We start from the raw sequence: 72089 nt of genomic DNA, 5'->3' as shown, positions 1-72089 counted from the left end.
ACCTGCCTTTAACATACTTTTTCAGTGAAGGCCCATGGAAGAGTTGGTGGATGGGTAAGGCGTGATGGCACATTTACTTTGTGTTTGTTGTTCCTTGCGAAACATGCTGATCTATCATGTCTGCTTATATTCTGTCATCAAAAAATTTTAAATATCTTGCTGTCTTATTACCAGTCTATGTCTGATTCTGTCTGCCTCCTCTTGCCTGCTAAAGATGAAAATAGCCTTGAGTTTCTTTTCAATTTGAAAGTACTTGCCACTTTCTGGAAATTATTTAATTATGCTTTATTTGTGTTTTTAGCTCTATGAAGAAATTCAAATGTTGTGATTTCACAGCTTACTTGGATTGCTCAGTTGTTAAAGTAAGAATACTAGCTTTTTGCAATTTTCTTCATTGTAAGTATAAATCCAATATATTACATTTTAATAAATATTTATTAAAGTATTTAAATTTATAAATACATTAAATTTATTATTTATTGCTGATCTAACTTGTAAAATATGTGGTGTCCATAAAAACCACATATGATGTAAACCCAGGAATTGCACTATATAGACCTTCTCTTGAGCTTAGTACTGTATATTGTAAAGTACTTCCAAAATTGTGAATAAGTGCAGTGTGCTAGGTGAATTATTTATAATCTTCACATACCTCTAAAGTTGATTATATGCAATAAAAAGTTTGTGTTAAAATTTCAAATTTCTAATTTGATTTCATTGTAATTTGCCATTACAGTGAATTTTGAATGAGATTTAGCTCATAATTACTCTCAAGAACTGAGTCACACATGCCAGCTGTGTCCTCTAAGAGTAGTCCCTTGTGATATGAGTGGAAACACTTCTCATTAAGAGAAAAATCCGTATGTCAGAGCTTGAATTAGATACCCTTTAAAAGAGAAAAGCAACAAAGAAGACTGCAGTTGTTGTCTCAAAGACTCCTTACAGCTATTAAAAATGTGTTTATGAGACAAAGCTTATTCTTTTCTTTTTAATTTAACACTTGTAAATGAGTACACACCTGTCTTTCATTCTAGTTCCCTTTGATTATTTGAAAAATTTATAGAATCACTAGCTCAGAGATCTTATTGTCCAATGAACATACAGCTGATGGAGATTGGGAGAACTGTGTGAGGTCCCAAGGTGACTACTTTTAAGGGGACTGAGGTATCATTGTCCTATGTACAATGTTTCTTATATCTTGTATCTTCTGCAATAAATGTCTCTATTTTCCATATTACATAGATGGATACTTTCTGGACAAACCTTATATGGCATGGTCACATATTTATGTTGTAAGAATATATGGAAGTCTATAAACTTACAATGCATTTATTTTAGTTATAGGAATAAAAAATTCTCTATTATTCACATTAACTAGACATGTCCTTAATAGTAAAATGTCAAGCTTATATTACATATTTCATCTGTTTTTAAAATAAATGTCTCTAAACTACAATTACTATAATTTAAATAATATCAGATAAGTTGTCAGTATAAGTGCTTAAAATTGGTTTGTCTTTTATTAAGTTGAACATGAAATGGGCATTTTCGTTGCATATTTTGGATGCTAAGTAAACAGATATAGATGAATAAAATGATGAGATGTGATTATAGTTTTATTCTGATAATTTTCCAAATTAATATTTGCTTTTAAAATATTTTATGCATTTTTCTTTCTTAACTTGATATTATGATTTTGTATGGCTTGTGTTTTTCTTGGTTGCCCTAAAAATAGAGTATACTCAGATCTTGTGTTTTTACTTTGATTTGATAGAAAAAGGTAGAAACCAGATCTTCTGAATGTGTTAGGAGAAGATATTAGGTTTGTACATTACTTTAACATGGTCACTCCCAGACATTGGTTGTGCTTGCATAAATAAATAGTATTCACTGTGACTGCTATTATTAATAGGACTCTGGTTGCTTAAATCAAGGAAAATTTTGTAGGTAGTTGCTTAATAACTCATACTGTGAAAATGAAGAGACATTTCATTTCCCTAAAGAAGAATAAGAATTTTTGTAGAAACTAGCTTGGAGGGCAAAAATAAGTGATTTGTATTAAACTGGCCAATACAGCAGTGGTTATGTGAATTGATTCTGGTACTCAGTTAGTAGTGGTTTGTTTCTTAAGTGGTCAATTGTTGAATGGAATTTATCTAGCTATATATAAGCTTAGTCTCAAGATTTATTTGGCTCCTGGTAGTAATCAGGCTTCTCTAAGAACACTTTAGCTCAATACAGACAGGGTGAGTTTATTGTTGTTGTTTTTTTAGTGTCTTTGGGGATATTGTAGGTTAGGGTTTGAGGTGGGAACTAGCTTTATCTTTGTAAAGAGATAATTTGATAAGGCGGACCACCTCTATCACAAAGATAATTAGAATTAATTAGAAAGAACACCAACCTTAGCTAATTTCTCCTTTTTTATGATAGGAGAAGCTATTTGAAAGAATACTGAAAGAATCCTTTTGAAACATTCTCTTGATATAAATTACAATTGATCAATTAAGTTAGTTTTGCCTCAGATTCTTTATTTTGGTACCATTTTAGTCTTTTCATTCAGTCTTCTAAAAAGGTATAGAAAAATAACTAGATTTTTCTATAATAAAAGACATGTTGGAATTACATTACAGGACTATTCCCACATTTTTCAGTTTATAATTAGATTAGTGGTAACTTGGCTGAATTTTAGAAGTTATCAATATCTATACCTTAAGCAATTGTAACCGAAATATTACACTAAGGTCTTATCACCCAGTAAGACCTAATTACAATTAACTTAAATCCCTATCTATGTCTTATAGAAGTCCCAAACCATCTCTGAGAGTTCCATAAATACCTAGAGGATCCAGGGTCTCACACTCACCATTAGCTCCAGGCTTGTACTTCTGCTGAAATACTTTAGTGTATAAATTCTCTCTTAAAGTGCTAATGCTTATTTTGCATTGACTTATAGAGATAAAGAGAGTTTCTGTTGCTTTACATCCTTGCCAACAATTGTTATTTTCAGATACTTGGTATTTAAGTCATTTAATAGGTGTGTAGTGATATCTCTACTTTAATTTGCATTTCCCTAATGGGATATAATGTTCAACATCTTTTTATGTGTTCATTCACCATCTGTATGTCTTCTTTTGTGAGTTGTTAATATATTTTCCCACTTCTAAACAGGCTATTTGTTTTCTTAGTGTTGTGTTTTAAGATTTATTTTTATATTTTGGATCCAAGTCCTTTATCAGGTATGTGTTTTATAAATATACCCCGTGGCTTGCCTTTTTGTTCTCCTTACAGTATTTTTCACAGAGCAGAAGTTTTTCATTTTAATAAAATTCAACTTATAGATTTGTTCTTTAATGGATCATGCTTTCTGTATATATAAATACTCATCAGTAAGCTAAGGTCATGCAGATTTTCTCTAGTGTTTTTATCCAAAAGTTTTATAGTTTTTCATTTCATGTTTACATCTATGAAAAGTGTATGCTGTAATGGCTTTTCAACGCTGCATAGAACTTTTGCATTAAATAGCTAAAAAGACTTTGAGGGGGAATATATTTAATAATAGTGTAACCACATTGTAACAAAATTAGAAATTTATAGCAAAACAAAATGCCCCTTCTTGTTGAGAAAAGTGTAAATATATATAAAATGTTTTGAATGATATAGGTAATATAACCACGAACTCACCTGTTAAAAAAAAAAGGATGATAAGAAAAGAATACAAGGAGAGAAGATGGCAGAGGAGTGAGGGGAGGCTGTGCTCTCAGGCTCCCGAGACCCGTCTGCAGTTTGGGCTAATTGCAGACAGAACATCTCACTGAGCAGCTGGACACTGGCAGGAGTCGAGCCTTAGCACTGCTGGATCAGAGAAAAACCATCTGGGAACAACCTGTTTGGTGAGGATAGCGGAAGAAAAAGGGACGAGACAGGATTCCTGACTGGGGCGGCTGCCCAAGCTGTGGCTAGAAGGACACAAAGGCTTTTTGGTGACCACGGGCTTCCCCAGAGAGGAATCAGGAGGAGAGTGGATCTCTGCCCACTGGCAGAGCCAGTACTGGGCCAGGTGGCATCTGGTGCTGAAAGATAAGAAACACCATACTGCTGTGCATGTGAGAATGTGATTTTCCTTTATTTTTTTCTCTTGTGTACTGCAGAGAGGGGAGGAAAGGTCGGGGGTGATAGGACATTCTTGAGGAGCGCAGGTGGAGAAGTGCGGTCGCCCACTCCCCAGCCCTCCCCTTGGGTCGCGCAGGCGCGCATAGGGAGGTGCCCTAATCCACTGGCCCAGGTGCATGGGGCCGTGCGTCCGGGTGCCCCTCGGACACACCCTAAAAGACATAAGATCAGTGCCCCAACGGGTGTGGGGAGGGCCCACTGGCACGCAGAAGACTGTGTACAGACACCCCTGGCCAGCCCCAGTGGGTGCCAGGCCAGAGCGCAGACCACTTGTGTGGGCTCTGCTCATGCTCTCCCAGGCGGGTGTAGGAATGGTGGGTGGTGGCAGCGCCGGGAAAGCGGGCGGCAGCGACTCACAGACGCTCACTTCCACTGAGCACAAGTGTCCAGGGCCCCGCTTTAAGAGGCAAGAGACCAACCCCCAGAGCTCGGCTCGGCAGGCCTGAGGCTAGCGTGCAGGCCACCTTGCATGCGCACAAGCACCCCGGCTGGCTCCAACAGGCGCCAACCAAACGCACTGGACACTGTAGACGCACACCGCTGCTGCAAGGATCAGGAGCCTCTGGCCCGCCTCATTAGATCAGCTGTGGGTCCAGAAAAAGAAGACAACACACAAAGGCTGAACTGAGACTCAAGACAAAGTGGACAGAGTGACTCTCAATCAACTAGTCAGAGGGAAGGTCCCACCAAATAGCATCTGAAATATAACCAGACAGCATAAACAAATGACAAAAAGGGTAACCCAAGAACATCAGGCTCAGGAGATCAAAGAGACTGCACCACTGAAACCCCCAGATCTACCATAAAGAATCTCACACCACAAAGGTGGGAAGGCAAAGCAGACAAATCCAAATAACAAAAACAAACAAGAATAATCCAACATGGTAAGATGCAAAAACAACCTCTCGATGAAAAGAAAAGAGGAATCCCCATAAAGAGAGGTAGATGGAATAGACATAGCCCAAATGTCAGACATGGAATTCAAAACAATGGTGGTGAAGAAGCTTAATATACTCGACAACCTCAAAAACAACTACGACAACCTCCAAGGGAGTTACCAACAGCTCCAAGAAAATTACAGGAAACTTATGGAGAATTACACCAGCATAAAAAAGGACATAAAAACTATTAACAAGAACCAGAAAGAAATGAAGAATACAACCTCTGAACTGAAAAACACAGTAGAATCAATCAAAATCAGGCTAAATGAAGCAGAGGATCGAATCAGTGAGTTAGAGGACAATGTAGAAAAAAATTCCCAGACAATACAACAAAATGAAAAAAGATTGAAAAAATATGAAGAAGATGTAAGGGAATTACAGGATAGCATGAGAAAAAATAATATCAGGATCATTGGAATAAAAGAGAGAGAAGAAGAGGAATGAGGAATAGAAAAGTTGATAGGAGAAGTAATGACAGAAAATTTTCCCAACCTGATAAGAGAAAAAGTTATGCAAGTTCAAGAAGCACAGAGTCCCAATGAAGAGGAACCAAAAAAAAACCCACTCCAAGGCACATCATAACTAAAATGGCAACATTCCAAGCCAAAGAGAGAATCCTAAAAGCAGCAAGAGAAAAACAGCAAGTAACATACAAGGGAGCTCCGATAAGGCTATCGACCGATTTCTCAACAGAAACATTACAAGCCAGAAGGGAGTGTTCAAAAATATTTCAAGCAATGAAAAACAAAGGCCTACAACCAAGAATAAGGAGTTTCCCAGACAAAGGAAGACCAAAAGAATACATCTCCACCAAACCAGTATTGCAAGAGATGCTAAAGGGAATGTTTTAAGTACACCAACAATAAAATATCAGAGACAGAAACAAAAAATAAAATACCATTTACTATAGCAACAAGAAAAATAAAGTACCTAGAAATAAACTTAACCAAAGAGATAAAAGACCTGTACTCTGAAAATTACATAACATTGAAGAAAGAAATTAAGGAAGATACAAATAAGTGGAAGCATATACCATGTTCTTGGATGGGAAGAATCAATATCATCAAAATGGCCATACTACCCAAAGCAGTTTACAGATTCAATGTAATCCCTATTAAAATACCAGTGACATATTTCACAGACCTAGAACAAATATTTCAAAAATTCATATGGAACCAAAAAGATCCCAAATAGCAAAAGCTATCCTGAGACAGAAGAACACAGCAGTAGGAATCACAATACCAGACATCAAACTATATTACAAAGCCACTGTGATCAAAACAGTCTGGTACTGGCATAAGAACAGACATATAGATCAATGGAACAGAATAGAGAGTCCAGAAATAAATCAAGGCCTCTATAGTCAACTAATATTTGATAAAAGAGGAAGGAACATAAACTGGAGTGAGAAGAGCCTCTTTAACAAATGGTGCTGGGAGAACTGGATAGGGACATGCAAAAAAAATGAAACTAGACCACTAACTTACACCACACACGAGAATAAACTCAAGATGGATCAAAGACTTAAATGTAAGCCGTGACACCATAAAAGTCCTAGAGGAAAACATAGGCAGGAAAATTTCAGATATCCCACGTAGCAACATTTTCACTGATATATCTCCTAAGCCAAGAGAAATAAGGGAAAAAATAAATGGGACTAGATCAAACTAAAGAGTTTCTTCTCAGCAAAAGAAAACATCAGCAAGATGAAAAGGAAACCAACCATATGGGAAAACATATTTGCCAATGACATCACAGACAGAGGACAGATCTCCAAAATATATAAAGAGCTTATACGACTCAACATCAAGAAAACAGTCAACCCAATTAAAAAATGGGCAAAGGACCTGAACAAACACTTCTCCAAAGAGGACATACAGAAGGTCCATAGACACATGAGAAAATGCTCAACATCATTAGCCATGAGAGAGATGCAAATAAAAACCACAATGAGATAGCACTTTACATGAGTCAGAATGGCCATCATCAACACAGCAACAAAGAACAAGTGCTGGCAAGGATGTGGAGAAAGAGGAACCCTACTGCACTGTTGGTGGGAGTGCAGACTGGTGCAGCCACTGTGGGAAACAGTATGGAATTACCTCAAAAAACTAAAAATGGAACTGCCTTTTGAACCAGCGATTCCACTGCTAGGACTATACCCAAAGAATCCTGAAACCCCAATTCAAAAAAACCTATGCACCCCTATGTTCATAGCAGCTCTGTTTACAATAGCTAAGTGCTGGAAACAGTGTAAGTGCCCATCTGTAGATGAGTGGATCAAAAAGCTGTGGTACATCTACACAATGGAGTTCTATGTAGCAGAGAGAAAGAAGGAACTCCTGCCATTTGCGACAACATGGATGGGACTAGAGAGAATGATGCTTAGTGAAATAAGCCAGGCAAAGAAAGAAAAATACCATATGATATCACCTAACACAGGAAACTAAAGAACAACACAAACAAACGAACTAAATAGGCAAAGACTAGAATAGTAGTCAGTAGGGGGGAGGGGGGAGGGAGAGAATGGGGATAAGTAAGGGAAGGGTCTAGTCAAGGAACGTGTATGAACGACTCATGGACATGGACAACGGGGAGGGATATGATTGTGGGAGAAGGGATGGGCTGGGAGGGGGGAGCAATGGGGGAAAAATGGGACAACTGTAATTGAATAACCAAAAATAAAATTTAAATAAATAAATAATAAAATAAAATAAAATAATACAATAAATATTAAATCAAAAAAAGAATCTTCACAGAAATAAAGATATCTGTGACTAATAAAAAATAAAATTAAAAGGATCATGATTGTCTTACAAGAATTGAGATACGTTCTTGAAAAAGACACAATATATTTGGCAGAAAAAATGGAGAATAGAGACTGGACAAATATTAACCGAAAGGAAGTGGATGAGTTATATTAACATTGTATTAAATTGAATTGAGACAGAATATTGTATTAGGAAGAATGATGAGAGGAAACAGTCACCAGAGAGAGTTCAATTTTAATCATATTTGCAGCTGATAAAATATAGACCAAGAAATAAATGAAGTGAACTACAGTATTACAATTTGACAAATCCACAAGTATAAAGATTTTTAATGCTTTTTTTTCCTCAGAAATTGATAAATCCAACTGATGGGCAGGTTCAGCATCAGGAAGCTGACTTTGCCCCAGTCATTAGCTATATTCTCCATGTCATCTTTACCAATAACAAAAGCTATATTTTATTCACAACCCAATTTTCTCTTTGTATTGTAAGGGAAGAATGAATGCTATATCTGGGCCATTCCCAAGACCCTGATAACAATAATTAGAAAATACACAATGTTTTCAAACAAATGTGAATTACTAAAGTAATGGACATTTAACAAGATAACAAGGTCTAAAGTTGCTATTCCTAAAAGTTTATTCTATAATGGGATTAACTTATAAAGCAGTTACAAAATGCTTTTTAAAATCCCTCATATATTTGGAAGTAGAAAAACACAGATTTTATGCATCTTACAGTCATAAAAGAAATCAAAATGTACATTAGAAAATATGTGGAAATAATATCAAAAATATCATTCCAGGTGGCACTCAGCTAATGCAGCATCTAGGAGGATTTATAGCTTTACATTTTACATTCTAAAAGGGAAGATAATTTGAAAATTAATAATTTAATTGTTCAAATCAAGAAATTAGAAATGAGGTATTGAGTAAACCTAAGGAAACTGGAAAAAAATAATACAAGGAAATCAATTAACAAAACAAATGGAAATATAATGGGTTGAATTAACAAAGCACTTTACTAGTGCAAATATTTTTATCCAGCGTTGCAAACATCTATGTTTCTGTTGCAAAACAAGAATAGAACCAAATATTGTTCCCAGTGAAATAATTTAAGTTTGAATTTCATATTGTACATTATGATATGAAATTTAAAATGTCAGGTTTTTAGTTTCATATCAAATCAAAATTAATATCTACAGTATTTCCATTCTTAAATGCATGTCTTTACATGTAAAAATTTTAATCTCCAATATCAAACATGCCCATATTTTATATTAGTTGAAGAAAGGCTCTGGCAGCTGATTGAAGACAAGTAGCCGGTTAGTGCATTTTTTGTTAGGGTTTTGTTGGTCTCTTTCCACCTGGAGTTTGAAATCCTGAAAAGCCCTTTTATGCTGAGTTAATCATGTTTCTCAGCAAATGGGATTTAAATCAATTAATCGTTAACATAAAAGAGATTTGAGACCCTTTTCACTCTTAAAAGTGTAAAGAGAATCATATTGATCCGTTCTCCTATTGAACTTGTTATTTACCAAATCTGGAATCTCCAATAAACATGAACAAAGAAATACATGAGAGTGAAAGTATGTGAAGATGCAAAATATATTTGTGTTAAGTTGGGCTCCCTAAAAGCAGACCTTGAAGTGTTAGATTGTTTTTTGAAAGGAGCGCATTTACGGTAATGAGGGAAACCGGAGAGAGAAGGACACCGAGCTGCGCAGATGAAATGAAATCTCCCCTCGACTTGATCACAGGGAGTGGTGGTGGTGGTGGTGGGGCGGTGGGCCTAGCATCACCTATATATCAAGTAGGGTTCAGAATGACTTTGAAGAGTAAATGTTCTGTACGGAGTTTTTCTGTAATTATCTTGGTTCTCCCCTTCTCTTCCGTTGGCTGTATTTTCAGGCCGACTGCGTCCCTTTCCGCGGCGTGGCTGCCAGCAAGCTCCCAGATCTCTGCGCCTTCATCAGCCGGGAAAGAGAGGAACGCCTCTGCTCCAAAGAGTCAATCGAGTGTCCTCGACTTCCCTGGTTAGACTTCCTCAGTCATGTGCTCACACGGAACAACTAACATTAGCAAAATGAAAAAGGATAAACCGAATGTTAAGGTGGCGACTAATCTGCCTAGTACAAGCTGACATAGTATTTGATACATACTAAGTGCTCAATAAATATATTTTGTACTTTATATGGTTTCCCTTACATAGCTAATACATTTAACACGAAGGAGAAAAATCATCCATTCAGGGGTTTTGGTGAAAGAAAAAAAATGATCTTCAAAGGGAATAAAATACTTCATAATTATGCAATGCTGCATAAAAGCAAGCTATTGGTCAAAAGCCCATACCTCTATTTATAAATTTATTGTTCTTGCATTCTGATGCTAGTAATGTATTTCAAGTGTAGAAGCAAATAATCCACAAAACGTGTGGGGAAACGGTGTTTCCCAAATGGAACATATTTTTAGTCTTTGCCATCCACCAATGTAGAACATCTTTTCTGAGTAGGATTTTCAATTTCCTTTTCAGTCTGTGCATCTAATCAGTACTTTCTATCCGTACTGCATCAGACTGAGGCTTGAGGTGTTGAAGTTCCTGTATATGTTTTTTGTAATATTATATCACAGCCAATAGAATCAAGTGAACTCTCTGACTGCTTATAATACCATGTGATTACTCAACATCCATCTCCCTGGAGTTTCCTGCTGATTTACTGTGAAATCATTAAGGAACCGAGTAGTCATTAGTTAGATTGTACTTTTATTTTCTGGATATAATTGCTTAAATGTGTCACTTATGATTTGCTTAAGGGTAAAATCAAATGAAGTATTTTTTTCCACTTTTCCTGATGCCCTGTCTGATAACTTCAAGTCTATGCAAATGTAGTATTTATAACAAATTATTTTAGGCAAGCACCTCTGAAGAAGATGCAATGAATTTCAGCCTTAGGAATTTTGAGCTATTAGGAAGTCTGGCATAGCACTAATAAAACACAAACACAGAGTCAAATCTTATTTCTGATGCCACTAAACAGGAACTTACAGCTTAACATAATAGGCAATTTAGCATATAAATGTACCCCATAAAAGCAAGATGTTGGCAGTTCAAAACAATAAATGTTAACCTTCGGGCAGGCTGTTACTGAGGTGTTAAAGGCCCCTGAAATTTTAATGAACTTGTTTATACTCACAATTTCCTACCCTTAGTATCTTGCCTGAATTTACCCACTTGTGTCCTCATGCCCAATACAGAGACATTAAAAGTTAGATCTCAAGTAACTGACTTTATATTGGCTTCTTTTGGCAAAAGTTTTAATTCAACATTTTCCCTTAGCTTTTATGTTTGCATCTGTCATTGATTTTGATAACTTTCTAAGTACATTCTAGTGGCGGTCTGTTCCCCACGACCAAAGGAGGAAGGAAATGTCTTTCTGTACTTGGAGAGCCATTTCCAGTGCATATACATTTCTTTTTTAATCCAAGTGATACAAATGTGGCTTTATTTATTTCTCATCATTCTAAGAAGATACAGATCATGGGCACATCTACCCAAAAGAACGCTGCCAATTGCTCAAAGCACAGGAGACATAAAACTGTCTTGCCAGCGAATTCATTGAAAGGGGAATCTGGTTTACAATAGATTAAGTCAGGTCTCCAGAGGAGATACTTCCATATTCTCTGCCTCCCCATTTTGACAGCCTCCCTGTGTTTGTTTCTATGTATTGGGTAGAGCTGCTCTGACTCTGTGTCTTGGTCGTGTGGCCTAATGCAGTAGGTGTCCTGTAGGTCCAGTGGAACAGCCTCCCCTATCACCCACGCTGGGTACTCGAGGTGCGCCCTTCGTGTGGGCTGAGTACACCCGCCTCTTGCAATTGAGCTGGGACCACTGACTACCCATCTCTGCTCTCCATGGAGGATCAGCCGTGCAGGGGCAGGGGGGTGGTGCTCTGAGGTGGCCTGTAGCTGTGCACTGGGTGCGCTGGCCCTGGGGTTGCCCAGGGGTGCAGGCCAAGGTCAGCCCCCACCTGTGAATTCCCAGGGCCACCCTGCCTGAGCTATAAAGCAATCTGAGATGGCTGCTACCTGGGCTGGGCTTGGAGGTTCCCAGGCGAAGCCAAGCTGTGAACCTAGGCTGGCTGCTGCTAGTGCTGGGCCTGGGGCTCACTGGGGCCAGCTGTTGCCTGTTTGGTAGGATTTAGGACGTTGTGAAGCAGGAACCAAGACCCATTCATATGGGTAAGTAACTTGGGTGGACCCGTAAGTTGGGTGGGGCAGAGTATCTGGGGGTCTCCAAGGCGGGTCAAACAGTGTGAACCAGGTTGATGGAGTCTCAGATATGGCACCAAATTGCTGTCTGTGGGGAGAGGGTTAAGAAAAGGGACAATGGCCTCTGCTTGCCTTGATGCCAGACAGCCCAGTCCCTCCCTGTATGCCACTGGTGCCTTCCAAGCTGCTACCCTGGTGCTGGAGCTCAGAGGGAGTGAGTCTGAGCAGGTGAGTCCATGTGTGGGTTCTTTAAGAGGAACTGCTTGGGGCTGCAGCAGTTTCTTCCACTGACTCTACCCCTGCTGGTTTTTGCAGCCAGAAGTTGTGGGGACTTATCTTTCCAGCACTGGAACTCTGGGCTGGGGGCTTGGGTGTGGGGCTGGGACTCCTACTCCTGAGATATCCCTCCTGAGTTTTTATTCACACATGGTTGAGGGACCTGCCTGTTCAGTATCTGCACCGCTCCTACCCATCTGGATGAAGGTGGTTTCTTTAGTTTCTTTAGTTCTACATTTGTCAGGGTTCCATTCAACTTGATATCTGATAGTTTGGGGTGATGGTTGTTCTATATTTTAGATATAACTTTGAGGTGGTTGTGTGAAGAAGTGAGCCATGTCTGCCTACATCGCCATCTTGACCCGATCTCCTGAAACTTCTTTTTCAATACTGGTTTTTGACAACATGTTCCTTCACCTAACTAATATTTATCAAAACCTTATGCTTCCAGGCTGTGTGACAGATAGTGGATTAAATAAGGCAAGGTCAAAGTAGACTTGGTTCATGGCAGACCCTCAGGAAAAGGCAACCACATAGGTAAGGCCCTGAGTAGTAATAATAAGCGAACAAAAATATAATGATAATTTATTGAATATTTTCTATGCGATGTACGTGATAAAACTTTTGAATGCTGACAATGAGCAAAGAAGAAAGTAGATGTTTCCCAGAACTCCTAAAGTTAATATTATTACTGTATTCATATATTGATGTGTTATCAATATATTAAATGTTATTATATTAATATGTTATCATTTTCTGTAATATATACTATTTTATAATATACATAATGATTTCTTATACAACTGAGTTAACACAAAGGTGAACTTTCCTTTTAAAATACCCGTTTGCTGAAGCTGAACCTAACATTTCTTATAATGGAACATGCCACTTTTAATAAATTAAGTTTTTAGCTTCTTAACTAGACATAGATTCAAGTCCACATTTTAATTTCATGTTTCCTAGCATAAAACTGGAGTTATTGTTAGTGGTTGCAGATCCCTATCCGATTTTTCTTTGAATTTGTCATTTCAGTGGGTGATCTGAAGAAAAACTAACTGGAAAACATTATTACCCTACCCGACATTTTTGTTATTTTTAGCAAATACTGTCTTGGTTTATTGATTCACTTGCTTTTCTACATAATTTTTCAGGTAAGAAATTTAAAGTAATACCTGAACACAATAGAGGCTGTGTAACATTTTAGAATACATTATCTCTTTTTGAAATTCTTATTCTCAAATATGCTACTGTTAACTTTCTTTTGCATGTAGGAACATTAAAGCCTTGCACAGTATGTTTAATGTTAAAGAAATACAAAATGCTATTATTGCAAGGTATTCAGGTTGAGTTGTATAAGATCATTTTAATTAAATTGTGATTTGAAGATAAATACAAGAGAATATTAATGTCAAATATTTGTACATGCAAAATAAAAGAACTTCCAGCTCTCTGAGGATTGCTACCTTTTTAATAAAACACTCCATGCTAGGAATGCAAGTATACTTTGTTTTTGCTTTTTTGTTTTTTAATAATTTATTTGTTTGTTTACTTATTTATTTATTTTTAGAGAGAGGGGAAAGGAGAAAGAGAGGGAGAGAAACATCACTGTGTGGTTGCCTCTCACTCGTGCCCCCAACTGGGAACCTGATGTGCAACCTAGTCATGTGCCCTGACTGGGAATCGAACCAGTGACACTAGGCTCGCAGGCCGACACTCAATCCACTGAGCCACAGCAGCCAGGGCTCAAGTACACTTTGCTTTATTGTGCTTGGATTTGTTATGCTCCGCAGAAGTTGTGCTGTTTACAACTTGAAGGCAAAAACATTATGCCCTGCTTTTTTGTGATGCTCGATTGTGGTGGTATGGAACTGAACCTGCGGTATTTCTGCAATATGCTTGTAAATCAGCATCAAAGATTTTCTGATTGTATTGTGGTTCCTCAAAAATCCGTTGTTGCTGATTGGCTGTAAAATTTCAGCGATCTCAATTAAATAGTGACAGAAAATTAACATTAAATTACAATGATTGCAAAGCATGGTATCACCAATCAGCTTTCAGCATCAAAAATGAAATAGTACCACAATAGATTGTTTAGTTGATTACATGCAGCAAAACATTCATCATATAGGGCATGAGTTTGCATACGTTTTCTGTGAAGGACACGACAGCAACCATTTTAGGCGCGCCGTTACTGGCCTCCGCCATTGCAGTGTGACTGTAACTTGACACAATGCAAAAGCAAACGGGCATGGGTGTGTTTTAATAAAACTTTATTAACTGACACTGATATTTAAACTATATATTTTTTATGACACAAAATATTATTCTGTAAGTTTTAAACTTCTGTTTTCCTACAGAATGTAATGGGTGACAGAAATTCCTATTTCCGTTTTATGGAAATGAATTTTCACTATAGCCAAGAATTCAAATGTTCTCCTCAAGTTTTGCAGAAGCTGCCAACGTACAGGGGAAGTAAGTTATTCAAATACGTCTTTTTCTTACAAACTTTCATGAAATTGCTAAGTTACGCAGCCAAGAGATGAACAGTTTAGAAGAAAATAAATTTAAGGTTTAGAAATACCTACCAATAGGTCACTCGGTGGAAAAAATTGGGCTTTGAATGAACATATCTGCAGAAGAAAATTAAAAATGTAGGGAGCCCTATGCAACAGCATTACTAGAGTTTTTTATGCTATGTACTGGGTAAGAAGGACTGGTTTTTGTTGCCGTATCAAGCAATCTCCAAATGCCATTGGCTTAAAGCAACAGAAATTTATTCGGTGCTCATGCTGCAAGGCTCTCACACGTTGGCTGTATCTTTCCTCCCGGCCTCAGGCTAAAAGAAGAGCTCCCATCTGGGGCACTGCTGGTCATGGAGACAACAGTAAAGAGAACATGGAAAACTCATATACTGCCTCTTAAAGTTTCTGCTCAGAAACAAAACAACATATCTCTTCACATTTCATTGGTTAAAGTGAGTCCAGTGGCCTTATCTAAGTTCCTGGGAAGGTACAACTGGAAGGAATGAGGAAAATCTGAAATAATTAGTGAAGAACAAGAAGACTACACTGCCCTTTGGATCACAGAAGATTTAGCTCATTTTCTTTCTTCACACAGAATAGCTTCATGGTAACAACATAATTAATCTCATCTAGTGACTACATCAAGCTCAAAATCCAAGATCTCTGAGTTAGGCACTTTTCATCCCTGTATCAGATCCAGATGTGACTCTTCTTTATGTGAAGAATTGAAATATAAAGAAACATAAAATATAAAGAAAAATATCTGCTTCCTACACATAATCTAATACAACGGTCAAGAGGGACAAGCTAATACCAATAAATGCCTTCATTTGGAAGAGGGGAAGGGGAGGATTGGGAAACATATCCATGCTGATTGTAAAAGCCTCCACCTAGAAATAAGATATATCAGTTCTGTTCATATTTCATTGGCCAAGTCAAGCCACATGGCTATATGCAACTTAAGAGATTTGGGAAAATGCAAATCTAATGTGACCCTGGGAGAAAAAGAGAATCTGAAATAGTGTGGAACACTATGATTACTATAAATAAAACATAAGGATATCAGAAAACACAATATCAAAGGCCAAGTCTTAATAACTGCATTCTCCTATTCCCTGAAATGCAAGCCTTACTCGTCAGACATTGAGCACATCCAATCTTGTGATCAGACCACAAGGAGAAATGATAAGTGTATTTCATTATATAAGGCCAGTCACATGGTGCTGTGATCATTACAACAAAGAAAACATCACGCTTAGAGGGCGTCAGAAACTTATTTTTTATGTTGAGCAAAACCTCATATTTTTCTCTTTTTGACTTTAATATATCATGTTAATAACATTTCAGAGTTTTCAGACTTTATCAAACATAACATTGTGCATAAAGATCACCCCTTAGATCTATTTTGCAGTTGCAGTGAAAATCTATAAATAAATAAATAACTTACAAAACCAGCATAATTTATGCTAAAATAGATAAATCAGTTATGAATACAGTTAATTACTGGAAAAAATGGGTCACATTTTGAATCTGATATATTAGCTGTTGAATTAAATATATCACCTTCTGTATCAGATACATCATGCATTGTTATATCGCCTGCTGAATTAGATATTCTACTGAATTTGACATATCACTTCTTAAATCAGAAACATAGCCTTCTCAATTAGATACATAATTTGCTGAATCTAACATACAATACAATAAGTCACAGTTACCACCCACTAATTCGTGAGTATTATAATGAATCTATTTTCAAGTAGCATATATCTTTAAAGAACTAGTGTGTGCCCTGGGTAGTTCTGATTTCAGATTTTACATGAGCAAATCCCTAGAGACTTTCATTTTATTTTAATGCTTTAAGACTTGGATCATTTTTTTTTCCCTTACTTGATGTTTCTAAGAACACCAGTTACCAAGAGAATGAGGACATATGTTGCTGCATTAATTACACAAATACAGATTTTGTAGCTAGGGACTCTAAACAAAGACTATTTTCTAAGTTCTATTTACTGTTGTTCCTCCTGCGCAAGGACCATATATAAAGCACAGAAAATGAGTAGAAACTTGTCAGTTTCCTCTTTGTTTAATACAATTTCTTTAAAGTTATGATATTTTTGGTGGTTTATAAAGATCTTCCAGGTAGGGTTGTAACCGGTTTAAAACAGACTGGTGAAAAAAAGTGTTGCTGTAATTTAATCAATAGATTTAAATGCATGGAAATGTTGCTAATGTGATGGAAATTATATTTTAAGTAAACATAATTGTAAATTCAGACCTGCTTTTGGCCAAAATACAATCTAAGCAACTGTACCTGTTTGCCCATCCACCTTTGAAGCAGTTCCTGATAGAGCAGAGCTTACTAAAGCCATTTCTTTAACTGCTTACTGTCTGTCTGATGCAGTTTTTGTCCCTTATTTTCTTTCATCCTGTGTGTGTAGTTGATGTTTTTGCAGTGAAACATTTTACTCCTTTTTTCTTTCTGTGTATCTTCTGTAGGTATTTTTTGTTGCGGTTACAATAGGGGTTACAGAAAACATCCTAAACTTAAAACCGCCTATTTTAAAACTGACATCAACTTAACTTCAGTTGCTTACAAAATATCCATGCTTCCCGCTTTGCTTCCCATGTTGTTATTGGTTTCACCGATCACTATGTAACAGGTTAACTTTATATGTTCATACTGCCCCTTTGTCTGAAATTCAGGGGTTCCTTTGTGTTTTTGTGTAGGGCAGATAAGGAATACTCTTTTGTTTATTTAGGACAGTTTTGCCTTCTATAGAATTCTCAGATGAACAATTTTGTTCTTTGTTTCATTTCAGCACTTTAAATACAATATATCATCCCATTGCACTCTGGCCTCCAAAATTACTGCACAGAAATATGCTAGTATTTTATTGCTTTCAAGATTGTGTCTTTATCTTTGCTTTTGACTGTTTGATTATAGTGTGTCTTGATGTAGGTCTATTGGGGTTTTTATTATGTGGAGATCGTTGATTTTCGTAGATTTGTATGTCCATGTTTGGGAAGTTTTTGGCCAATATTTATTTATTTATTCAATTTGTAGGGGTGACATTGGATAATAAGATCATGTAGTCTGAAAGTGAACATTTCTCTGATACATGACCTGCCATTGCATTGTGTGTCTACCTCCCAAAGTCAAATCATCTTCTGTTATCATATGTTTGACCCTTTACTACCCAACCCCTTCCCTCTGGTAACCACCAGTCTGTTGTCTATGTCTGTGAGTTCCAGTTTTATATCTCAGATATGAGTGAAATCAATATTATTGTAAAAAATAAGCTCTTTGCTCCTTTCTCTTCCCCCATAATGCATATATTGTTTAACTTGATGGTTTCCCATAATCCTTTAGGCCTTGTTTACTCTTCATTTTTTTAATAGCTCAAACTCAGTTTCCAATGAGCTGTCTTCAGGTGTGCTAATCTTTTTCTCTGCTTGCTAAATTCTGCTATTGAAACCCATTCGCGATTTTATAATTTAGTTTCTATTTTTTTATCTCTAAAATTTATGTTTTGTTCTTTTAAAGTTTTATTTCTTTGTTTGATATTCTCATTTTGTCTCTGTCTCATTTTCCTGATTTACTTTAGTTTACTTTCTATTTTCTCCTTTATCTTTCTGAGTATATTTCTGAGTATGTTTTTAAAAGTGCTCATTTCTCTTGGAGCTTCATTCCCAAAGTGAGACATAGGTAAGCATAGATACCACAAAATTTCTCCTGTGTTTTTCTTACCTCAGTTAAAATTATGTGTCTAGAATTCATCAATGTTGTTATATTTCATTAGTTGTCACTATTAAATCATATTCTACTAGTTGAATATACCAACATATATATATATATCCATTATACTATTACTAACATTGATGCTAGTCTATGTTTTTGTTATTTCAGACATTTCTGATATTCTATGTACAATGTTTCTCAATATATATATATATATTTGTTTATGCATACATTATGATAAAATATCTGTGTCAAAAATAATGTCAATATTCAAGTTTAGGAGTTAATGACTGATTATTTTCTAAAGGAGCTTTGCTCATTTAAACTGTTCCCAACAATGTAAGATATAAAAGTTTATGAATCTCTTTAAGCTGTACTTTAAATGTTTTAGTTCTTAACATTTATAACATCGCTAGAGTTTTTTTTAAAGTGCTGTAATTCTCACTTGAAGTGGAGTTCTCTATTTTGAGGAATTCCTAATATTACACTCTTCTAATGAGAAGCATCCTTACTTCTTAATCTGAATCTGAAAGAAAAGAAATATGCATCTCCTTTTGATCAAAGGGGATTGTTAGTCCTCTAGCAAACTGTCTAGGCTAATAAAGGCTGTCCTGCAGGCAAATAAAAAAGGTGTGCTTTTACATCAGGATGATTAATGCAGAACCAAGCTGAAGGAAGTCTAATAATAAGCAGCCTTACCCCAAAATTTATTTTATGTTCTAATGACATGTCAATCAGTCTGAGGGAACTTTAACAGGAAAAACCATGAAAGACTACCTCATGATTGAAATGGAGTGAAAAGCCATGTTACCTGTTTTAATTGTTGCTGACCAGGCTGGAAGGTGTGACCCATGAACAGGCCAGTGCAGAAACGTGTCAAAAATGTAAACAGAACCAGAGGAAAGGAGGGAGGGAGGACTGGTGCAAAGAGCAAGGGCTCACTCAAAGAACATGTATGAAGAACCCATGGACATGTACAACAGGGTGGGGACTGACTGGGAGAGGGGGGAGGGGGATGAAGGAGAAGGTGGGAGAACTGTAATAGAATAACAATAAAATAGTTTTAAAAATTTATCAGTGAGGTCTTGGTCTAGAAGCTGAGGGTACTGCCATGAACTTGACAAAGTAAGAAAAGAAAAATGTTCCCCAACAGATTATGGATCGTATCTTTGCTAATAATTTTTAATGTTTGCCAAATTACAGGGTATGAAGTGGTACAGGTTTCCTATGAAAACTTTTGTAAGCTGAAATGGGATAAAGAGTATCACCTACTATCCAAAAGTTTCCATCACACCACTTCATGTTAACTATCTCCATTGTTACCTGTTTTCATTAAATGAAAGCTATCGGAAGAGAATTTTCACTTTTACAAAGAAAGCCATTACTGTATAACCAAAGAATAAGGAGCTGTGTCGGCTTGTTGATATAACAACTTGGCTAGGCTAAACCACATTTCCAATAGTCCATTCTAGTTAATTTCATTTAAGGAATACTACAAAGAATGTTATCTTGTCAGATTTGGAGGCCCAAAGGAAGAACAGTGGACATTTCCATATGCACGCTTTCTCCATGATAGGTTTTGCAGGTTCGATTGAAATCCCTAACCCATTGATTTCACGTTAATCAAAAGGGAGGCTCTCTTGGGTGGAATCGACTTAATTAAATGTCAAAAATCCTTTAAAACTGGTCGTAGACATCCTTTGTGAAAGACATTTCAGACACAGTCTGCGAGTGCTCTCTCTCTTCCCTTTCTTGAATGCCTGTCCACTGGACCGTGTGCTTGCTTGGCCAAGTTCTGCTTCCCTGGTTGAAACCTGACTGGTACTGAGTTTAAGCAGCAATAGATAGATAACAAGGAATTTGGTTTCTGCTGTGGGGTGCTGCTGTAACAAGTACCTAAAAATGTGAGAACAGCTCATTTAGTTGAGGAGATTTTCAAACAAAGTGTTGAACGCAGAGTATGATTTTTCTTGTTACTTAGAGTAAAATGTAAGAGAAAAGAGATAAATTGATGGAAAACTCTTACCTCAAATGCAAATAGGACTTGATGATTCTGTGAATTTGCAGCCCGTAGAAATGGCAAAAGACACTAAATTAATAGATTGTTAGACAATTATCTAAAGAAAAGACAGAAGGCGAGTCCACAGGCCTTTTCTGAGACCTCAGAAAGATCACACATCAGAGTATTTAGTCACTAAAAAGCCCTTTGAAGAGATAAAACGTGTGCCTCCCAGCTCCTTTTAACCAAATCAGAGGAAAACTTGGAGCTTTAAGGATGAGGGTACCATCTTTCATCCACAATAGCAGGAGCCAGAATTAAAGAAGGAATTCTCTTGAAAAGATACGCAGGTTTGTCCTTTGTCTAACAGAACAAATCCCTATGAATTACACAGAATACTCACCAAGTTCCTAATAAATTTATCTCAGCAAAATCACTGCCAGCTTTGACTGAAAGAAATAGAATTGGACATAAAAATGTCTCTTTGACCCCCCTCCCCAAATTCTACTGGCAGAAAGCAGGCTGAGCTGCAAACAGATGCTACTTTACCTTTAAAATGAATGGTCAGAAGGTAGAAATGAAATAAAACGCTAGAGGACAGAGCCAAGAGTCAGCAAAGATGGTCCCTAATCCTTGGTTTTCATCGTAGTTCCCGTCTTTTTCAGCTCTGCTTGGTTCTTGTATTTTCTAAGTCTTTGTTGAAGTTCTCCCTAAGTTCCTCCGTTTGTTTGAATTCTTTATCAGGCAAATTACTTGTTTGCATTTTGTTAGTTTTTTTTTTTCTTAGAGGTTTTTTTCTTGTTTCTTTATGTGACAGATTCTTCCTTCCTTCCTTCCTTCCTTTCTTTCTTTCTTTCTTTCTTTCTTTCTTTCTTTCTTTCTTTCTTTCTTTCTTTCTTTCTTTTCTTCTTTCTTCCCTTTATATTTTACTTTCCCAGTTGTTTATAAGTACAGAAAGAACATTATTTTAACAAAACTATGTATTTGTTATGATGCTGGAAATCAAGACTTCTGATCTGAGGTATGTTTACATGCCTCTCGGTCCAGGTGTTTAATGATTCAAGCAGCGAGCTGGACTCGCTGGTGCCGACAGTCTCTGACTGCTCAGAACTCAGGATCTTAAAGACATCCTGTGACTTAAAAAGAATCTTGCTGAGTACTCCATCTTCCCTGATGTTGACAAGGAAATCAAACAAAATTAAGTACAAATGGTGTTTAACCTTGACTGCTTTCTGAACAGTGTATCTGTTCCTTAGCCTTAAAAGAATAAGTGATTGGATTTCTGTTTTTCTGTTTTTGAATCTATAGAGGATATATAGACTTGTTTATCAGGAAGCGTTCTCTTCAGTTGATCCTTTAAGCTTCCTCTGTTGTAAGTTTCAAGTACATTGTAATCATTCCCGGATGTGCCTGTGAGCTCATTCCTGGACCCTCCCTGTTGATTAGCATATCTGCAAAATCCAATAAAAGGAAGGTGCTTGCACTGCTCAGTGCTGATCCTGCCTGAGCATGCGGCAGCCCTCAGTCCATCCCATTCTGTCTGCTGGAATTACTTGCGTGCCCTCGACCACTAAGTACTGCAATATTGTTAAGATTTAATGATTTCAATTGTCTATTTGCATGTTATGAAAGAAAAAAAATTAAAAAAAAACCGAATGAGACAGTTTAACTACTTGGTGCTTGCAGATAAAAAAAAAAAAAGGTTTATCAGGAGAGATGGCTAAAAATCAGGGTTTTGAGTCAACTACATATTTTAATTTTCTCTGATAACATTGGAACACAGTGAGTTGTTAGCAAACATTGCTTTAAGTAAAGAGCGGGTGAGTCAATCTCTGCATTCTGTCACAGTGAGAGAAAATCTGTATGATCAGGACTCAGTTTCTGACATTATCCCTTTAAAAAATCTTACCCTAGAATAACAAACACAAACATTGCCCTTCTTCAATTTACCATATTGCAGGTATTTTGTGCTGACATAAAAGCGATATTCAGAACTTTACTTAAAATGGTTTGTTACTTGAAATCAAAGATAAATAGACTGACTTATAATGTCACTTCCTTCATCATTTACTTATTTTTCTTCAATTATTGTATCATCAAATATTAAATATTTCCTTGCAATGAAACATATCAATTAAATGTAATAAGAGCCATATTACATTTAATTTGGTGTTATTTGGTGCTTTATTTTCCTTCCAAATTTGGTGTTATCCAATCCACAGATTACGTCAATTCTCTAAACACTGTTGAGTCTGAGAGTCTGGACGTTTAGTGGTATAACCATGTGTAAAGGGCCCAACTCTCCCTGTGGTATTTTGCTGTTCACCAAATATTTCCATTTTCCACTTTCCAGTGACATGGCACAACCGATGTTTGTGATTTAACAGCCAGGGTATTTAACCAGGAGTTCAAGAGTCTACAAAGTTCTATCTTTCTTTACACAGAAACTTTGGAGATAACTGATCTGTCCCCCTGTGTGCCTGAGCGATTACAAGGAGCAGAGACTCCCTGATGCCTCATGTTAGACAAATAGAAGAAGGGAGAAACAAACATTATTGTGAGTATAACCCACTAAGATCTTTTTGCAACCACAATATAACCTAGTTTATACTGCTTAATAAAGAGGAGATGAACAAGATCAGCAAATGGTAGATGGTTTATAGATTTGAGTAAAAGAGAAACTTGAGTCATTGATAAACATCGCCTCTAAATGTTTAAGAATATATGAAAAAGTAGATTACACTAAAAGAGAAAGGAGTTTTGAGATCCGTAACTCAGAGTACTCCTTAATAATTACATGAGAATTATATGAATATATATTTGTCCAGACATGTTCACACTGTCATATTAGATATTTTTAATACAAACAAAAACATTTCTTTGCAAATAAAGATTCTAGCATCCATTGAATTCAGTCACATGTAAATTAGTTGCTGAAGAACTACAAGACTAAAAAGAGACCTATCTATCAAATTATTCCTGCATGTTTTCTTTCTTTCTGAAGAAGCAACAACCAAAAAAATGCTGATTACATTTTTTAATAGGCCAAATAAGTCTCTTGATTTTTAAATATTTTATTCCTTTTTTACATTTAGGGAGTAATAAAATAATTACAATAGATTTTGGCAGTGAATATGCATACACATAGTAGCAGAGGTAGTATTATCTTAAAAATATAAGTACATTTTTTCAGATGAAAATATTTAAAAAATATTTGTAATTAATGGGCAATCACATACCACTAAAGGTTCCTTTTGAACGTGTAAAGTTGAGTAAATGTTAATGTATTCTGAAGAATGTAATCCCATCACAACTATGTAATTACAGAACCCTTCAGCACCCTAACCCATTAACATTTAGTCCCCATTTCTCCCCCCTCCGAAACAAAATAAATGAACAAGCAGAACAGAAACAGACTCATAGATACAGAGAACATTTTGACGGTTGACACATGGGGGGGGTTCAGGGCTGGGTAAAAAGGGGAAGGGCTTGAGAAGTACAAATGTCCACATTGCTTGTTACAGAGCAGTCACGGGGGTGGAAAGGAGAGCACAGCAGGTATAATCAATAATATTCTAATAACTGTATGGGGTCATATGGGTGTGAGGTTTATCAGGATGATCACTTAGCAAGTTATATAATGTCTACTCTCTGGGGAGTACTCCTGAACCTAATATAATATTATATGTCATCTGTCATTGAAAAATTAAAAAATGATTTAAAAATTAATTGATTAATATAAACATGTATTCACATTTCAAATGTATGTGTGATTTATAAACTTGCTCTCCAAGAGCCACAATTTTATATCTGTTGGCAACTCCACACAAATAAATAAATGGGAGTTTATTGTCTTGCTTACAATGAAAGAGAAGATTAATGAAGCTGTATTTCCTTTGAGCCAACAAATAAATACTTCTTTAAAAAACCAGTTCCCTGTTACACAAAACAACGAAGGAAGTATATCACCAATTAAAGTCTCATGAAATTAAAATCCACATATTTTATACTGCCTCTGAGTAAATATGTAACTACTTTCAAATATGTGGTTTATCAAGAACATTTTTAAGTTAGTAAACCACAACTTAATCTGAGTCAGCATCACAAAAAAGTTGGCAATGTTGGATCTTTTCAATATGATCAGTTTGCTTCCAACTTTATTAAAAACAAACAAAAGCAAAAACTGCCAGATAAAAAGCAAATAAAAACATCTCATTGAGTAGATTGGAGAACTAGCTGTTGAGAAAATTTGAGCTTGAAAAATCAAAATCCTAGGAAAAGTACAACCGCACAAACACTAAATATTGATATTGTGCAATCAGATAATTTAACTCACAGAATTTTCAACTGTATTAGTGTCCACTATGAATTTTATTGTTCCTTTTCTTCTATTTGTTTTGGAAATAATTTGCTCTTCTAATTTTATATTTTTATAGTTGAGGTTCTCTTACTTTCTCATATAAGCATTGATTGATATCAATTTTCTCTAAGCCCTATTTTAACTTCCTTTAACATCTTTTACTTTATTTTATATTTATTTATTGCTTTTCTATTACAGTTGTGTCCCTTTTTCCCCCACTGCTCCCCCCCACCCAGCCCACCCCTCTCCCACAGTCAGTCCCCACCCAGTTGTCCATGTCCATGGGTTATTTATACTACTTCCTTTACTAGACCCTTCCCCTACTTACCCCCTTCTCTCCCTCCCCCGTCCCCCTGGTCACTGTCAGTCTGCTCCTTGTTTACATGCCTCTGGTTCTATTTTGCTTGTTTGTTTGTGTCATTCATGAGTCTCCTGTATTAGGTTAGATCATATGGTGTTTGTCCTTCATTGCCTGGCTTATTTCACTAAGCGTAATTCTCTCCAGGTCCATCCATGTTGTCATAAATGGCAGGAGTTCCTTCTTTCTCTCTGCTGCATAGTATTCCATTGTGTAAATGTACCACAGTTTTGTGATCCACTCATCTACAGATGGGCACTTAGGCTGTTTCCAGCACTTGGCTATTGTACATAGTGCTGCTATGAGCATAGGGGTGCATAGGCTCTTTTGAATTGGGGTTTCAGGATCCAGCAGGCGGGCTAGTTCCATGCCTGTTGGTGCGGGTTCAGGGGTCCTGGGTGCGCCTTTTGGGGCGGCCAGTGGCACCTGGGCGCACTGGCAGCCGTGTTGGTTGTGCACATGTTGGGGTGAGCCGGGGCCGCCTGGACGTGGTGGCAGGTGGGTTGGTCACCATTGTTTTGCCATCAACATTTCCCACCGAACAGAAAAGTAATGATCCTAGGAAATTATCAGTCGTTTCAAATTGGTCATAAAGCATCATGCAGCCCTCACTGGTTGAAGTTTGAGTGACACTGAGACTGGTCACTCAAAATTAATTCAGTTCTGTGGGCCTGAACTGACACATCGAGGCAAAATAAAGGCAGAATAGGAATATCCCTGATGATATTATTAAGATATAAATATATTGATTTCCCACAAGTATCAGGATATGGATGTGGTCCCCAAATATTATTAGTATTAGAAAAAGTTTCCTATTTGCAAACAAACTTTTTCTTGGTTTTAAAAATAATTTGCTCATTATCATTTGCATTTCATGAGCACGAGGCATACCCTTGCTGAATGCTAGGATAGCGTTTATTCACACACATGGACAACCCACTACAGAGGTTGTTTTAGGTAAAATGGGGTACAATTTGAATTAATTGCTTTCATTTCTTTCAGAAATACGTCACCTGTGACAAACACCACGTGTCAAGTGTGCAGGAGGGAATGCCTTTTCTACCCCTACGTCCTCAACAAATTGTAGTGCTTGCTGACCTAGAGATGTGAAGGATTTGCAGAGGTAGAGAAACACACTTTCAGCTAATATGAAATGTAGCACAACACAAAAGAAATGCAATTAGCAATCCAAACTCATCAGGAATATTAGCCAAACAATAAATCATAGTGGAATTTAATTATAAATGAGAATAAGTGTTCAGTGTAACTGAAGATGAGGTCCCATGGGAAGGAAAACTCCAAATTCAATGTATACAATTGCAGTTGAGGTTGGTTGAAAGGGCAGAAAGAGGAGATTCTTCGTTCTTGATTTAAGCTCATTCTATTTTCTATCTACTCAACTGTAGATGAATTAGTAATGAATGTAATAATATACTCATTCTCCCACCCCACTCAACTGCTACAGCTGCAAAAGCAGTGGGGAGGATATTACCTTCAGCGTTTAATTAAGCATCTAAACAAATAGAGCTAAAGTACTTGAATAAAAAATCTACATATAGAGGTTACCCGTGGCTCTCCTCTTTCCAAGGAAAAACTGATGGCATTTCACTGAATATCTTGGTGGACAAGGTGACTCAATTACTCTTGTCCTGCCAAGGCCAGGAAATAGCCACATGCAATCATTTCACAGGTTTGGGGCACATTTTAGCAGAATCATCTTGTAAACTGTCAGTCATATTGACATGTTTTTAGAAGCCATAGAATTGGTATGTTTTATTATCCAAAACCTATAGAACTTATGCATCTTCCCTTCAGGAAATTTCTAGAACCATCTGTATGCCCCAGCTCATATAGTGTTTTAGAAAGTAAGCTGCAACTAGAAGCTAGATTTCCCGAGTACCATTTTTTTTGTAATCTATGCTTTGACATCTCACTAGTTTATGGAGAAAAAATAACCCCAAATTAAACTAACAAAGAGCAAAAGAGAATTTGATATCTCCGTCACATAGACAAGATGCAACGATTCTCAGAGTTTAGTGTCTAATGACAGGATATACATAGTCTGAGAAAAACCACTGAGCCCTGATAATGATTAACTGGTAAGCTCTGCTAAAGTAGGAGTCATGCTTCAATGCACTATTTTATCCCCAGAACTGAGCACATACTAGGTGCTCAATATATACCCACTGAAAAAGACAAGAATTTTAAAGTTTTAGTTGATATTAAAGTAGCTATCAACATACTCAGAAATTTTACAATACTGACACCTAGCTCAATAGAGACCATATAAAAGCTCTGAAAGAAAAATTATATATATATATCATTATACATAAATATATAAAAATCAATATAAAGTTATCCTCTACCAGATGAAAGATTCATGGTCCCCAGCACATAAGGGAAAACGTTGTCCATTAAATAGAACCCATGAAGTTATGTTGAATAAATGTGTCATTTTGAAAATAGATGTTTAAACCACTTAAAAAGAGGTTCCAAATCCAAAATAAGGTGTATGGAATTTTGAGTCATTAGCAAGCACACACATTCTTTCTCAGCCATCCTCTCTTGTTTCATCCGTAAGATGCATAGGTTTTATCTAGAATTAGAAGGGTAAAGAATGCTTTGGCTGGAAAGGCTAGGAGGTCCATTTACAATAATGAACTGCTGTTTGAAATTTTAAGTATGTCCTTATTATGTCTGAAGCCAAGAAAGACCTGGAGGCATTCTGAAACCTCATTTATCATACTCAGGAGGTAATTCTATTAATGACTTTAAGCCAAAGCTTTATGCAGTGTGCTTTAAGGATGTTTTAAGGATCATTTGGTTAAACAATTTCCTAAGGACAACTGATTAAAAAATGGCTGAGTGCAACTAGAACTGACATTCCGTTAGCAACAACCCCCGTCTGCAGTGGGTTGGGCAACATCTCTTCCTGGTGGGAACTTGTTTTGGGAGCGTGGGCTGCTTAAAAACTAGCCCCCCAAACAAGTAGTACTGCTTGGTTAGCACTGGGTTTTAGCCTACAGGAGGAAAAAAGTTAACGGTATCAACTGGAAGATTTTCTTGCTTACTCTCTTTGGGATGCAGCCTTTGGTTTGTTTCAGCCTCTAAACCGAAAGGACTTCATTACCTAGGATACATGAGACACCTTGGAGCATTTCTCACAGGCCTGTAGCTATGGCAGAAACCTAGAAGAATCTTAAGCAAGAATGAGGCAGATGTTGCTTTTACACAGGCCATAATAATCCCATTTATATGAAAAACATAATTATGGTTCCAAAGATCAAATACTGATTATTTCCTTCACAGATGTATTATGTATACAGCATGGAAGACACAGTTGCATCTAATTACTAAAACCTCTCCCAGTTTGCACACAGGAGAAGAAAATACACATGTCTTTGGGAATTCTCTTTGCTTCTGATGTTATGAATACGGGACAGGCCAGTCAACACATGACCGTGAAGAAGCTCCACACCTGGCAGAGAAGCAATGGACAGAGTGGTGCCTCAATGCTGGGAAGGCGTGTTTGTCAGAAGCAGCGGTTCAGTGCGGCCTTTCTCATGGACAGAGGACTGAACCAGTGTGGGCTTCCTCACGGCCACACAAGACAGGTGGGGAACAAATGTAATGGCCTGTTACATTTCTTATATTTTTAAATTATATTTGATTGATTGTGATATTACAGTTGTCCTGATTTTTCCCCTTTGCCCCCGTCCACTCAGCACCCCCCACTCCCTCAGGCAGTCCCCCCACCGTTGTCCATGTCCATGGGTCATGCGGGTAAGTTCTCTGGCTACTCCATTTCCTGTCCTGTACTTTATATCCCCATGGCGATTCTGTCACTACCTATATGTGCTTCTTAATCCCCTCACCTCACCCATTCCCCCAGCGCCCTCCCATCTGGCATCTATCAAAATGCTCTCTGTATTTATGATTCTATCTCTTTTCTGCTTTGGGGGGGTTATTTTGTTTTTTAGATTCAGTTGTTGATAGACATGTATTCATTGCCATTTTATTGTTCATATTTTTGATATTTTTAATACTCAAGTGCTTTGTCAAGACAATATTATTCACCATTTTGTCAATTGAGTCCTGTGCTTACAAGAAAAAAATTTTTTTTGAATTACGCCCCCTGCACACACTCAAACACACACAGTAGATATTGCACAGTCCTCAGAAGCAGGATAATTCTGAATAGCTGGTAGACTAGATACAAAAATGGTAGAAGAGTATGATTCTACTGACTGACATAGATGCCAGAGTGAATCAAGCCTAACCACTTTTCACTCTCTTATTCTGCTAAAGAAAGACTCCAATTGACTAAGCTTGGCTTTCCTTTATTGTTTATAAACAATAAAGTCAAAATGTTTACTGACTTTAGAGAGAGAGGAAGGGAGAGAGAAGTGTTGATTGTTACCCCCTGTATGCACCCTGACTGGGGATCGAACCCACCACTTTTTGGTGTACAGAAGGATGCTCCAACCAAGTGAGCCCCACCCGATCAGGACAAGCTTGGATTTCTAACTACAGTTTGCCTGAGGAAGGAATGGACACCCTATTGCACAGTCCCATAAAGAATGGTCACCATGGGGAAGGGGAGTTCTTATAAAAGAAAGTCAAGGTGATGGAGAGCCACGGATAGAAAGTTTCTATGGATTTTATTCTAGAATTCAATAGAGCTATTTTGTGTTTTCCCCATTAAGCAGTGGGAAAGGTTTTGAGTCAAGGAAGAAGACCCATTAGATGGTGTGGCAGTTCAGGCTAGTCAGTAGTGCTGGTGATGCGTGAGAAACCATTGTGAGAAATTTCCCTTGTGAATTCATTTTCTGAAATTCATGATAAATTTTCCTAGCATTTCCTCTAGAGGATGAAGAAGTATCATCCCTAGCAAATATTTTATAAATTAGCCTTTATATTGCATGCATGGAGATATGTTGCTACAGACTCCTCACACTATTTTAGAGCCTCTGCATACATATGAGGTTTCTTATCATTTAAAACATTAATTCTCCTACTGATCTCAAACGGAATTTAATTGTTCCTGTAACTAATCATGAACCTCTTATAAAAAAGCTCTCAAATTGACGTCAGTCTCCTTAAATATTTTTGCAAATCACTAATGACAGTGAAGAAACTCTTCAAGTATGCAAACATCTAATAATGTTTCTAAGCTTTATTGAAGATATCCATTGGTAAATATAAAAAATTACACACATATAAAAATACAACATGGGAAAATAGACACTAAAGTTTCTTTGGGGACATTATTTGTTATTCTTTTTTCTGTATCAAATAAAGATTATCTTAGTAACCATTGGTGTTCAGTTTAGTTAATTTGCTTTAAATCCTACCCACTTCCTTTGACAGTAGAAAAAACTAGGCAACTGACATATAAAACATCCATAACATAACCAGACCTTCAGTATGAACTGGCTTTGAACATTATGTTTCCCATTCCTTTGTTTGTCCTTTTCTGGTGAGAAAATGAAAGCACGTTTTCTTCCTCAGCCATACCCTGGCTGCTGAAATACTGTGGGGTATCAATTTCGGTTCTTGGGTTTGCTTATTGCTTGGTATTTCATTAGAGCCTTTCAAACTGTGTTAAGTTTATGGCACATCTACTGTAATATAAAGTCTTAGCATAAGTGGGGTTCCCTCGAAGTCAGCAGCTGCCATACTGTGCCTCTTGCACCTGCTCGGAGAGAAATGGAAGGTATCCTCATTTGGCTCTGCAGAACAGAGAGGTGCCTCGACAGTACAGTTTCATCTATTTCAAGAGTACTTATTCATTTAGTCATAAAGGAGGAATGGTTTTACAGTTACATAATATACTATCGCTTTAAACCAGACACAGATGTTTCAAATTAAAGTGGGCCATTTATAGAAGCACAGAACCAATGAAGCCTTGATTGTACAATAACCCTTCTACACATAATTAGGATTTTAAAACATTAAAATGGCAAAAACCATGAAGTAGCACCATTACCAATGTAATAAAAGTGTCCAGGAAGAAAGACCACATTTACACTTGTATTAACTGAGAAGATCAGGGAACCTCCATAGCTAATAATATTTATTAAACGGTGGTACATTTACACAATGGAATGCTATGCAGCAGAGAGAAAGAAGGAAGTCCTGCCATTTGTGATAACACGGATGGAACTAGAGAGAATTATGCTTAGCGAAATAAGCCAGGTAATTCAAGAAAAATACCATATGATATCACCTAATACAGGAAACTAAAGAGCAACACAAACAAACTAGGGGAACAGAGCCAGAGGCAAGTAAACAAGGAACAGACTAATAGTTACTGGGGGGGGGGGAGAAGGGGAAGTGTCTAGTCAAGGAATCAGTATTAATGACCCATGGACACGGACACCAGGGTGGGCAGGGCAGGGGAGAGCAATGGGAAAAAACTGGGGCAACTGTAATAGAACAACAATAGAAGAATCCTATAAAGAGAAATTTTTTAAAAAGTAGGTAGTATTTTAAAATCTTCCTGTTTTATTACAATTTAGTTGAAATGGTTTCCATTTTGATTTATAAGGACAGAAATCAAAGGCTAGGATCCTCAATTTTACAGGTGGTTTATTTTTAAGTCACATCTGAATAAAGAGGAGCAGAAAATGATCCAAGTATAGGTCGTTCTACTCCATGATTCAATTTCTATCTCATCATAAAAGAATATCGGTAGATGAAATAAATGGCTATTTTGATTATTTGAGTCTCACCTACCAGACTGATTAAATTAGTTTTTCTTGTTAATCTTATTCTGTAATATCCTTATTTGGCACACTGAATGACTCTCAGTCCTAGGAACTGCAAGTCCTGCAATTTCTACTTCCAAATATATCTCGCATAACTATTTTTTTTACAGTGTCCTGTTCTTTGCCCCAGAAGTCTCATCATAATACTTATTTTTTTTGTTTGTTTGTCCTCTTGGTAGACTGTGTACCCCATGAAGACAAAGCCCTGTGTTTATGGATCACCACTCTACAATATGTATATAAGCATATTAAGAAATTGTCCACTGTATAAATTTAATTTCTATCTCTTTAATGAAATGGAAAGGACCACCTTGACTTTATTTCTTCCTACTTAATGTATTACTTTCTTCCCTAAATTCTAGCCTTTCGCTTGAATATTTAATGCAGAAGCTCAGGTTACCTTGAACAAAACAAACTTAAAAACTTCCCTATTCTTTCAAACACATGCTTCATTCCTCAGCCTCTGCCTTGACTGCGCTTCTCAGTTGGATACATCTGATCTGCAAGCTCAATCCTTAGTGAACCCTGATTGATATAGGCATCATATCAATGGCCTTAGCTCTCCTTGTGACATGAATAGCAATAGTCATATATATTGCTTCCCCCTCAAGTCTTGCTCCCTAACTACCTAAAACTTAAATCACTGATGGATAAACCTCAGAATTCTGGATTGGCCTGAACTCACATTTATATCGTTCACGTTGTGTAGGTCCATGTTGATTAATTCTCATGGATTTTTTTTTCTTTCCAATTCTTATTAAAGTACTGAAGTCCTGCAATATTTTTGTTCACTGACTAGCCTCCCTGCTGCTTTGACTCACTTGGTCCCCTCTCTGCTAAAACTGGAGACTTGCTCCTTAGCCCAGTCTAGGGCACAGGAAATGAAGAATTAGTTCTTTCCTTTCCATAGAAAACTGTGGGGTGGGAGAAGGAGTATATTCATCTACAGTTGAGCTTCGGTGGGGGGCACAACCTCATCAGCAGCCCATGAATCCTGCCTGTCTTTGGTTTCCGGGTTGCCCAAACTTTTAAAAAATGGTATGCAATCATTCCCTCTACTTCGGCAACATCAATCCACTCTAATTCTTTGTATTATAATCCCTTCCTCAACCTTAATGGTAAAATTATTCCATAGACTGATTCCCAAATAATAAAACCAATTTCTTAGTTCTCACTAAGTTGCTTTCCCTGTAGCTGTTTTTATGGAAATGCTCTTAAACTTCATTTGTGACCCTTTCAACTGAGGTTTTGTTGTTTTTCTAATAACTGCTTGCTTTCTTGCTCCTTAAATATAAAATGCTGCTGTCTCATTTCATTTTAGTTTCTGTCTTAGAGAATTAATTTACCTTAATATCTCAATTATTACTTCTACCTGAAGTTTATGTACTTAGTTAAAACCTTTCTGGGACATTTTTCTCGTATTTCTCTTTGATAGTTGGCTGTTTATATTCTGATGCTCCATCGAGACCTCACTTTCAGTGTGTCAAAAATATGAACCCATAACCTAATTACCAAAACTGTGTTTCTGCTAATGGTTATTACTTTTTCAGTTTTCAGTCTCGACAGATCAGAATTCTTTTTATATGTTTCTACATCACTCCCTATAACCCAGTACTCAGTGGGTATTACCAGTGTTTTCCATTACACTGTTTCTCACGTAAGACTCCATCTTGAATATATTCTAGAAACCTAGTTCAATCTCTCATAACACATGCATGAACAATGAACAAGCAACCAAAAGAGAAACAGACTCACAGATACAGGGAACAGACAGACAGCTGTCAGAGGGGAGGGGAGTTGGGGGGCTGAGTGAGAAAGGTGAAGGGGTTACACAAGAAGACGCATAGACACAGACCACAGTATGCTGATGCCCAGAGGGAAAGGCGGGTGGCTGGGAGGTAGGAGAGGGTAAAGGGGGGAACATGGAGACAGAAGGAGATGTGACCTGGGGTGGTGACCACACGATATGATATAAAGATGATGTGTTATAGAACTGTGCACCTGAAACCTATATAATTTTATTGTAATAAGCAAAATAAGCTTATTACATAGTTCTTTATCAAATAGTGACTATAATTTAGTATGCCACTAAAAAAATACTTGATACGAACTTAATATCTTACTAAAATCATATCTTTTTCAATAGAAAATGAAATGCAGTTTTTTTCAAGACTGTGATCCAAGGATCAGCTCTATCCTTGAGAAAGCATACCTCTGCCATATTCATTCCATTCTTACTTGAGATTCCATCTGCAGAAATTTGACATCTGTTTCTCTGTAAGCACAAGAAAATGTATCCACGTGTTCATATAAACAATTTGGAGCAGGGAGTAAATTACCACAGAGAGCACAGGCTGCAATTAACTCTAATATCCCAATTGGGTTTTTTTATATTTTATTACTGTCATTCATTTTCAAAGTATTTCATATAAGTTACTTTAAAACAATTTTTGACCACTGATTGCTGATGCAACTGCAAAGAACATGAGAATCATTTTAAATTTAAGTCATTAAAATATAGTTTTCATCATAGAACGAGGCCTAATTAAATGGAAATAAAATGTGTTGTATAAAGAGTTAACTAAGATTATTCTTTGTTTAGTCCATGTTTTAGTTTTTCTGTATTTTATTCACCCTTCTGGGATTTTATTATTTCTCTACCAATGTCTTAGTAATGTCTAAGTATTTTAATGCTGTTTCTTAAAAATAAAATAACATATAAAATAAAGGCTTTTTTTCAGTTTCCCAATGGTAATACCCATCACCTGTTTTGTGGAGATGAGTCTAGAAATCAGGTGAAAGTTCAGCAATGAATGTGAAAATGGATCGACTGTACCCATGTGGATCAGTCTACTTTCAATGTAACAGTCTATTTATTCAACTGAGATCTAGGACTTCCTTTTAGGGCATTTTATGCAACAATACATATAATTAGAGTTTAAGGGACTGACGGTCTGACAGTGGCACACGGGTTCATCAACTGATAGCTATAATTAAGGAAAGATTTTTGCTTGGCACTTCCGAATCCTATGCAGTTGGGAGATTCCATTCCTTAAAGCGAGTGTACTGCCTGTCACCACCCTCTAAGCAAAATTCCGGAGGTAAATGTTTGGTGACAAAGGAAAAGAGTCTTTATTGCAAGAACAGCTTCCCACATGCACTAGTCACTTAAGCCTCTCAATGAAGGCTAAACTCTAACACCTGAATTTTCCTATCAGTCTCCCTTGTTTTAATTATCTTATTTCTATAGGATTAGTTTACAAACTAAAACAATGTAAGATACAAAAGGTACACAATTCTGGAAGAATGGCAGGCTTCCGCCTCAGAGCCTGTCCCCTCTAGACCCCTGAATAAGAATAACCCTGCCACCCTCTGCCCGGCCAGCCTGATCCTCAGCTGTGCCCAGAGTCCCTTCCCACTCAAAATGCCATCCATTGGGAAATGCAGGCGGCTGCAGCACGATCATCTGGGCATCTTGGAGGAAGAAGAGCCTCAGAGTCAGAGCTGGCCAGCCCAGGAGCCAGAGACCCAGCCCTCCATGTGCTCTGGAGGCACCAGCTTCTCAGCCAATCCCATCCTAGACTATTTACCTCAGCAACCTCCTCCTACACAGGGCCTCCTCCTTCTCCCCAGTCATCTGATCAGATCTCTCTGTATCATTACCACTCTTATTTAGCACAGTGCACTGGAAAGCCTAGCTAGAACAATTAGGCTGACAAAGAATAAAGGCATCCACATCAGAAAGGAAGATGTAAAATTGTCATTATTTGCAGGTGACATGATAAAGACTCCACCAAAAACCTGTGGGAACTAATTACCAAATAAGGTTGCAGAAATAAAATCAACATACATATATCAATCGCATTTCTATACACTAACAATAAAACATACAAAAAATATAAGGTGTCCCATTCATACTAGCGTCAAACCAAATTAAAATAGAAATAAATTTAACCCTGAAAGTGAAAGTTTTGTATAATAAGAACTTCGAGATTGTGATCAAACAATTTGAAGATGACACAAACAAATGGAACAATATCCCATGTTCAGGATCAGAAAATTTAATTGCATAATTTGTATAACATTATTAAAATATCCATACTAATCAAAGCCATTTGTAGGATTCACTACAATCTGTATCAAAATTCCAATGATGTTTTTCATACAAATAGGAAAAAAAAATTCCTAAATTTGTTTGGAAACACAGATGACTTTCAATAGCCAAAGCATTTCTGATTATACTTCAAAGTGTGCTGCAAAGATATAGTGATCAGAACAGTCCAGTCCAGGCAGGAAAGTAGCCACGCGGACCCATGGAACAGAATCAAGAGCCCAGAAATAACCGTCACGTGGAGGATCACATATTAACTGACAAGGGTGCCAAGAATACCCAACGGGACAAGTGTAGTCTCTTCAAAATACGGTGTTAGGAAACTGCCTGCCACAGGCAGGAGCATTAAATTGGACCCCTACCTTATACCACTCACAAAAATTAAACAAATTGTAGAGGATGAAAGTATTTTTTAAATTTATTTTTTATTGCGTTTTTTTCATCACCATTTATCCCCTGTTACCCACTTCTGTTGGAAGTCCCCTCATACTGCTGTCCCTCTGGTAATCGCCATACCTCCCCATCCCCATGCCTCCCCTACCCCACACCCCCATGCCTCCTCTACCCCTCCACACACACCCTGATGTGCAAGGTGTACACGCCCCGCCTCCCCACCCCACGCCTCCCCACACCCACGCCTCCCCACCCCACACCTCCCCACCCCCACGCCTCCCCACCCCCACGCCTCCCCACCCTCATGGCTCCCACCCTCACGCCTCCCCACCCCCACGCCTCACCACCCCACGCCTCCCCACCCCCACGCCTCGCCACCCCCCACGCCTCCCCAGCGCCCTCCATGTGGAAGGTGTACACCGTGTGCCCAGAAAGACGGGCAAACTTCGCTTCCGAGATAACAGTCAAGAGACAACCGATGAAATTGCCACGCATTTATTACACAATGGGTTACATTTTCTTGTCAGTTACATGGTGTACTTTCTGGTCCAGGCCCGCGCCGTTTCATTGTACTTAGCCCTATTGGTTACGTACATTCTTGCGATACGCGGCATTAACGGGTCATCTGGGTTGGGGTCGCATAGGAAGGAGGCGATGGACAGCAACAGCTGGGGCACAGTCAGTGCCGGGAACCAGTTGGACCCTAAGATGTCTAGACAGATTTCTCCTCCTCTGTTGATGTTGGGGTGGTAAATCCGTGTGGTGAAGTACACATGTGGGGCTCTTAAGGGGTAATCCCCTGGGAAATCTATCTTTAGGAAGAAGGCTCCTCCCTCGTACAGGCTGCCTTGGGGCCCCATGATCACCCCCTCCCAGTGGAACATATGTTCCACGTCCACGGGCCCAGCAGAGCACATGGGTGGGGGGTCCTTGATGATGTGCAGGAGCTCCCTGTGCAGGCGCTTTAGAGCCCTGACCTGCACCTCCATGGGAACGGGCATCGGATCGTCCTGATAGGGAGAAGGGGGCAGAAAGGCCACGGGTTAGGGGGAGACCATGGGTTAGGGAGGGGCAACGGGTTGGGGGTCCACGGATTTTGGGGGGCATGGGTTGAGGGAAAGCCCACGAAGTGTGCCCTACGGATTGGGGGGACCTTTGGTTATGGGGGCTGGCCACCCAGCAGGTCGTGGATAAGTGGGCTGAAGCCGTCTCCAGGGTCAAGGGGGTGTCGGGGGATACGGACAGTGGGGCGGAGGGGGAGGCAGGGAGAGCTGGGGACTCGGCTGCACTGGGATGGCTTACCTGTAAACTGCTGTCTGATGCTTCGTCCTCAACTGATGGTTCTAGCAGCTCCTCCTCCTCAGGGTCTTGCAGGTCTTCCAGGTCTACCAGCTCCACCTCCTCTGAGTCTTCCGATTCTGTCAGCTCCTCCTGTGAGTCTTCGGAGTCTGTAGTCTCCGCCCGCTCCGAGTCTTCCAGGTCTATCATCCACACCACCTCTTGGTCTTCCAGTTCTACGAATTCCGCCACGTCCAGGTTTTCTGGGCCTATCTGCTCCGCCATCTCTACTTCCTCGAGGACAATCTGGTCTGTCAAGTGTATCACCTCTACTTCTTCCTCCATGGCCTCCGCCACCTCCGACTCCTCGTCGGCTGTCAAATCCACCACCTCTACTTTCCCTTTCCCTGTCAATTCTACCACCTCTGACCCCTCCATCACTACAAAGACCGAAAAACTGCCCTCGTCTGCCGCTCTTTCCTGTTGTGCACACTGGATTGCCCGACAACAGTAGGAGATCTGTTACGGGATGTCTGAGCGACCACTCTGATGATGTCACCGACTCATCATTGCTAGAGAGCTGGCTTGATGGGAGGGGCTGGAGGGCAGGAGGGGCCATGGAGGTGAATGAGGGGGTGGAGGGCCAGAAGGACCATGGAGGGAATTGGGGTGGAGGACAGTGGAGGGGAGTGGAAGGGAATGGAGGGGGCTAGAGGGGAATGGAGGTGGTACAGAGTGGGAGGGACCATGGACGGGAAAGGGGTGTTACATGCTTAGGGGACACGGAGGGCAGGAGGGTATATGGGGGGCATGAGGGAGCAAGTGTAGGAATGACGGGGAGGAAGGATGAGAGGCCTGGAAGAAGGGGAGGAAACGGGGTGGAGGGAGCCCCGGCTCCTCGGCTGGCCCACCACTTGCGCTCTGTCCTGGTTGGTTGGGTCCCAGGCACTAACCCCCCGTGACAGTCGCTGGAATGTGCAAGAGCAGTTCCATGAATTCCCCACCCCCACACGCCACGCCTCCCCCCCACTCCCACGCCTCCCCACCCCCATACCCACGCCTCCCTTCCCCCACGCCTCCCCACCCCCACCGCTCCCCACCCCCACACCCCATGCCTCCCCACCCCCACGCCTGCCCCACCCCCATGCCTCCCCACCGCACAGCCCACGCCTCCCCACCCCCATGCCTCGTCCACACCCCACACCTCCCCACCCCACAGCCCACGCCTCCCCACCCCCACGCCTCCCCTCTCCCATGCCTCATTCACACCCCACACCTCCCCTCCCCCACGCCTCCCCTCCCCACGTCCATGCCTCCCCACCCCACGCCTCCCCTCCCCCACCCCCACGCCTCCCCCCCACCCCCTATGCCTCCCCACCCCCACGCCTCCCCACCCCACAGCCCACGCCTCCCCAGCGCCCTCCATGTGGAAGGTGTACACCGTGTGCCCAGAAAGATGGGCGAATGTCACTTCCGAGATAACAGTCAAGAGACAACCGATGAAATTGCCACGCATTTATTACACAATGGGTTACATTTCCTTGTCAGTACATGGCGTACTTTCTGGTCCAGGCTCGTGCCGTTTTATTGTACTTGGCCCTATTGGTTACGTACATTCTTGCGATATGCGGCATTAAGGAGTCATGTGGGTTGGGGTTGCATAGGAAGGAGGCGATGGACAGCAACAGCTGGGGCACAGTCAGTGCTGGGAACCACTTGGATCCTAAGATGTCTAGACAGATTTCTCCCAAGTGATTGATGTTGGGGTGGAAAATCGGTGTTCCGAAGTACACATGTGGGGGGCTTGAGGGGTAATCCCCTGGGAAATCAATATTTACGAGGAAGGATCCTCCCTCGTAGGGGCTGCCTTGGGGCCCCATGATCATTGCCTGCCACTCGAACATATGTTCCATGTTCACAGGCCCAGCAGAGCACATGGGTGGGGGGTCCTTGGTGATGTCCAGGAACTCCTTGCAGATGCGCTTTAGAGCCCTGACCTGCACCTCCATGGGAGCGCGCATCCAAAAGTCCTGATAGGTAGAAGGGGACTGAAAGGCCACGGGTTAGGGAGGACGATGGGTTAGGGGGAGACCGTGGGTTAGGGAGGGGCAATGGGTTGGGGCTCCAGGGGTTTTGGGGGGCATGGGTTGAGGGAAAGCCCATGAAGTGTGCCTTACGGATTGGGGGGACCTTTGGTTATGAGGGATGGCCACCCAGCAGGTCGTGGATAAGTGGGCTGAAGCCGTCTCCAGGGTCAAGGGGGTGTCGGGGGATACGGACAGTGGGGCGGAGGGGGAGGCAGGGAGAGCTGGGGACTCGGCTGCACTGGGATGGCCTACCTCTGAACTGATGTGTGATGTTTCCACCGGAAATGATGGTTCTAGCAGCTCTTCTTCCTCCAAGTCTTCTCGGTCTATCCGTGCCTCCTGCTCCGGGTTTTCTGGGTCTATCAGTCCCACCAGGTCAGGCTCCTCCTCCGCTGTCAAATGTATCACCTCCTGATCTTCCTCCGTTGTCATATCTACCACCTCCGACTCCTCGTCGGCTGTCAAACCCGGCACCTTTATTGTCAAGTCTCTCACCAGTATTTTCCGTTTCTGTGTCATTTCTACCGCCTCTGAGTCCTCGTCGGCTGTCAAATCCACCACCTCTACTTCCTCTGTCTCTGTCGTTTCTACGGCCTCTGAGTCTTCCGACTCTGTAGTCTCCGCCCCCTGCAGGTTCTCACGGTCTATCAGCAGCAACACCCGTGGGTCTTCCTGGTCTATCATCCACACCACCTCTTGGTCTTCCAGTTCTACGAATTCCGCCACGTCCGGGTTTTCCAGGCCTATCTGCTCCGCCATCTCTACTTCCTCCAGGACAATCCGGTCTGTCAAATCTATCACCTCTACTTCTTCCTCCATGGCCTCCGCCACCTCCGACTCCTCGTCGGCTGTCAAATCCACCACCTCTACTTTCCCTTTCCCTGTCAATTCTACCACCTCTGACCCCTCCTTCACTACAAAGACCGAAAAACTGCCCTCCTCTGCCGCTCTTTCCTGTTGTGCACACCGCGTTGCCTGGCAACAGTAGGAGATCTGTTACGGGATGTCAGAGCGACCACTCTGATGATGTCACCGACTCATCACTGGTAGAGAGCTGGCCTGATGGGAGGGGCTGGAGGCTGGGAGGGGCCATGGAGGTGAATGAGGGGGTGGAGGGCCAGAAGGACCATGGAGGGAATTGGGGTGGAGGACAGTGGAGGGGAGTGGAAGGGAATGGAGGGGGCTAGAGGGGGATGGAGGTGGTACAGAGTGGGAGGGACCATGGACGGGAAAGGGGTGTTACATGCTTAGGGGACACGGAGGGCAGGAGGGTGTATGGGGGGCATGAGGGAGCAAGTGTAGGAATGACAGGGAGGAAGGGTGAGAGGCCTGGAAGAAGGGGAGGAAACGGGGTGGAGGGAGCCCCGGCTCCTCGGCTGGCCCACCACTTGCGCTCTGTCCTGGTTGGTTGGGTCCCAGGCACTAACCCCCCGTGACAGTCGCTGGAATGTGCAAGAGCAGTTCCATGAATTCCCCACTCCTCCCTCCCCAAGATTCATCTTCCCTTAACATTTTACCCCACTAGCAAAGGCTTTAAGTGAAGGGAGAGAAAAAAATATTCCATGCAAGTAGAACCAAAGGAGAGCAGGCATAGTTCTACTTATATAAGACAAAAGAAAGTTGAGGCCAAAAAAGGTAACAAGAGACAAAGAAGGTATCATGTAGTGATGAAGGAGTCAATTAGTCAAGAGGATGTAACACTCATAAATAATATATTCACCAAACATCAAATTTGCTAAATTTATTGAACAAACACTAGTAGATCTGAGGGCAATAATAGATAACCAACCATGCATTAATAGTAGAGTAATTTAATACCCTACTTTTAACAGTAGATAGATTATCCAGGTAGAAAACTAATAAGGAAACTTTGGACTTGAACTATAATTTATATCAAATAGGTACAGACATATATGGAACAGAATATCTAGAACATTCTATTCAATAGTAGCAGAACACATATTTTTGTAGAGTTAAAGGGAACATATTCAGGAAAGATCACACATTAAGCCATAAAACTGGTATGATACCATAAATCAATCACAGATAGAAAAGTGGAAAAATCACAAATATGTGGAAATTAACATGTTTCTGAATAACCCAAATGGGTCAAAAGTAAAATAATAAAGGAAATTAAAAACAAATCTTGAAAGAAACAAAAATGGAAACACAGCATTCCAAACCTATGGTATGCTGCAAAAAAACAGTTCTAAAAAGAAAACTTATTGTGGCAAACTCCTACATTAAGAATAAAAAAAAGAGATCAAATAAACAAGTAAACTTAACACTGCAAGGATCTGTACGAATAACAAATGCGCTCAAAGTTAGCAGAAGGAAGAAAATAAAGAGCAGAAAAAAATGAAGTTGAGACAAGAAAAACGAGGAAAAAAGTCAACCTAACTAAGCTGTTTTTTGAAGATAAACCATATTCACAAATCTTTCGCTAGCCTAACTAGGATAAAAGAGGACACAAATTTTAAAAATACAATCAGAAACAAAAGGAGACATTACAACTGTTACTACAGAAATACAAAGAATTACAAGAGGTTGCTGTGAACAATTATATGCTAAAAATTGAATAACCCAGAAGAAATGGATAAATTCCTAGAAACATACAACCTACCACCACTGAACAGAAAATGGCTGAAACAGAAAATGGGAACAGGTCATTAATGAGTAAGGAGATTGAATCCTTCATTGAAAACAACAATAAAACAATGAAAACCAAACACAGAAAAACCCAGAACCAAATGACTTCGCCGGAAAATTTTTACCAAACCTTTAAGGAGAAATCAATGCCAATTCTTTTTAAACTCATTCAAGTAGTTTTTAAAAAGCAAAAGCTTCAAACTTTTACAAAGGCAACCCTCCCTTTACGCCAAATTCAAGGAAGGACACTGTAGGAAAAGAAAGCTATAGACAAGAACCCCAATGACAATAGTTGCAAAAATGCCAACAAAATATTAGCAAACCAAACTCGACAACACATGAAAAGGGTTCTACACCGTGACCAAATGGGATTTAAACCTGGAATGGAAGGATGGCTCAACACACGAGAATCAATAACTTATATACACCACATGAATAGAATAGACGGTAAAAATCATATGGTTCAATATATGCAGGAAAAGAATTTGACAAAATACAGTATCCTTTCATAATAAAAACCCTCAACAAATTGGGTATAGAAGAACTCCCCTCAACATATGACAAACACACAATTAATATTATATTCAATGATGAAAAGATCAGAAATAAGACAGCTCTTACTGTCACCCAACAGCAACTGGGGCCCCGCTGCCTGCCACCACCCTCTAGGCAAAATTCCGGAGGCAAAGGTTTGGTGATAAAGGAAAGGAGTCTTTATTCAAAAGCTACACAATTTTGGAAGAACAGCTTCCCACATGCATCTGTCTCTTAAGCCTCTCAATGAAGGCTAAACTCTTTAACTCTTCGGTTACAGCTTTAATCACTAGACCTGTCAGTTAGGCTAAAAATCTTTAACAGCTGAGTTTTCCTAGCATTTCCCCTGTTTTATTTATCTTATTTCTATAGGATTAGTTTACAAACTAAAACAACCTAAGATACAAAAGCTACACAATTGTTGAAGAACAAAAGACTTCTGCTTCAGAGCCCGTCCCTTCTAGAACCCCAAAGAGTAACCCTGCCACCCTCTGCCAGGCCAGGCACGATCCTTGGCTGCATCTGGAGTTTCTTCTCCCAACCCAAACACGGTCAATTGGGAAGCACAGGCAGCTGCAGCACCATCGCCTGGGCATCCTCGAGGAAGCTTCTGGCCCATAATGCCATGCGCTCTGGAGGCACCAGCTTCTCAGCCAACCCCATCCTAGACTATTTGTTCTTGTCTCAGCAACCTCCTCCTTCAGTCCCTCCTACTCCTTCCCAGGGACCTCAGCAGGTCCTTACATATGCTTTTAAAGTAAAACAACGAAGACAAGAAAGACTTGCTCAAACTATCTTTTAGATATTCAGAGCACTTCTTATTTGAAAATTAATTTTCTATAAACAAGAGGCAGTGGGTTCTGGTCTTAAACAAGCATTCAGTAATTTTGGCCTCATCTTATAAAATTCTACTTTTGAGTTGCCTGGTTTCATAAATCACCTGAAAAAACTTCTGAAAAGCACATCGAGACCACTGCAGTGAGGTATTACATTACAGCAAACATTTTCTAAACTTTTTTTATCTAAGAGAGAAAAGAAAGCGATGTTATCAACATAATAAAAAAGCTGCATATACTACTTGTGCTAAAGAAATCACATAGTCGTCGGCAGCCGTCCGTCTCGAGAGACGATGGTGTAGCTTCTTAAGAGTCTATCTGCACCACCGAGAATGGTTGTGCAGTCCGACTCGGGAGTGACACGGTATCTGTCTCCTCCCGTGTTGAATCGACATCTTGCGATGACGCTGGAGTGTCCTCTCCAGTGAAGCTGAAGCTACAGAGCCTGGGCAGGGTGATATGGAGGGTCTGCTGTTGCCCATGCAGCAGACCTCCCCTCTCTTCACAGCTGAAGGATCCAAGGGAAAGACGGAGTCGATACAGCTTGGCTTCAGGTGCGCCGCAGGAGTTGCCGGTGTTGACTACAACGTCAAACCGCCTTAGGGACTCCAGCTCCGGATTTTCTGTCGGGGTTTACTCCCTTAGCCTTTCCCCCGAAGAGGTATGCCGCAAGGCAGCGGAGGTTTTTTGGAATCAGAGTTTTCCTTCTCTGATGTGCCCTGACTGGAAGATCGAACCAGCGACACTTAGCTCGCAGGCCGACGCTCAATCCACTGAGCCAAACCAGCCAGGGTTAAATCACATAGTAGACTTTCAATTAAGCACAGTCATGCAGTCCAGGGAAAGGACGGAGTTAAACTCCACAGATAATCATTTTCACCATGAGTTTCAAACATCGAAGCCATAGTACCCAATTTTTATTTCACTACCCCATGGAAGGCTGCAAGTCGTTTATGAATGCACTGTTTCCTTGATGTTTCTATAACCCAGAAACAATGTTTGAGATTGTCATTGATCTCTGAAAATTGATAAATGAATTGATCAAATGCCTATTATACTTCAACACAAATAATGAATGAAAATACTGTTTTATTTCACTTACAGCTAACACCCAATGTTATTGTATCTTAGTCTTAGGTGTATACAATTATGTAACCTGCAAAGTGATCTCTCCTAACTTCCAGCGCCCACCGATAGTTATGATGATATTATTGACTGCATTTTCACCCAATCACCTAATGCCCATCCCCTCTGCAACTGTCAGTTTGGAAAGACTATTTTTAATTTTTATGTTATTATGATATATATTATATCACTACCTTAAAATTTGGTAATTACTTCTTGAACATTACTTTCAGCTTTTGAAAACTTTCAATTGGTTCTCTTCTCTTTTGAAATCATAGTTTATTGATGATGTTGTTACAGTTGTCCCAATTTGTCCCTTGGCTCCTTCCACCCAGCCCACCCCCACTCCCTCTCACTTCTATGTAAATGACCCTCAAATTCATGTCTTCAGTCCTATTATCTTTCTAGAACAGGAGACACTAAAATTTTAACATTTGCAAAACTGGACTCATTTTTTTGCTCAAAGCAGTTTATTTTCCTGACATTTAATTTATTTCAACAGTCCTATTCAGCCTTGAAATCTCTATATCATTTTTGATTCCTCCCTCTCTCCTATTCCCTATGCTCATCCAGTTGCTGAATTATATTAATTTATTTTTTTATGAGATCCATTTTATTCATTCTTTTCTGTTTCCTCTGTTACTGCTTACGTTCAGGCTTGATGAATTCAAGCTTGTGCTTCTATAAGGCCTATTTATCTGGTCATCATCTCCTTATCCTTCTCACATTCAAATTGCTTACTGTTCTATCAGAAATTTCTTCTTTCAACACAGTTTTATGTATTTTATTTTCCTACTTTAAAATATCTATTGCTTCTCCCCAGCTATCACATTAACTTGAACCATGAAACTTGGCACCAAAGATCCTCATCATTTTATTTCAAATTGTCTTTATTAGGCTTTTATTTGTCTAATCTGCCAGACCATCTACAAATGATCGCTACGCAGCCCTTCCGGGATGCTTACCGATGCATGCTTTTGCTTCATTCATGATTATCTATAGGGAACCGGTCCACGTGGCAATGGCGAATGTTGCTCGGCCCTGGTTCGGAAAACCAGCAGTCGTGAGGCAGCACACAGGAGCCAGGCCTGCAGGTCGGCCTTTCTCGTGGGAATCAGGCCTGCATTGTATCTGTACTGCTTAAAAGCCTGCTTTTGCTAAAAACAACTTCCTCACTCTGAGCTGAAAAACAGCAGATGTTTAATGTATAACTTTAAAGTAACTTCTCAAGGTCTATTCTGAACTATTTTAAGGACAGGATGTGGCCAGATCTCCCATCCTTATCGTTTCCTTGCATGCACAACATTCTTTTCTTTATTATCTGTAAGCAACGACCATGTAAAGCCACCTGAGCAAAGAGATTGGTAACTTTGTTTGATGCGACCCTCCCAGAAAGGAAGAAAAGCCTGTCCAGGCAAAGGTCATGGTGCTCTCACTGAATCAGAGAGTGGCCACTCTGTCCCTTTTCTCCACCAGTGATTTTGTTCATCGCATCCACAACGCCGCGACAATTATGTTACTCCATCTTTCTGGAATGCCATTTATATCCACCCGGAATTCCAAAGTTTAGTATTCCCCAACTGCCTCTCACTACTTCTTTAATGAAACCTCTTTTGATCCTTCTAAGTAGATGTGATTCTTTATTCATTTTGTACCTACTTTAATGCACACGTCACATACTGATTTTTACTTTAGGTATGTTTCACTTATTTTCCTTCCATCCTCAGCTGCACTCCCAAGTTCATCCCAGCTAATGTGTAAACAATTTAAGAGCATAGATGATCTTTCTTATGTTCATATTCCCTGTAGTGTTTAAAAGATTGCTTACACACAGAAAGTACTCAGTAAAACCATTCAGTTGAATCAAAATTTCAAATAAGTCAGAATTCCTAATGTATGTGGTAGAGGTATAAACCATCTGTTAGTGCACACGAAGGGAGAGGAGGTCTACTAGATTCTTCAGTAGAGCAAGTGTGACAATAAACATAGTTACACCATGGGCTGCCCCCAAATACATTTCAGATGACACAAAAAATGCGTCATAGATCTTCACTGCACATAAGCGACTGGCTGTGAAATAATGGACGATCAGGAAACTAAAACAGCCTGTTTAGCTCTGGAGGGCAGCAAACGTCCTTATTTCCTTCACCATTGCATCCTCTAAGATGGTGGAAACTCGATACAACCCAGAAATTCCACTAGAGCATTAATTCAGAGACATTGACAACTCACTTCACAGAAAAGCTTGTATGTGAATGTTCATAGCAGCTTTGTTTGTAAAAGCCATACATTTTGGTCGACTAGATGTCCCTCATCTGGTGAATGGTTAAAAAGATGTGGTGCACACATACAATGAAATACTACATATGCAATTAAAATAAACTATTGATACATACAAATACTACTCAGCAACTTAAACAAATAAACATATTGATTCAACTTAGTTGAATCTCCTTGAAGTTACATAGAGTGAAAAATATGAATCCCAAAATGTTACCTACTTCCTTTACCCTGCCTCCTACACTGAAACCCTGGAAATGTCCACTTTTCCTCTATTTCTAAAGACTTTCATTTCAAAAATTGCATATAAATGGAATCAAATTGTAGGAAGTTTGACTATGGGTGGAAGCTACACTAACTTCCTCCCAGAAGTAGTCTGGATTTACAATGTAATTTTGGAGAAATCATCTGGAATAACCAACTGAACACCAGCTGGAGAGAAGTCTCATAGCCACGGAGAGACAGAAAAGGCCGCTTCATCACAATGTGACCCTAGGGAGTGCGGAGACGCAGAAGGGGCTGACTGGCGTCACACGGGTAGCAGCTGAAGGGACTGAGAAACATCTCAGCAGCCGGGGATTCCCCCTGAGAAGGGCAGGGTCTAAACCCCCAGCTGAGCTTCCCAGCCTACAGCAACAGAGTGGAAAGTAAAATAGTATCCAGCTGAGAAAAGCGAAAAGCCACAGGGTTTCTTGCTAGCCAGAGAGAAACAGCTGGAGAAAAAGAGCTCTTAAGCAGATCACATATGAAAATATTCTGCCCCCACTTACCCTGGGCACAAGCAGAGGGAAGACAGAGAGGACAGGAAATGCTTGGGGAGAGTTTGGTGTGGTGGCTTTGAGGGGAGAGCTGGGGAAGCGGCCGGCCGGGTCCCAGTGCTGACTCATCCCCAGTACTGCAGGCAGACCATTCCCCTCCAAGTGGTGTCAGCCTGAGGGGAAGCAAAAGCCCTGCCTACAGGAATTAAGCTGCCACACCCATGGTCCTTAAGCCTGATGGCTAATCACAGATTGAATAGATTAACAACTAAAGAAGCCAGACAAAGGCAGTAGATCCCTGGAAGTCTCCAACAGGCTGCCTAGGCCCAGACTGGTACAGGATCTAACGCCACCAGGGGCAGATCCAGGAAGTACAGATCATTCTAAGAAGCACCAACAAACAATAGGAGTCACAAAAATGGGGAGACAGAGAAACAACCCCCCATCGAAAGGAAAGGTAGAGTCCCCAGAAAGAGTGCTAAATGAAATAAAGGGGAGCAAACTATCAGATATGGAATTGAAAGTACGGATTATGGAGAAGCTCAATGAGCTCAGTGGAAACTACAAAGAACTCCAGAAAATCTACAGTGAACTCCAGAAGAACTATAAGGAACTTACTGAGAATTATACCAGCATCAAAAAGGACATGGAAGCTATCAATAAGAGCCAGGAGGAAATGAAGAATACGATCTCTGAATTGAAGAACACAGTAGAAGGAATTAAAAACAGGCTAGAGGAAGCACAAGATCCGATCAGCGAGCTGGAGGACAATGTAGACAAAAACTCACAGACAGTGCAACGAAACGAAAAAAGACTGAACAAGAATGAAGAGGCTCTAAGACAGCTGCAGGACAACATGAAGCATAATAATATCGGTATCATAGGAAATACAGAAGGAGAAGAAGAGGAGCAAAGGATAGAAAACCTCTTTGAAAAACTAATGACAGAAAACTTCCCTAACATGAAGAAAGAATCATGTAAGTCCAGGAAGCACAGAGGGTCCCGATGAAGATGAACCCCAACAGGCCCACTTCAAGACACATCATAATTAAAATGCCAACATTCTAAGACAAAGAGATAATCCTAAAAGCAGCAAGAGAGAAACAACTAATAACATACAAGGGAACTCCAATAAGGCTATCATCAGATTTCTCAGCAGAAACACTACAAGCCAGAAGGGAATGGCAAAATATATTCCAAGCAATGAAAAACGAAGGCCTACAACCAAGAATACTCTACCCAGCAAGCTCTCATTCAAAATGGAAGGTGAAATAAGGAGTTTCCAAGACAAAAGAAGGCTAAAAGAATACATCTCCACCAAACCAGCATTGCAAGAGATGCTAAAGGGTCTGCTTTAAGAAGATGAAGAAACAGAGAGAGACAGAGAGGAACACGAGTACAAAGGGGGAAAATGACAATGAATAAGTACTGAAAGAAAGAAGGAACTTCTACCATTTGCAACAACATGATTGGAACTAGAGAGAATTATGCTTAGCGAAATAAGCCAGGCAACAAAAGAAAATTACCTTATGCTATCACCTGTTACAGGAAACTAATGAACAACACAAACAAATGAGCAAAATTGAACCAGAGGTATGTAAACAAGGAATAAACTAACAGTAACAAAGGGGGAGATGGGAGGGAGAGAAGTGGTAAGAAGGGGAAGGGTCTAGTCAAAGAACATGTATAAATGACCCATGGACATGGACAACTGGGTGGGGACTGAATGTGGAAGAAGGGGGCGCAGGGGGCAGGGAAGCAAGAGGGGGAAAAAAGTGAGACAACTGTAATGGAAAAACAAACAGAAAAATTTTTAGTGTGGGGGAAAATAAAAAATAGAAATGCAAGTTCAGTGAATATTAAAAGGACAAGGATTTTCCTTCACACTGTATATATTTTCTCCCTATCTGATCCCTCCAGAATTTGGCATTCTAAAGAAGTAAGTAATGACCTAAGTTTCTTTGCATAAAACTAATAAGACCAGTTGTTAATAGAGGTTTTTTTTTTTTTTTTTTTTTTTTTTTTTAACTAAGACTTTGACTGGAATGTCATGCCTAAAGGAGACATGCTTGGGCTTTGGTTGTTACCAAAAAGCCCTGAGCAACTGGGACTGACTTTCAAAGGTGATAAAAGGCCTGGTACCTTGGATGGATGAGCGGTCCATAGCAATCTTTCCAGGGAAGGAATGAAGGTTGTTTTCCTGAAAGATGGCTAGAAGGGACCTTAAGGCACAATGGAAAACCAGGAGGACCTGGAAAAGACAGGTGTTTACAGGCAAGGCTGAATGCCAGGTATGTGGATCTGCTTCTGTGCCTTGAAGGGCAGACTGAAGGTCACCCTAAATGTTCCTTGCATAAGTTCCAGCAAAGCAGAACTAAAGATCATAAGTGATCATTTGCTGCTCTTGTTGTGTTTAAGCAAATGAACAGAATAAATTAATAATGGACTTAATGCAGTCCCTTTAATGACAAGGAGGGTAATCTTAGGGAGAAAAATCACGATTCAAGGAAGATCACAATGCCCAGTGGTAGACTATAAAGTAGAGCAGCTAACAGTCTTTAAAGTTTCTTTTCATTTAAAATTTGTTTTCATTTGAAAGTTAAACTGTCTGTGGCATTATCAAAGATGTTTAATTTACAGGCAAGAAGAATGTCAAATGCCTTGCAACTGGATGTCTTTCTGATAAGACAGTCCTACAGATTTAGAGACTTGTATGTGGGTTCGTCGGCAGCCGTCCGTCTCGAGAGACGATGGTGTAGCTTCTTAAGAGTCTATCTGCACCGCCGAGAATGGTTGTGCAGTCCGACTCGGGAGTGACACGGTATCTGTCTCCTCCCGTGTTGAATCGACATCTTGCGATGACGCTGGAGTGTCCTCTCCAGTGAAGCTGAAGCTACAGAGCCTGGGCAGGGTGATATGGAGGGTCTGCTGTTGCCCATGCAGCAGACCCCCCCTCTCTTCGCAGCTGAAGGGTCCAAGGGAAAGACAGAGTCAATACAGCTTGGCTTCAGGTGCGCCGCAGGAGTTGCCGGTGTTGACTACAACGTCAAACCGCCTTAGGGACTCCGGCTCCGGATTTTCTGTCGGGGTTTACTCCCTTAGCCTTTCCCCTGAAGAGGTATGCCGCAAGGCAGCGGAGGTTTTTTTGGAGTCAGAGTTTTCCTTCTCTGATGTGCCCTGACTGGAAGATCGAACCAGCGACACTTAGCTCGCAGGCCGACGCTCAATCCACTGAGCCAAACCAGCCAGGGTTAAAGTTAAACTAGGTCTGTGATATCATCAAAGATGCTTAATTTACAGGCAAGAAGAATGTCAAATGCCTTGGAACTGGATGTCTTTCCAGTTCATAGGCTTATGCCCTATGAAAACAGAACACACATGTTTATTTACGCAACATAACCCACAAACCAGTCTCTAAATCTGTAGGACTGTCTTATTGGAAAGACATCCAGTTCCAAGGCATTATGTGGGTTATGTTACATAAATTAACATATGTTTTCTGTTTTCAAAGGGCAGAAGCCTACGATCTCATTACCTGAGTGATTGTCTGTACGTATAGGCCTCACTTAATCCTGTCTGCATTGCTGCCTCCTGAGACTCAATGGTTTGGCTGAACTAAGTGGCTGGGTTGGTGAAGAACGGGGTGGTCTGTGGGCCTCACTTTAAAACTGGTTTCTCTTTTCTATCCTAATGGCTTGGACAGAAAGGACAGGTGAGATGTACCTGGCATACCTTCCTCCAAATAAGCCCTTCTTTTCCCTAATATGGGACATTGAAAAATTAATACCTGTCTTTTGTCATCTAGTGGTTACGGATTGAATGATGTCCTTTAACCCTGTTGCTCCCAGAATACAACAAGGATGCCAGCCTGTTAAACCAAGAATGCTGTTGTCCAGAGACAGCTAACCAACCTGGAGTCTGCACGATCCTTCCCCTTGTGGGAAGGCCACCCTCCCTTCCACACCCCCACTCTTATTAGGGATTTCTTAACCCAAGGGTAGGTAGGACGATGACCATGTCCAGCTTGAAGCAGCTAGAGGAGCTCGAGACCTTCTTCCATTGTCCTTTATAAGATTGTAAAGGGTCTTAAGTCTGAGAGGGAGGGATTGTTATTTTTTATTGTTAAAATATTTAACTAATTAATTAATTATTTTAAAAAAGAAGAAGAATATATGAAAGGGTGAGGCAGGAGAGCTTGTATGTACAACCCATGGGCATGGACTTGGGGAGGGGATTGTTGGGGAAGGGGGGTGCTGGGCGGAGGGGAGCAAAGGGGAAAAAATTGGAACTATTGTAACAATATAATCAATAAAATATACTTTAAAAAAAAGAATGCTGTTTTGACTAAGGATAAATGAGACTTGATCAGAGCACTATCTTGTCTCCTCTCTTTGTGTCTCTTGTCCCTTCTTCATCCTCACTCCCCCTCTAGGGTCCTCATTGCTCGACCTGCGGGACGGGTCAGTCTATAGTTTCAGCTGAATGTGGACAGAGCATCTGTTAACATCTAGATACTGGTGGGAGTTGAGCCTTAATGCTACTGGCAGCAGAGGGAGCTGCCTTTAAGTAAACTGTCTGGTGAGGTGCAGGGAGGAGACACAGGAGAGGCACGAGTTCTGGCTGGCTCGGCTCCTTGGGCAGTAGCCAGAGGAGCGCGAAGTTTTCTCAATGACCCAGGGTCTCCCCTGAGAGCAGTCAGGGGTGGAGATCCAAGCTGTGACTGCTGGCAGAGCCAGGAGTTGGCCGGGTGATGTCTGGCTCTGGGAGGCTGGGAGTAGCGTTTCTTTTTCTTTTTCTTTCTTTCTGTTCTGTGGTTTGTTTCTTTTTCCCTTTATAAAAATTTATTAAATTTATTGATTTTTTTTTTTTGTGGAGCAGGAGGGAAGACTTGGAGTGAGGAGAGATCCTTGAGGAGTGCAGACACAGAAGCCCACTTGCAGGGACACACGCGGCCCCAACACCCACTGCCAGCCAGCGCAGTGGAGTGTTCCCAACCTACGCACATGCCAGAGTGGGGGATTGCTGCTGGCCTGCACGCATGCCAGCCAGCGTAGTGGAGCATTCTGGGCTCACCACACACTAGAGAAGGGGACTGTTGCCAGCTTGCACACATACCAATCAGAGCAGCGCAAAGCCCACGGTTCACACACCCACTGGAACGGGGGGGGGGTAGCTACCGACCGGGGTGTACACCAGTCAGAACAAGAAAACGCCCCACCCGCAAGCATGGGAGAATGCTCCTGGCACACACCCAGCCTCTTCCTGCCTTCTTGGCTCACCTGCGAGCAGGCAGAAAAAGCACACTTCCGATGCTAAAACTGGGCTGCAGCTGAAAGAAGGTAGAACAAACTAGATGAGCTTTGGAAAACTTTGGACACTGGCTCTGGAGACAAAACTGGAGGAGCAGCACCAGATCCCAGGGAAGACTCAACCTCAGTCCTATGAGAGAAATCTCATAAGCAGATTACTCCCCTCCAAGAGGCATCAGCCAGAGGCAGCTCAATACCTGACAGAAGTGGGCAGAGTGACTCTCAGTCAGCTAATTTAAAGGAAGGAACCACCAAAGAGCAATTAAACAAACAAAACCAAAATATAACTAGAGAGTTCAAATAAAGGGCATAAAGGACATCCTAAGAGCATCAAGTAAAGGAAATCAAGGAGTCTGCACCACTGAATAACACAGATTCCTATCACAGAAGATCACACCACAAAGGCAGAAAATAAAGCAGATCAATCTAAGAAGCAGAACAAACAAGACCAGTGCCCAAAATGGGGAGATGGAACAGCAACCCACCAAACACAAACAACACCCCACCAAAAAGAAAGGAGGAATTCACAGAAGGAGGGATAGATAAAACAGAAGCAAGCAAATTATCACACATGGAATTAAAAACAATAGTAATGAAGAAGCTCAAAAAACTCAAGAAATTGAAAGAAAACTACAATGAACTCCAGAGGAACTACAAAGAACTCCAGAGAAACTACAAAGAACTCCAGGGAAGCTACAAGGAACTTACTGAGAACTACAACAGCATAAAAAAAGACATAGAAACTATCAATAAGAACCAGAAAGGAATGAAGAATACAATTTCTGAACTGAAGAACATAGAGTCAATCAAAAGCAGGATAAACAAAGCAGAGGATCAGATCAGTGAGTTAGAGGACATCATAGAAAAAAAATTCCCAGACAAAGCAACAAAATGAGAAAAGAAGAAAAAGAATGAAAAGGGTTTAAGATAACTGCAGGACAACATGAAAGGAAACAATATCCATATCATAGGGATAAAAGAAAGAGAAGAAGAGGAGCATGGGATAGAAAATCTGATTGAAAAAGTAAAGACAGAAAATTTTCCTGAGTTGATGAAAGAAACTCATGCAAGTCCAGGAAGGACAAAGGGTCCCAATGAAGATGAACCCAAAAAGGCCCACTCCAAGGCACATCATAATTAAAATGGCAACATTCAAGGACAAAGAGAGAATCCTAAAGCAGCACGAGAAAAAAAATAACATACAAGGGAGCTCTGATATGAGTATTGACTGATTTCTCAACAGAAACACTAGAAGCCGGAATGGAATGGGAAAAATATTTCAAATAATAAAAAACAAAGGCCTACAACCAAGACTACTCTACTCAGCAAGGCTCTCTTTGAAAATGGAAGATGAAATAAGGAGTTTCACAGAGAAAGGAAGATGAAAACTATACCTCTCCACCAAACCAGCATTGCAAGAGATGCTAAAGGGAATGCTTTAAGAAAAGGAAGAAAAAGCGAGAGGGAGAGGAACACAGATACAAAGGAAAATGAATAAACACCTGTCAATAATAACCTTAAATGTGAATGGATTAAATGTTCCAATCTAAAGACATAAGGTAGTGGAATGGATACAAAAACATGACCCACGTATAGGCTGTCTACAAGAGATGCACCTGAAAACAAAATATTTACACAGAATGAAAGTGAAGGGTTAGAAAAAAGTATTCCAAGCAAATAGACATTAAAAGAAATTTGGAAAAAAAGGGCTTCTGTCGTGAGTGGCGCACGTAGAGCAGCTTGATTGCTCTACATGCGGAATCGACATCAAGAGATTTCGGAAGCATAATTTTTTGGTATCGGGGAAGCTAGTGATCATTGGTCTTGGTGCCCGCAAAAAATAAAATAAAATAAAAGAAAAAAATAAAAGAAATTTGGGGTAACAATACTTATATCAGCCAAGACAGATTTCACAGCAAAGGCCATAAAAAGAGACAAAGAAGGACATTTCATAATACCCAGGGGAACAATCCATCAAGAAGATATAACCCTGGTAAACATATATGTACCCAACTTAGGAGCACCCAAATAGATAAGGAAAATACTAGGAGACTAGAAGAAAGATATCAACAATAACACATTAAGAGTAGGGAACTTTAACACACTATTGTCAACAATAGACTGATCTTCGAAGCAAAGAAACAGCAAGGATATTGAGGCATTGAACAATACACAAAACCAAATGGGCTTGACTGATTATATATATAACTTTTCAGTAAAAAGGAAAATATATATTCTTTTCAAATGCACATGGGACATTTTCAGGGGTAGACCACGTGATAGGACACAAAAAAGCTCCAACAAATTCAAGAAAATTGATATCATATCAAGCATCTTTTCAGACTACAATGCCTTGAAAGTAGAAATCAACCTCAAGGAAAAAAATCAGAGACAAACTCATGGAGAATGAATAACATGTTATTAAGTAATGAATATGTTAACAATGACATCAAGGAAGAAATCAATAAATTTTAGGAAACTAATGATAATGAACACACAACAGTCCAAAAATTATGGGACACAGCAAAAGCAGTCCTGAGAGGAAAGTTCATACCAATACAGGCCTACCTGAAAAGGAAAGAAAAATCTCAAATAAAAATCTAACCCTAAAGCTACAAGAATTAGAAGAACAACAATAAACAAAGCCCAGAGCGAGTAGAGGAAGGAAACCATTAAGATCAGAGCAGAATTAAATTAAACAAAGACTAAACAAACAATTCAAAAGATCAACAAAAGAAGAAGCTGGTTCTTTGAAAAGATAAGCAAAATCGAAAAGCCTTAAGCCAGGCTCATCAAGATAGAAAGAGAGGAACCAAATAAACAAAATCAGAAACGAAAGAGGAGAAATGACTACCGATATCCCAGAAATACAAAGGATTGTAAGAAATTATTACAAACAACAGTATGGCAAGAAACTTGATAACCTGGCTGAAATGGACATATTTCTAGAAACATATAATCTTCCAAAACTGAATCAAGAAGAAGCAGAAAGCCTGAACAGACAGATAACAAAGAGTGAAATTGAAGCAGTAATAAAAAAACTCTCAGCACACAAAAGATCTGGACTGGATTGCTTCACAGGAGAATTTTACAAAAAGTTTAGGGAAGAACTAATGCCTGCTCTTTTCAAACTATTGCAAAAAATCCAAGAAGAGGGAAGACTCCCAAACTCTTTCTATGAAGCCAGTATTATCCTAATTCCAAAACCAGGTCAAGACAAAACAAAGAAAGAAAACTACAGGCCAATGTTGCTGATGAACATTGATGCTAAAATTTTCAACAAAATATTGGCAAACCGGATCGAGCAACACATTAAAAAGATCATACACCACAATCAAGTGTGATTCATCCCAGGAGTGTAAATATTGTGTAATATTTGCAAATCAATAAATGTAATACACCATATAAACAGAATGAAAGACAGAAATCACATGATCATATCTATAGATTCTGAAAAAGGATTTGATTAAGGAAAATAACCATTTATGATGAAAATACTCAGCAAAATGGAAATAGAGGGAGCATACCTCAACATAATAAACCAAAGCCAACATCATACTCAATGGACAAAAACTGAAAGCATTTCCCCTGAGATCAGGAACAAGACATAGTCATGGAAGTTCTAGCCACAAGAATTGGACAAGAGAAAGTAAAACTATAATTATTTGCAGATAACATGATAGTGTACATTGAAAACTCTATAGACTCCACTAAAAAAACTACTTGATGTAATAAGTGAATTTGGTAAATTAGCAGGGTATAAAGTCAGTATTCAGAAATCAAAGGTATTTCTGTACACCAACAAAATATCAGAGATAGAAACTAGAAGAAAATTCCCATATACTATAGCAACAAGAAAAATAAAGTTCCTACGAATTAACTTAACCAAAGAGATACAAGACCTGTACTCCCAAAACTACATGACACTGAATAAAGAAATTAAGGAAGAAAAAAATAAATGGAAGAATATACCATATTCATGAATGGGAAGAATCAACATCATTAAAATGTCATTACTACCCAAAACAATTTATAGGTTCCATGCAATACCTATTAAAATACCAGTGACATATTTCACGTATCTAGAACAAATATTTGAAAAATTTATATGGAACCAAAAAAGACCCCAAATAGCCACAGCAATATTCAGAGAGAAGAATGCAGTAGGAGGAATCACAATACTTAATATCAAACAATACTACAAGGCCACTGTAATAAAAAAAAAAAGCCTGGTACTGGCATAAGAACAGACATATAGATCAATGGAACAGAATAGAGAGCCCAGAAGTAAACCTCAGTCTATATGGTCAAATAATATTTGAAAAAGGGGGAAAGAACATAAAATGGAGTGAGAAGAGACTCTTCAACTAATGGTGCTGGGAGAACTGGACAGGGATGTGCGAAAAAATGAAACTACACCACCGACTTACACCACACACCAGAATAAACTCATTATAGATCAAAGACTTAAATGTAAGCCATGACATCATAAAAGTCCTAGAGGAAAATGTAGGCAGGAAAATTTCAGATATCCCATGTAGCAATATTTTCACTGATACATCTCTTAAGGAAAGGGAAATAAAGGAAAGAATAAACAAATTGGACTATATCAAACTAAAGAGTTTCTGCTCAGCAAAAGAAAATGTCAGCAAGATGAAAAGGGAATAAACCATATGAAAAACATATTTGCCAATGATACCTCAGACAAGGGATTGATCTCCAAAATATTTAAAGAACTTACACATCTCAACACTAAGAAGACAGAAAACCCAATTAAAAAATGGGCAAAGGGCATGAACAAACACTTCTTCAAGGAGGATATACAGAGAGTCCATCAGCATATGAAAGAATGAACAACATCACTAGCCATCAGAGAGATGCAAATAGAAACCACAATGAGATACTTCACACTGGTCAGAATGGCCATCATCAACTAATCAAGAAACAAGTGCTAGTGAGTATGTGGAGAAATGGGAAACCTAGCGCACTGTTGGTGGGAATGCAGACTGGGGCAGCCACTATGGAAAAGAGTATGGAATTCCTAAAACAACTAAAAATGGAATTGCCTTTTGAACTAGTGATTTCCTTGCTAGGATTGTACCCAAAGAATCCTGAAACACCAAATCAAAAGAACCTATGCACCCCAATGTTAATAGCAGCACTATTTACAATAGCCAAGTGCTGGAAACAGCCTAAATGCCCATCTGTAGATGAGTGGTTCAAAAAACAGTGGTACATTTACACAATGGAATACTATGTAGCAGAAAGAAAGAAGAAACTCCTTCCATTTGCAACAATATGGATGGAACTAGAGAGAATTATGCTTAGTGAAATAAGCCAGGCAAAGAAAGGAAAATACCATATGATATCACCTAATACAGGAAACTAAAGAGCAACACAAAGAAAAGAACTAAATAGGACAAAGAGCAGAATAGCAGTCAATAGGGGGGAGGGGGAGGATAGAAGGGGGATAAGTAAGGGAAGGGTATAGTCAAAGAATGTGTATAAATGACTCATGGACATGGACAACGGGGAGGGATATGATTGTGGGAGAAGGGGTGGGCTGGGTGGGGGAGAGAAATAGGGGAAAAATGGGACAACTGTAATTGAAAAACGAAAAAATAAAATAGAAAAAAAAAACAAAATCAAAAATAAAAATAAAATTGCTAAAAGACTTCAGTAGATATTTCTCCAAAGAAATACAAATGGCCAATAGGCACATGTAAAAATGCTCAACAGAACTAATCATTAGGGAAATGTAAATCAAAACCACAATAAGACACTACCTCATACTCATTTTCATATATATATGGTCTTTCTGGAAAAAGTCTGACCATTGTTAATATAATGAGACTTTGATGTATCCTGACAGCAAAAGAGAGTGGACTGGGATGTACATGCATGAACAATGACAACTTCACTGTACCAGTCAGTGGGGGCAGCAGGCACCATTGAGTGAACATGCGTACTGTGTGGCTGTGGCATTCAAAATGACTGAGCGATTAGAGCAATGAATCTGCATCAAGTTTTGTATTAAGCTTGAACATTCCTTTGTGTAAATTATTTGGATGAAGCAAAAGGCCACAGCTATGGGCAACTGGTGATTGGCAGCTTCATCACCACAACGCACCCACTCATGCATCACATCTGGTGCAGGATTTTTTGGCAAAATACCAAATCACCCACGTGACTCAGCCCCTCTACAGCCTAGATTTGGTGCACTGTGACTTCTGGCCTTTCCCAAAACTGCAATCACTTTTGAAAGGGAAGATTTCAGACCATCGATGCAATTCAGAAAAATACAATGGAGCAGCTGATAGCAATTGGGAGAACTGTGTCAGGTCCCAAGGTGGCTACTTTGACGGGGACTGAGGCATCATTGTCCTATGTACAATGTTTCTTGTATCTTCTATAAATGTCCCTATATTTTTCATTAAAAATTTTTGAAATATTTGTTCTAGGTCTGTGAAATATGTAATTGGCAGGAGTGGAAGCCTCCGGACGAGGAGTTAATCAAGAAGCTGGTGGATCAGATCGAATTCTACTTTTCTGATGAAAATCTGGAGAAGGATGCCTTCCTGCTGAAGCATGTGAGGAGGAACAAGCTGGGATATGTGAGTGTCAAACTCCTCACGTCCTTCAAAAAGGTGAAACACCTTACACGGGACTGGAGAACGACAGCGCATGCCTTGAAGTACTCAGTGACCCTGGAGCTGAATGAGGACCACCGGAAAGTGAGGAGGACCACCCCTGTCCCACTCTTCCCCAATGAGAACCTCCCCAGTAAGATGCTCCTGGTCTACGATCTCTACCTTTGCCCCAAGCTGTGGGCCCTGGGCACCCCCCAGAAGAATGGGAGGGTGCAAGAGAAAGTGATGGAACACCTGCTCAAGCTCTTTGGGACCTTTGGCGTCATCTCGTCAGTGCGGATCCTCAAACCCAGGAGAGAACTGCCCCCTGACATCCGGAGGATCAGCAGCCGGTACAGCCAGGTGGGCACCCAAGAGTGCGCCATCGTGGAGTTTGAGGAGGTGGAAGCGGCCATCAGAGCTCATGAGTTCATGGTCCTGGAATCTCAGGGCAAGGAGAACATGAAAGCTGTCCTTATTGGTATGAAGCCACCAAAAAAGAGACCTCCCAAAGACAAGAACCAGGACGAGGAGCCCACCACCAGCATCCACTTGAGCAAGTCCCTGAACAAGAGGGTTGAGGAGCTTCAATACATGGGAGACGAGTCTTCTGCTAACAGCTCCTCTGACCCTGAGAGCAACCCCACGTCGCCTATGGCTGGCCGGAGGCATGCAGTCACTGGCAAGCTCAGCCCTTCTGGCCACCAGAGTCTCTTTCTGAGCCCTAGTGCCTCCCCGTGCTCAAGTCCTTGGAGCAGCCCCTTGGCTCAACGCAAAGGCATTTCCAGGAAATCCCCACTGGCCGAGGAAGGCAGGCTGAACTCGAGCACCAGTCCCGAGATCTTCCACAAGTGCACGGATTACTCCTCTGACAGCAGCGTCACTCCCTCTGGCAGCCCCTGGGTCCGGAGGCGCCGCCAAGCCGAGATGGGGACACAGGAGAGGAGCCCCCGAGCGAGTCCCCTGCTGTCTCGGAAGATGCTGACTGCAGATGGGTTGCCTGTGGGGGTGCTGCGGTTGCCCAGAGGCCCTGACAACACCAGAGGATTCCATGCTGGACAGGAGAGGGGCAGGGCCCATGTATAAATAAACACCTTCTATTTTTAATCAGAGAAGGAAAACTCTGACTCCAAAAAACCTCCGCTGCCTTGCGGCATACCTCTTCAGGGGAAAGGCTAAGGGAGTAAACCCCGACAGAAAATCCGGAGCCGGAGTCCCTAAGGCGGTTTGACGTTGTAGTCAACACCGGCAACTCCTGCGGCGCACCTGAAGCCAAGCTGTATTGACTCCGTCTTTCCCTTGGATCCTTCAGCTGCGAAGAGAGGGGGAGTCTGCTGCATGGGCAACAGCAGACCCTCCATATCACCCTGCCCAGGCTCTGTAGCTTCATCGCAAGATGTCGATTCAACACGGGAGGAGACAGATACCGTGTCACTCCCGAGTCGGACTGCACAACCATTCTCGACGGTGCAGATAGACTCTTAAGAAGCTACACCATCGTCTCTCGAGATGGACGGCTGCCGACGATTTTAATAGGGATTGTGTTGAATCTATAAATTGATTTTGGGTAGTTAATGATGTTGATTCTTCTATCTATGTATATGGTATATGCTTCCATTTATTTGCATCTTCTTTAATTTCTTTGTTCAGTGTTATGTAGTTTTCTGAGTACAGGTCTTTTACCTCCTAAGTACTTCATTTTTCTTGTTGCTATAGTAAATAGGATTTTTTTCCAGTTTATATCTCTGATATTTCATTATTGATGTACAAAAATGTCTTTGCTTTCTGAATATTGACTTTGTACCCTGCTATTTTGCCAAATTCACTTATTAGGTTAAGTAGTTTTTTTGGTGGTGTCTGTAGGGTTTCCTGTGTACTCTATCAAGTTATCTACAAATAATGACAGTTTTACTTCCTCTTTTCCAATTAGGATGCCTTTTATTTCTTTTTCCTGCCTGATTGCTGTGGCTAGAACTTCCAGAAATATTTTGAATGGGAGTCAAGAGAGTGAATATCCTTGTCTTGCTCTTGATCTTAGGGGGAATGCTTTCAGTTTTTGCCCATTGAGTATGATGTTGACTTTAGGTTTTTTGTATATGGCCTTTATTATGTTGATGTATGCTCCCTCTATTCCCATTTTGCTGAGTATTTTAATTATAAATGATTATTTCATTTATCTAATGCTTTTTAGCATCTATTGATATGATCATGTGATCTTTATCTTTCATTTTGTTTATGTGGTGTATTACATTTATTGATTTGCGAATATTAAACCATCCTTGCATCCTTGGGATGAATCACACTTGATTGTGGTGTATGATCTTTTTAATGTATTGCTGGACCCAGTTTGCCAATATTTTGTTGAGAATTTTAGCATCAATTTTCATCAGTGACATTGGCCTACAGTTTTCTTTCTTTGTTTTATCTTGGCCTGGTTTTGGAATTAGGGTAATACTGGCTTCATAGAAAAAGTTTGGGAGTCTTCCCTCATCTTGGATTTTTTGGAAGTTTGAGAATGATAGGCATTAGTTCTTCCCTAAACGTTTTGTAAAATTCTCCTGGGAAACCATCTGGTCCAGGGCTTTTGTGTGCTGGGAGGTTTTGATTACTGCTTCAATTTCACTAGTTTTTATAAGTCTATTCAGGCTTTCTGCTTCTTCTTGACTTAGTTTTGGAAGATTATATGTTTCTAGAAATTTGTCTATTTCATCTAGGTTTTACATTTCTTGTCATACAATTGTTCGCAGTAATTTCTTATAATCCTGGAGTGGAGTATATAGGAAGATGTTTAGAAGAAATATATGCACAACCAATGGGCATGGACTAAGGAGAGGGGGACAAATGGAGGGAAGGGGGTCAGTGGGTGGAGGGGAACACAGGGAAAAGGAATTTGGACTACTGTAACAGCATAATAAATAAGGAATATTAAAAAAATTCTTACAATCCTTTGTATTTCTGTGGTATTGGTAGTGATTTCTCCTTTTTCATTTCTGGTTGTGTTGATTTGGGTCCTATTTTTTTCTTGATGAGTCTGGTTAAAGGATTGTCAATTTTGTTTACCTTTTCAAAGAACAGACTCCTGGTTTTATTGATCTTTTGAATTGTTTGTTTTTCTCTATGTCACTTAATTTTGCTCTGGTCTTGATTTCCTTCCTTCTACTCACTCTGGGCTTTGTTTATTATTGTTCCTCTAGTTCTTGTAGCTGTAGGGTTATATTTTTTATTTGAGATTCTTCTATACTTTTTCAGGTAGACCTGTACTGCTATGAACTTCCTTCTCAGGACTGCCTTTGCTGTTTCCTATATGTTTTGGGCTGTTATGTGTTCATTATCATTTGTTTCCAGAAACTTTTTGATTCCTTCCTTGATGTCATTGTTAACTCATTTATTATTTAATAGCATGTTATTCACTCTCCATGAGTTTGAAATTTTTTGAGTTTTTTTCTTGTGGTTAGTTTCCATACCTCCAGCTGTCCTGCCCTATTTGGCAAAAACAAACTAACAAACAAAGAAACAAAAAAGTTGCTTCATGCCTCTTAAAGCCAGATCTCTCCTGGCTTACTCTCAGCTCTGCCAGCAGTCTCAGCCTGAGTTTCAGCCCCCAAACCTCTTAGGGAAAACCTTCTTGGCACTTTAAAATCTCTCTGTAATTGAATAACAAAAAATAAAATTAAAATAAATAAATAAATAAAATCTCTCTGCTCTTGTAGCCACCATCCATGGGTGCCAAGCCCACAACCCATCTCTTCTTCAGTCTGCACAGGACAGGTTGCTAGAAAACAGCCTCCTGCATCTGCCCACAGCCACAAAACTCAACTCCTGGCAATCTCCTGTGGTCATACATGTGATTTCTCAATAATTTAGCTGAACATCCAGACTCAGGGGAAGGCCAGCACACCTTTTCACTGAGTCCCTCCTGGATATCACTGGATTGAGTGGCCATGGTGGGAACAGAGCCTCCAGGCCTCTGCACTTCCCTGGCCTTCACTCTTCACCCCCATTGGGTCCCTGCTACTGAGTTGATTTGCCAGCATCCCTTCCCAGTACAGCCCACGGTGCTGGGCTGGGGTGGAGGCCCCTGACTACTTGCTTTAGAAAGTGCAGGCCAAGGTTCCTTCTCTCTCCTGCACTGTTTTCCTGCCTTTGTCCCAGTTTACCCTATTTGAATGCCGCTCTCACAACTCTCTGCTCTCTGTCTGTCCTCCAAGTGTCCTCCGCAATAGGAACACACCCAGCAGACTGATGACTACCCTGTCGCCATTTTGCTTTGTCAATTTTTAATTGACCATGAAGATGTAGGTTCATTTTTGGGTTCTCTATTTTGTTCCATTGATCTATGTGTTTGTTCCTATGCCATTAGCAGACTGTTTGGGTTACAGTGGCCTTGTAGTATAGTTTGATATGAGGTATTGTGATTCCTCAATTTTATTTTTTTCTCAAGATTGCCGATGCTATTCAGGGTCTTTTTCAGATCCATATACATTTTTGGAATATTTGTTCTGGATCTGTGAAATATATCATTGGTATTTTAATAGAAATTGCATTGAATCTATAGATTGCTTTGTATAGTGTGAACATTTTAATGATGTTAATTCTTCCAATCCATGAACGCGGCATATGTTTCCACTTATTTGTATCTTCTTTGATTTTTCTTCAATGTCCTATAATTTTCTGAGTACAGGTCTTTTACTTCGTTGCTTAAATTTATTTCTAAATACTTTATTTTTGTTGTCATTGTTGCAATAGTAAATGGGATTGTTTCCTTAGTTTCTCTTTCCAAAAGATTATTATTGGTGTATAAAAATGCCATTGATTTCTGAATATTGACTGTATATTCCTACTTTGTCAAAATCATTTATTAGGTCAAGTAGTTTTTTGGTGGAGCCTATAGGGTTCTCTATGTACCATATCATGTTGTCTATGTATAATGAAAATTTAACTTCCTTCTTTCCAATTTGGATGCCTTTTATATCTTCTATTTGTCTGATTGCTATGGCTAGGACCTCTAGTACTATGTTGAATAAGTGTGGTGAAAGCAGACACACCTGTCTTCTTCCCAATCTTTAAAAAAGTCCTTTTAGTTTTTGCCCATTGACTTTGGCAGTAGTTTGTTTTTTTTTTGTTTTTCTTTGTTTTTTTTTTTTTTTTTGTATATGGCCTTTATTATGATAGAATATGCTTTCTCTACTTCCACTTTGCTGAGTGTTTTTATCATAAATGGGTGCTGGATTTTATCAAATGCTTTTCCAGCATCTATTGATATGATCATGTGATTTTTATCTTTCATTTTGTTTATGTGATGTATCACATTTATTGATTGTGAATATTGTACCAACATTGCATCCATGGGAAAAAAATCCACTTAATCATGATCCATAATCTTTTTAATGTGTTGTTTTATAACAATGCAATCCCCACAAAGAAAAAAAGAGGGAACTAGAAGCTTATTTTTGACCTCTCTACCATTTACATAGGGCTATCTTTTTCCTGCTTTTCTTGCACTGTATTCTTTGTATTAATAAATCTTAGCCATGAGTCTAACTTTATATTGAGTCATATGTGACTAAGTGGGTAATCATTGTTAGAAATAGTAAAAACTGAAACCAAGGAAGCTGAGATGCAAGATTTATTAAGAGGAACCTGCTGGGCTGTCTCAAAGGAGATAACAGCAGCTGGCGTACAGGTTGACAAGGTTTTAAAGGGAGGGATAGGGAATGACTGAAACAGAGTATCAGGGCGCCTAGTGATTGGTTGGGCCTGGGGATAACGGTGGGAACAATGGCTTGGGTTTGGGGGTAACGGCGGGCACAATGGTGGGAACAACGAGGCACTTGGTGTTTTGTTGGGCATGTTGCTGGGGAGAAGAATAGAATAAGAAAGTAAAAAATTTTCTACCCCCTACTGGTGTTTTGCAAGATTTGAGGAACTTTTCACTGGACTCCTCAATAGTCATTGTTTGTGGTTTTTACTTCCTGGTAATCAAATTATTGGGTGGGGGGTTTTGAGGCTCTTCATGAACCTAAGAATCATGTAAACCCTGAGTTATGAGATCTATGTATGTATCTATCTACACATACATATATATGTTTCTCTTTTATGCCAAGAAAATTCACAATGTGGTGATGTAGTAATTATTTTGCTTACAGATGCTCAATAAATTAAAACTCTGGGAGGAGGGGTCACAAACAACTATTAATCTACTTTGTCAAGTGTGTTATAATGATAATAATACTGAACTAGAAGTTTGGAGAACTGGATTCTAATATTGTGTAGGTGATAAATAGAAACTGAAAATAAAAGGACCAAAGTAAAAAGCAAAAGATATATAAGTCATGTTCAAATACTGCCTTACTCTTTATCAAAGCAATTTTCAGAAAGTTTAGGGAAAAAATAAGTATGATCTCATGGCAAGAAAGTGGAAAGGGTCTAGTCAAGGAACGTGTATAAATGACTCAGGGACATGGACAATGGGGAGGGATATAATTGAGGGAGAAGGGGTTTGTTGGATGGTGGGGAGAAATGGGGGAAAAATGGGACAACTGTAATTGAAAAACCAAAAAAATAAAAGGAAAAAAAAAGTGTGAAAATAGAAGATGGCTCAAACAGAATATCATATCCTAAAAATTATAAATTTTGTAAAGGAAATGTGGACATAAAATGGGATTCTACAGAGATTAACCTCACAGGGTGATCTGATCATAAAATCCTAACTGGGCCATGCCTCAGGCACATAATTTCTTTAGAAAAATCTTTATCTCTGCCTTAAGCAAACCTTGTCCATTGTTTCTGTGCATTTAGATTAATACACCCTCAGGAGAGAACATAATCTTGTTAACAATCCTGTAATCTAATCCTCACCTTGCTTTTCCTTACCTTTTTATAACCTTTCTTAAATTTCCTTTTTAATTTCAAGGGCATAAAATAAACTGCAAAACTGTCATTCTCTGGAGAATTTGAGATCTTACTTCCTTTTAATTGTCATCAGTTTTGGCTTAAATAAAGTCTTACAAGAAATCCTCTACAGGTTTGGATGTGCCTTACATTGACAAAGAAAAATAATAGAAAATCAAAATGCTAGAGTTTATATTAAGAAAACATGAAGGATACAGATGGGGTGAAGTTGATGGTGGTAACACATAATCAAGGATATGTTCAATGAGTGCATAGATTTTTCATGAAAGTTAATGTCTTGAGTAGGTTAAAGCTTATATACAGTGCCAAAGACAAAATTGAAGACAGCTTTTCACCAATGTTTACAATGCAAGATGAAAAGGGGCAGATGGTACCATGTTAGCAGATAACAAAGAAGGGATTTCTCCAGTTTTCACCTTTTTCATTAAAGCCAACTTTCTTAAAATGTAAACTATACAACATACATCAGATAGAGGTGAGGAAAAACTGATATAAGAGCATCTAGAGCTAAACTTGGTGGCATCATTAGCTGTAACATTAGTGAAATGTTGCACATACTATGTGTTGCTGTACAAAAGCAATTGACAGAGTATCCTACTTGCCTTTGGAAGATGACCTTGGCTGATCTTCAAATAACTTTTATAACTCCTACATCTAAATGTATCTGTATTCTTTCTAACTTCTATTTTCTATGTCTCACATGATATATTATTCTTCCTATTTTACTGATGATATCTTGGTTTTCTTAACTAACTTGTTTTATTTACTTATTCTTCCATTCACTGATTCATTCAACAGATATTTACATTTACCAGGCACTGTTATAGGAGCTGAGAATACATTAGCAAATGAGATAGACAAGGATATATGTCTCTTGGAACTTGCCATCTTATGGAGGGGGAAAGATAGTAAATAAGAAAACAAAATGATATACAATATGATTTCAGAATGTGGTATCATAAAGGGAATAAAATAATGAGATATACAAGAAGGTGATTTGAATCTGATGGACTGTTTTAGATATGCTGGTTCAGAAAGGCCTGTCTGTGGTAATGGCATTTGAGCGGAGACCCAAGTAGCTAAATATGTGAAGAGCTGAGGGAATCATGAATGCATGGTTCAGGGGTGAAAATCAGCTTTACATTAGGTGAACAGCAATAAGGTCAGTCTCTTCAAGGCTAGTGGAACTTGGGATTCCTATAAGATAAGGTTAAATAGGTAGCTAGTGATTATATCAGATAGGGCCCTGCAGACCATGGAATATGTGTGCTGTTGTAGTGCTAAAAAAAAAAAAAAGACATTGGAGTTATGTTATTTTTAAAAGAGAATTTTAGTTTTTATGTGGACAATGAAGTATGAGGGGATGCAAAATTAAAAACAGGTAGCCCCGAGACTTCTGGACAAGATGGAGGCCTAGACAGACATGCTGAATCTCCCTCCAAACTAAGAAGGAATACAACTACCTCAAAACTAGAGAAAACCAGAACTTCCAGAAAATCGAGCTGCATGAGAGTCCAACAAACAAAGATATAAAGAAGAAATACTCATCCAGACAGGTAGGAGGGGCGGAGAGGATGCAGTGTGGTGGCAGAAATAGCAGGCTAGCAGAAGGCACAGTCACACATTTTAAAAAGCAGGGAGGGACACCTGGGGAGTGCTCACGGTCCCAACGCTGGGGAAAATAAAGCCTCATTGTTTCTCACTGTGCAAATCAGTGGGGGTTGGAGCAGAGGAAGAAACTGTCAGTCTCTCAGCAGAGTCTGCTTGTTTGAAGGTCCTAAAACATCCCAAAACCCACCCACTCTGGGAACGACAGCCAGGGAAACAGCTAGAGAGACACCAGTCCCATGCAAAAGTGGGAGAAGTGCCTGGAAAAAAGGGGCAAGTGCTGAGCAAGTGGCATAGTTTCCTCTTAGATCCCTCCATCACATACAGCGTAACAACGTGGTGAAACAGGTTGCCTTGTACTGATGAATACCTATGGCTATTCCCCTTACAACATAAGAGAAGTGACGGCTCTACCTAAGACACAGAGGCAAACAAACACAGGAGCCTGTCAAGATGAGGAAACATAAAATTATGGCCCAAAAGGGGAAATGGATCAAGCGATGAGGAGATAGCAAACTGAACAAATGAGGAGATAGCCAACCTAACAGACTCTGAGTTCAAAAAACTGGTGATAAAGATGTTCACAGGCTTGACAAATATCCTTAAGTATGGGAAACGCATAAGGGAGGAAGTGAAAGCTATGCTAAATGAAACAAAGGAAAATTCACACAAAACCAATGGTGAAGGGAAGGAAACCGAAGTTCAAATCAATGAATTGAACATAAGGAAGAAAAAAACACTCAACCAGTACAGAATGAGGAAACAAGAATTGAAAAAAATGAGGAGAGGCTTAGAAACTTCTGAAACAACTTTAAATGCGCAAACATCTTGTTGTAGTACTTTGTGGTTGAGGGCGCAGAAGTAATTCCAGCAGACAGAATGGGATGGACGGAGGGCTGCTGCATGCTCAGGCAAGATCAGCACTGAGCAGAGAAAGTGCCTTCCTTTTATTGAAATCTGAGGGTGGCAATTACAGGATACACATCCTATTGCTTACAGGGAAAACAGGATACCGGGGTTGAAACATTAACTGCTTAGGTACAAAACAGAACTGTAAGTCTTAAGGCTAAGATCCAAACAAGATGATAAGACAAGGGAGTAACAGAATACTCAGCAAAGTCTCTTTGTCCTCGGGATACCATAGCTCAGTGGCCTGAAACAGCTTGCAGCTAGCATGCAGCTGCCAGTGTTAGCAAGTGCAGCTTGCTTAACTGAGTCACACGACACCTGGACAGGGGGGCATGGAATGCCCCTACCCAGAGACTTGATTTCCACCAACACGTCTAAACCATAGGGGTGCCCAAAGGAGAAGAGGAAGAACAAGAAATTGAAAACTTATATGAGAAAAAAATGAAGGAAAACTCCCCAAATTTGGTGAAGGATATAGACATACAAGTACAGGATGCACAGAGAGTTCCAAACAAGCTAGACCCCAAAAGGACCGAACCAAGGCACATCATAATTAAAATGCCAAAGGTTCAAAATAAAGAGAGAATCTTAAAGGCAGCACGAGAAAAGAAGAGTTACCTACAAAGGGATGCCTATAAGACCTTCAGCTAATTTCTCAAAAGAAACTTTGCAGGCAAGAAGGGGCTGGCAAGAAGTATTCATAGATTATGAAAAGCAAGGACTTACAACCAAGATTACTCTATCCAGCAAAACTATTATTTAGAAAGGAAGGGCAGATAAAGTGCTTTCCAGACAAGGTAAAGCTTAAGGAACTCATTAATTCCAAGCCATTATTATATGAAATGTCAAAAAGACTTATTTAAGAAAAAGAAGATCAAAACTATGAACACTAAAATGACAACAAGCTCCCAACTATCAACAACTGAATCTAAAAAGTAAAAACAAAATCCAGCTGAGCAAACCAGAATAGGAACAGAATCATAGATATGGGAATCAATTGGAGGGTTATCAGCTGGGAGGGGAAAGGAGGAGAAATGGGGAAATGGTGGAGGAATTAAGAAGCATAATCAGTTGGAACAAAATAGACATAAGGAAGTTAAAAATAATATAGGAAAGGGTGAAGCCAAAGAACTTATAAGCACAACCCATGGACATGAACTAAGAGGGGTGGGATTGCTGGAGGGAAGGGGGGTACTGGGCAGAGGGGAGAAAAGGGGAAAAATTGTGATACTGTAACAACATAATCAATAAAATATACTTAAAAATAAAAAATAATAACAGGTAGCCCAATTAAGAGGGTATTGCACATGTGAGATGCAGGTAGCCTGGATGCAAGGGAATAGCAATGTATAGTTGTGGATTTGAATTTTCCTTTGGAGATTGAGTTGACAGGAGTTGCTAATGGATTTTTCACTTGAGAAACTGAAGAGATGGAATTTTATGAGATGGGAAATATAGTGGCATAAGAGTGATGTGGGAGAGAGGAACAGCAGAAAAATAAAGCGTAAAGACTTCGACATTATCAATTTTTGTCTCTCTTTTGTATTTTTAACTTCTCTGATGTCTTTCTATTTTTAGCTTCTAAGCATGCCTAAATGTTTCCCACCTTAACTCATCTAATCTTCCCTGAACTCCGTTACTCCCTTGGAATATTTTTCTCCTATTATCCTCCCTTTCAGCAATAAATTTCTCGAAATAGTAAACACTTATTGTTACTACTTAATCTCACACCATTTCCTCATCTACCATTTGCAATCTGAAGTGTGATACAAAAGTGTAAATATTTGACTCTGTTTTTCTTCATCTTTACTGATAAAGTGATTACCATAGATTTATAATATATAAGTGTAAACACAAGGTGCTAATGCCAGGCTCACAGAAGTGTTCCACTTAGCATTTTCTTGTGCTGCTGTCATAAGCAACAGTCCAGACTCCAGCCAAAGCTCCCTTGGAGACTTCTGTGACTCTTCCAAAGAAAGCAGTGTGGGTATACTGCTGGACCTGTCACAGAGAAACTGAAGAAAAGGCATACATATACTCAAAATATTAATAAGTCCTCATCAGCAGGATTTGTTGATCATTTGACTCCTTGTCAACACTTAGTAGTTCAGTCTTGTTAAAGATTTTAGATGGATTAGTACTGCTTTTACGTGAGAATACTCCCTCCTTCTTTAAAAAATGTGACAATCCACCCTCCTGCCTAGATAACAAAGTGATTCTCAAGGATGATACTGTAATTGCATGCTATTTGCATGTAGTCAGAATGTGTATTTTTTTAAATGTCAGAATAAGGTTAAGTAGAGATGTTCATCGCAGTGCAAGAAATTTCATCAAGTGAAACTAAGAAAATCATATTTTTAAAAAGTTAATTCAGATTATCAAGTGTTATACAAAATGGTGGAAATAATAAATTGCTATATTAAAATGTTCATTCACAAATTTTTCTGGTTCAAATAGTTTTTATATCAACTTTTTCTTTTGCATCACCTTTTAA

At 39.7% G+C, this 72089-nt stretch overlaps 2 protein-coding genes, 1 non-coding gene and 1 pseudogene across 3 annotated transcripts; 2 read left to right on the top strand and 2 right to left on the bottom strand.

Moving 5' to 3' along the window:
• Positions 1 to 37208: 37208 nt before the first annotated feature.
• Positions 37209 to 37670, bottom strand: LOC149990939 (ubiquitin-conjugating enzyme E2 D2B-like). The gene has a single exon (XM_090264302.1). The coding sequence runs from the start codon at positions 37668 to 37670 to the stop codon at positions 37209 to 37211; it is 462 nt and encodes a 153-aa protein (XP_090120428.1).
• Positions 37671 to 39503: 1833 nt separating this feature from the next.
• On the bottom strand, positions 39504 to 39944 carry LOC149990938 (ubiquitin-conjugating enzyme E2 D2B-like). The gene has a single exon (XM_090264051.1). It carries the CDS (start codon positions 39894 to 39896, stop codon positions 39504 to 39506), a length of 393 nt encoding a protein of 130 aa, XP_090120177.1. The 5' UTR covers positions 39897 to 39944.
• A 15294-nt stretch (positions 39945 to 55238) lies between these two features.
• LOC149990937 (U11 spliceosomal RNA) lies at positions 55239 to 55372 on the top strand. The gene has a single exon (XR_016508812.1). It is a non-coding gene; the product is annotated as a U11 spliceosomal RNA (small nuclear RNA).
• Positions 55373 to 60252: 4880 nt separating this feature from the next.
• LOC149990936 (la-related protein 6 pseudogene) lies at positions 60253 to 61256 on the top strand (annotated as a pseudogene).
• Positions 61257 to 72089: the final 10833 nt, after the last annotated feature.

Source organism: Furipterus horrens, unplaced genomic scaffold, assembly GCF_987537825.1.
Source record: "Furipterus horrens unplaced genomic scaffold, mFurHor1.1.pri manual_scaffold_17, whole genome shotgun sequence".
NCBI lineage: Eukaryota > Metazoa > Chordata > Mammalia > Chiroptera > Furipteridae > Furipterus > Furipterus horrens.
This window is presented reverse-complemented; position numbering and strand designations above follow the sequence as displayed.

Excerpts from the sequence above, each read along its gene's own strand:
- LOC149990939 (XM_090264302.1), bottom strand. The coding sequence starts at position 37,670 with ATGGAGGTGCAGGTCAGGGCTCTAAAGCGCCTGCACAGGGAGCTCCTG.
- LOC149990938 (XM_090264051.1), bottom strand. The coding sequence starts at position 39,896 with ATGTGCTCTGCTGGGCCTGTGAACATGGAACATATGTTCGAGTGGCAG.